The sequence below is a fragment of the Athene noctua genome, chromosome 24 (genome assembly GCF_965140245.1).
Source record: "Athene noctua chromosome 24, bAthNoc1.hap1.1, whole genome shotgun sequence".
In the NCBI taxonomy this organism is placed as follows: domain Eukaryota; kingdom Metazoa; phylum Chordata; class Aves; order Strigiformes; family Strigidae; genus Athene; species Athene noctua.
The window spans coordinates 8,008,120-8,069,067 of record NC_134060.1 but is presented as its reverse complement, the minus strand read 5'-3'; the positions used below and the strand labels follow the sequence as shown (position 1 = coordinate 8,069,067).

At 43.9% G+C, this 60,948-nt stretch overlaps 2 protein-coding genes and 1 non-coding gene across 3 annotated transcripts; all 3 read right to left on the bottom strand.

Annotated features, from left to right (window-relative positions):
• Positions 1–6,655: 6,655 nt before the first annotated feature.
• PPP1R8 (protein phosphatase 1 regulatory subunit 8) lies at positions 6,656–34,811 on the bottom strand. The gene is made up of 7 exons (XM_074926039.1): positions 34,688–34,811; positions 19,579–19,639; positions 12,466–12,619; positions 11,625–11,845; positions 9,850–9,994; positions 8,667–8,731; positions 6,656–7,668 (listed from the first exon to the last, which is right to left on the bottom strand). The coding sequence occupies exons 1-7, from the start codon at positions 34,747–34,749 to the stop codon at positions 7,315–7,317; spliced, it is 1,062 nt and encodes a 353-aa protein (XP_074782140.1). The 5' UTR covers positions 34,750–34,811; the 3' UTR covers positions 6,656–7,314.
• LOC141970068 (small Cajal body-specific RNA 1) lies at positions 16,569–16,734 on the bottom strand. The gene has a single exon (XR_012635148.1).
• Positions 34,812–36,165: 1,354 nt separating the features above from the next.
• Positions 36,166–50,275, bottom strand: STX12 (syntaxin 12). Its single transcript, XM_074926267.1, has 9 exons — positions 50,085–50,275; positions 46,801–46,870; positions 44,751–44,850; positions 42,786–42,923; positions 41,877–41,920; positions 39,874–39,979; positions 39,350–39,422; positions 39,103–39,185; positions 36,166–37,621 (listed from the first exon to the last, which is right to left on the bottom strand). The coding sequence occupies exons 1-9, from the start codon at positions 50,194–50,196 to the stop codon at positions 37,529–37,531; spliced, it is 819 nt and encodes a 272-aa protein (XP_074782368.1). The 5' UTR covers positions 50,197–50,275; the 3' UTR covers positions 36,166–37,528.
• Between the last annotated feature and the right edge of the window lie 10,673 nt (positions 50,276–60,948).

Sequence of the window (60,948 nt, the reverse complement as noted above, 5' to 3'; positions counted from 1 at the left end):
ATAGGTGAAAAATATGCTGGAAATGGTTTGCAAAACTTCAAATGCTGCACTAGTGTACTGGGTCTGGCTGAACTGGAATCGGTTTTCCCCTATAGCAGCCCTCACGGTGCTGTGGTTTATGCTGGGAGCTGCAGGGTGTTGGCAGCACCCTGGTGTGGTGGCTGCTGCTGAGCAGTGCTCACACAGCACCAAGGCTCCTTCCGACATTTCCCCCCAGTGGGACGGGGTGGGCAAGATCTCGGGAGGGGACACAGCCAGGACAGCTGACCCAAACCGACCCAAGGGATATTCCAGACCCTGTGACGTCTGCTCAGTATAAAGCTGGGAGAAAGGAGGAAGGGGGTGGGGTCACCCTTGGTCCTCCGAGGCAACCACCCCGCATATTGGAGCCCCGATCCTGAGAAGGCCCCACAGCGCCTCTCCATGGGAAGTAGAGAATAAATCTGTTTGCTTTTGCTTCCGCGCACGGACTTTTGCTTTGCTTTGCTTATATTAAAACTGCTTTTGTTTCATCCACAAGGGTTAGTTTATCTTCTTTCCCCTCTTTACCCTGTTGAGAAAACAAAGGGGGGGGGGGGGGGGGGGAGTGATAGAGCGACTTGGTGGATACCTGGCATTTAGCCAGAGTCAAACCATCACAACTAGGTATCAGTGAAGGTCTTGACTAGGATTCTGTTCAGCAGTGAGCAACTGTAAACCTGCATCTTAGTACAACTGGTTGTGTTCTGCACACTGAGTAACTGAGATAAAGTTATTAAGAGGTAACAAGGAAAACATAAACCCTAACAGAGGGGCCCAGTGATATCAAATAAGGAAAAACTGCTGGCCACGAACTGCTACTAGTCAGGGGTCTATTATCAGTTCCACACAGTTGCCTTTTGTAAAAGACAGGCTGGGCACAAATATCCCTTTTACCAGAGACTGGTTATTACTGAAATTGGTTATTTCTGCACACCATTGCCCCACATAACCCAAGAGGAAGCCAGGAGCACACAGCACACAGCAAGCAGTTCATGTAAGTCACATGAAATTTTTGTGTTTCTAGGCTGATGACTAAGCATAACAAAGGAAGACAAACAAGTACTGCATGTAAAGCAGAGCTCTCTACAGTGTAAGAGCTCTTCAGCGCTGTCTCCTGGCACAGAGGAGGCCGCTGGAGAGACGTTCTGCATCGTTTCAGTTGTCACTGAGCTCGCTGGCAGATCCTGTGTGCAGCATCTCCCAGGGGCATTTACAGTGGGTCAGTGCAAAGGGCTTTCTGGCTGCTGGTGCTGGCAGGGGACAGATGCGCTTTACACCACAATAACGGTCACTGAAGCAGTGGTTCTGTCTTCTCCAGGTAGGACTGGTCAATTGTCTCCAGAGTCCTGCATTTCTCTTGCAAAGATTCAAAGCACCCTACAAGCCACCTCCCTGCTGCTCACCATGGGCTGCACCGTGTATCAGGTGGAGATGACAGCTCTGGGTGCTACTGAAACCCTGCCTGAGCCCTGGGAAAATCCCTCTGCTGTGCTGGGCCCTCACCAGCGCTTCAGAATCTGCACTGAAGCAGCCAGCCAAGCTCTCTGCCCTCAGACACAGCCCCTGTGAGCACAGGGCCCCCCCCACCCCTGGGCATAGGGCTGTCAGCTGCCCTGCTGCCCCACCAGTCCCCACTGCAGATGCTCAGGGAGACACAAAGGGATGTTCTGTCACAGCCCCTGCTGCTCAGATAAAGCTACTGGGAAAACACACCACTGGTTTCCTATCTCACCCATGGGGTACCATTCCATCCCATACAACATCACAGATTTTATTACCATTTCTAGTTTTCAGACTTCTCATGTGACATTCATTTTCTTACTCTGCCCATTTTAGCCACTACCTTGGCCGCTGGACAGCATTCCCAGGCTCAGAGAGGCAAGATGTTTAGCTTTCAGAACCCTTTATTGTACCAGTCCTGCTATCCACAGGATTTAATCCCCATTTTCTTCATGTGGCATGGCTGGAAGAAAGGTTAAGTGAAGCAGAGACACAGAAACAGAAACACTCAGGGACAGGCAGATGATCTCTGTGCTGCAGGACAGAGAAAAGCTCCCACAGAGAAGTCAGGAATAAGCCTTGAACAGGTCAGCTTCAGGTCATGGGGATGAAAATCACACCAATAATGAGCATCTCTCTACCTGCTCTTCTGGTGTCCAAACTCAACTGGGGAAAACAGAAAGATTGCCTGAAGAAACTGCCTTGCAGGGCATCAGACAGACACCTGGAGTTTCCACAGGTTTTAGGCATCCCCAAGTCACAGTGCACTGCTTGTCAAAGTCCTAAACTTTGCTGCTGTTTGGCTGCAGCTGGGGGCCTGAGGTTACAACATGCAGGAGGTCAGAGCTCCTTAAACAGATGCAGGGACCGTGATCCTACAAGCAGGGCCTCAGACAGACGAGCACAGAAGATACATGAAGTCAAGGGAGCACACCAGCTGCTAGGATCCAAGGAAAACCAGCCTGACACATCCACACCTTAAAGGTCTGTATCACCCCCTGCAGGGGAGCACAAACCTCTGACCTGTCAACAAGCAAGAATTTTCAGAGCTACCTGAGGCATCCAAGTTGAAGCAGGCAGTAGAACCGCTGCTTAAACAGTCCACTTCCTGGCTTTTCCTCATCTTCACCAAACCCTGAAATTGTTATCAAAGTAACAGCACTCTGGTAAGCCTAGATGGGAGAGGTTAATAGAGAACAAGCTCCTGGTAGCTCTTCAAGTTATAAAAAATACTTTTACAAAGGCATGGGAGAAAATTGGTTGCACCTCCTTTCAGAAAGGTCTTGCCCTGGGGTGATATGGGCATAAGCACACCACTGCTCACCCACCAGAAGAAATGCTGCTTCCATTTGCTCTAGGCTCAAGCAAGACAAGGCCTCTTTGACATATCTAGAAATAGTTGGGGAACCCCAGACCAGAAACGACCCATTGCAGCCAAGAATTGAGTCAGAAGAGCCATGAATGGAGTTGCTAGGTTAGCCCAGTATTACTGGCCAGCTGCTGAAAGGCCAGCACACGCAGGCAGCTGCCCATCTGGGGGCCTTTGCAAGGTGACAGTAAAACTTGGGCCATGGCAACATGTGTCAGAATGACTAGGGCAGTACTTATGCTCTAGTATTTAAGACTGCCTCCTCCTCCAACATTCTGCAAACGTGACTGCAACCTTTGCACAGATGCATGCCAGAATACGAGAAGGCAGCTCTGGACAAGAGGGTGGACAGCAAAGGTTCAGGCTCTACAGCTGCTTCTCCCTTAAAGCTTCTCTGAAGACGACATCTGCTCTGAGAAATTTGTAAGAAGTAAAAGACAAGACTGAATCAACCACCAATGCTGCTGGCAAGCCAGGCAGGGCCTCTGAGGGAGGCAGGGAAAGCACCATGGGTAGTCTCGGGCACTAATGTGATGCTGGTATGTGAGGTACCTCTTCCTGCTTCAGTGGTTATGGGACCTTCAGGGAAAGCTGATTTAGAAAACTGATCCAAACCACACGATTGTCTGTCCTGAACTCCTTACAATCTTACTTCACACCCCCTGTCCTGCACTAGCATTCCTGTCCCCTCACCAAGCTGGCAGGTCCCAGTGACACCACACGGCTCATCTGAGGAGCTGTTCCTGGTGGTGAGCAGAAGTTAAAGCAGAAACAATTTTCACCCTTTACCTACCACTGCCAGATTAAGACGGAGGTTTGAGATCAAAGCACCTACAAGTTACCTGACTCTATTAGCCTGCTTTTGGAAGAAATGACTGAACAGCATCTGACCTCTGAGCCAGTAACAGCCATTACACACCAGTTCTCTGGCTTGCCCTAAGCCATGTCTTCCAGTCCAACCCTCCACTGTGGTCTTTCCCCATGCCATGGAGTGTTGCAAAGCACTTGGTATAATTGCATGAGGGCACACTCCAGCTGGCACACTCACCTGTTCTGTGCTGGAGGCTATCCCTGCTCTCCTAAAAGGCCCCAGGGAAAAGACACCTCCTTGCCAAGAAGACATTCTTTCAGGCATGTTGTCACAGGGTCTATCTTAGTCCACAAAACACTGGGAATAGAACAACTTTGCTCAGCTCATGACTAGCTCCAGGGATGCCTGCTGGGTGCTGCATTCTTGTATTTCAAAATCAAAAGAGAGGAGAGGGGTTATAATGACACTCCAGTGAATGCTGCAAGGACAGATGTTCCTGGAAAACACTGCCTTTATTCTTTGGCTCAATCATTTATTCAGCTGCAAACTCTTCACCACTTCTTCATTCAGATCTCTGCATTCCACATTGCAGTGTGTTTTAGATTATCATGCAGGTTGATTCCTTTTTAATACTTCCTTTAATATAGGAAATGAACTGCTAACCACACCAACACTTAAAACATCCTAACACGAAGTTAACTACTTAACCTGTACCAACTATTTCTACCTACAGCAGCTTGCACATGAATTGTGAAGATTCGGCCTTCTGCTGGCACACAGAAAAATGTAACTACTCCAGCTGCTTAATTGCTGGATTGAGAAGAAATATTAAACCATAGCCTAAATATCAATAAATTGATCAAAGCTTGGGAATCCCTTTCAACGCTACACTGCAGGCACCAGAGTCATCTTTAACCAGTCCCCAGTTCACTGTTTTTCACTACAGCTCCCCCAGTGAGCCCAGGACAAGCTCCAGACACAGCGTGTCTCTGTCAGAGGCAGCAAGCCGGGCAATGAGAGGAGCAAAGTTGGGCTCTAAAGTGCAACTTTTGCAGAGAGAGGATTATGCCAGAACCAGATAAAATTTCACTCAGAAAACAGAGGGCAACTGCTGTTTAAAATCCACTGTTAAGTGTCACTCTTGCGTGCAAAAGTGCAACACGCTGCAGCACAGGCAGCAGACAGGTCACGAGCAAAGAAGCTGGAGCAGCTTTAGGAGCCGCGGCCTGAGCCAGCCACTCAGAACAAGACCTGCAGGGTCAGCTGCACTTCGCCATGGCAGAAATCCCTCAGTAAGCCACAAACGATGCACAGTCTCAACTGCAGAAGTGTAGGCCGGGAACGAACACACTACACTCTCCAAACTGGCAAAATCTGCATTTAATTTACAACATTGTAAAGGTTACAGGTAAAAAGCTCAACAGAAAGTGTGAAAAGGCCTATTACATATTACACAAGTGTACAAACGTCTGTACAAAGCCCCTAGATGTTACACTGTCCCCTCCTGTACTGGCCAGCTATGGCCCCTAAGCTCTAAAATAATGAGAGCTTGTTCAAACCCAGGGAGAAGAGCTTTAAAAAACAATAAGCAGGAAAGCTTCCCTTTTCAAGAAAAATCTTGCAAAGAGCCACTTGCAAAAAACCAAAACAAAAACCCCACCATCCCATCCCACCCCCCCAAAAACCCAACCCAAAACAGAAAAAAGGAGGAAGAAAACCTGTTCAACTTTTACCTGCCCTAACTAGTCTTACCCTAAAGAGTTGCCTTCATAAAGCAGACTGGCTGCAAAAATAAAATTCTACATACCAGAAAGAAGCAAAACTAAAAATAAAGGGAGAAAGATTTTAAGAGCCAGCATGGAGTGTTTGGAAGCAGAATGTTGGAGGACTGAATCATATTCAATAGCCACTAAACAGAGCAGCACAACTATACCATGGAGAAGGTGCTGTACTCACCCATATAACAGTCTGAGCTAGATAGAGTGGCGTGGGGAGGGGAACAAACCAGTCTCTAAAGCCATCGCTCCTGTGAATGGGGTAGCCACTAGCTCGTTTCCACCTCAGTAACATGACGGAAGCAATCACTCTGCAGGTGCAGAGGTCACGCTGATTTTGGAGCATCTGTCCAACCCACACTGCACAGGCACCGCACCACAGCCCCGCTCCAGCAGCCCCCAGAGCTGTGCACTGTGAGCACAGATCCAGCAGCACTCAGCCGGGCAGCTACAGTACTGTACACAACGAACAGCTGGGTACACTACATCATTTTAGTGCACGTTTCCTGGAGAAATCCCCCCAGCAACAAAGGAATGTGACTAGGTAACTAAACTGCATTATAGAATGAAAAAAAAATCCAGAGTAAAGCTAAGAAAAACAGCTCTGGCCTTACCTTGTATAAAGTAAGACAAAGTGTCTGAATACTTGTGAATCACATTCTGAAATCTAAAACAGATGATCTGAAGGGTAGAGCAACAATCCAAATCAAGCTTGTTTTATTCAATGGAAAAAGTGATGAAGTAGTAAAAAAATGTAATATTATGAAACCAACTTGTACACTGCTTTATTCTAGTGAGAATTCATAATTTTAGCTTTAAGTAGCACTCAATGCTCTCCTACTGTTACTAGCAGCCAAAATAGTGTGCAGATTGTGGGTTTTTTATGTGTCTTGTTGCACCTCACATATACTCTAAGCTCACGTTACATTTGCAAATAAAACCAAAACTATTTAAGTTAGAAGGGCCACCAAGTTCAAAAGAAACTGTTCTCTTAAGTTATCGCAGGGGAAAGAGTCAACAGGACTTTGTTTATCGTTTGCAGAGTGCAGATAGTGCCTATCCACAGCCAGGCGCTCCTGGGCTTGCCACGCCTGCACGTGGCCACTAGCACCAGCACAAGCTCGGCTCCATCCCCCTGTGCACCCCTTACCCACCCCCCCAGCACCCCCCCATACGGTACTGGAACACAGCTAAGGAAGGCCAGCTACTCCTTGTCCATCTCAACTCCATGCTCTCATGAGCTAACGGGAAGCTGTAGTGTTTTAGGTGGAAATGAAAACAAGTTGTAGCCAAACTAAAAATAAAATTTAAAAAAAGCGCCCCATGTTGGTGGGGTTTTGAAAATGTAAAAAAATAAAAGCTGATCTATATTTTATAACTCATACCAATGGGATTTCTGAAAGGCTTGGCCCCACAAACATTTACTTCTGATACAGCTGACCTGCTGTGAGCAAGTCCAGCAGAACAACATTAGTCATAGTAAGCACGACACCCAAATATACGAATTCGCAGGGTCATGCCATAAATGATGATTAAATTGTATGACTCTGCCCCTTCAACTTATGGATCAAAATCCAGAGTAAAAACCTCTGAGGACACTAATGGCTAAGAAAAGGCTGCCAGATATTTTGGTTCAAAAGGAGATGGGAGCTGTATTTTTTTCTTTTTTTTTTTAAACAGACATATAAAAACGTTTGAAGACAGATCTTTAAAGGATATTTCACTTCTCCAATCTTGGTATTACATCTGGTTAGGCCATTGAAATTTTAAAAAGACGATACTGCACATAAACAGTTTCTGGAGTTCGTAACTCCCACCCTCCCTCAACAAAACCCAACTCAGATCAGTAGGGAAGGGGTTGGCTTCTTTCCCGGCCATGCCTCCTTTGCATATTTCTTCTTCTTGGGTTCATTCACAGCTTCAGGATTAAAGACAGCAGGGTTTGGAGCTGGGTTCATGTTAACTGTTGAGGGCACAACAGGAGTCAAGTCCACATCTGGGGCAAGATTGGGGTAGGGCATTGGCAGACCACCAATGAGTGCTGTCCCATGGACGCCGTGTGACTGGGAACCTGCCTCATTGTGAGTGGGAGGTAAACCACCATATAATCCTCCACTGTAGGGGAAGTTTTGCATACGTCGTGATGCAGAATCATCTGTGGTCAATGAGCCTGGATTCTCCAACCGTTTTTTCTGTAGATGGAAGTATTTAAAGAATTATTCAAAATACACAAACCAAGCAAACTATTTAAACTGGATGCCAATGCCATTTTCCCCAAAAAGACACCGACACCAGCCACATCTAAAGTGGTTAGAGACCACGTCCCAATCTTTGTCACAGAAGATTTCTTCTGAGTTTCCTTGAAAACTGGTTAATAATGAACTCTTAAAGGTGCACAATGCAGGAAGGAGTGACAGAAGTTGAAGCTCAGGTTTACCTTAGGTCAGGTCTGAGCACCTCTTTACTCCTATACAGGGCTGCCAGTCTTGAGCTTGTCCTGAACGCAAGACTGAGTAGGTCTTTAGTCAGCAACACAGACCCTCCTTCCCCTACACTAAGAAACTGCAACTTCTAGATCATTTGTGTGATTTTGTTTAGCTCCTGCTCAACCTTCTTCTGCAGTCTGGGGTTTATGTAGAATTATCCTTTTCCACATCCACTATTTCTTGTATACCAGCAACAAGTGAAATTGCTATTACACTGTTGCTTAGCTACCCTGAAGTTTTGCAAGTGTTTCCTACTCCTAGCATATTCAAATTAAATATAGCACTGGCAACACATGCATTTCGGAGCCTAACCCTGCTAGTTCTAGTAGACAACCTTATGAAATCTTTAGCACTTACAGTATTTAAATAAACAACATCTCATTTTTACTTTCTATTTCCACACTTCCCATAATTTTAACTGATGCCTGGAACTACCATACTGAATCACTGGAAAGTGTTTATTTTTGGGAGGAAAAAAATTGCCACTGATCTCATGTGTTATTAAAGTAAAGAGTTAAAGCTGGACTTGAAGGGAAATGGTCAAATCTGCTAAAAAAAAAGACAGACAGTTGTGAAATATGAACATGACTTTTGCTTAACAATAAACACTTTCCACCACAGAACATTACGTTTCTAAGGTGTAATTCATAAAGTCAGTTCATTGATGTAATGTATTAATTAGAAAGTTGGGAGTTACTCTGTACCTTGACAGGGACTACTGCTGTCTGTACCATGTTCCTGAAACGGCCAACAGAAGGGTCCACATCCTCTGTAAAGGCAAGAACAGTGAAGCCTTCAGTAAACACACAGGAAAAGAGAAACATCTGTCAGGTGAAGGGACCTATATGAATAACTGGTACACGGACCTTCTTTCTCAAAGCCAGCGCTCTAACAGCTCTCAGTAAGCACAAACCTGAACAGAGAGGAGCTCAGGGGACACCCAGTGGCTTCGTTTCGGGGTGGGCTTATCAGATACTCTGGTAAAGGCTCCCACCCTGCCAGAGAACGGGGAGGGGGAACAGATGGAGCTCTGGGCTGAGAGCTGCTGCTGACAAGGCACACTGGTAGCCCCAGAAGTCCCTGGAGGACCTTGAAGGCAGAGTCAGAAGAATTCAATATAGAGACTCTGAAAGTCTGAAAAAAGTATCATTTTTGTAATGTGAATGACTGCTGTTTACATTAGAATGTTCTGAGCACCTTATGAATCAAAATGGTTATTCTGGGTGGTAAACACTGCCAAATGAAACTAGCTCCAGACTATATTTTAAAATGCATGCTCATTAATAAGCTACTCTTCTTAACAGGAATATCATCCATAGAAAATATCATTAATAAGAATGCCATTAATGTAAAACAGCTAAGGGAGAAAAAATACTAATTAAGAATTGGATACACCTTCAGAAGCATCATTTTGAATGAGGATGACTTGTTTCAGATATGCAGACAAATAGCAAAAAACCTCTGAGCTTGAGATAGATATCCATTAGGCAACAGGTAAGGAAAGCATTAGGGGACAGATGAAAAACAAACAAGTTTAATTCCTGTTTAGATTCTAAAGAAGGCAAAAAATTTAAAACACTTTCCTTGTTTTGGACCCATGAGATTTTTCCAACATCTCACAGAATTCTGAACAATGAAGCTGAGTGTGATATCCCTGTCCTGGACAAATCATGCAGTTATTTTACAGGTAGAAAAGAAACAGAGAGAGCTCAAAGACTTAAGTGAGCCAGATGACAGCATCTCTGAAATAGCAGATCCCAAATATTGACTGCCTGATTTCTGTTCTCCTGATCCGCATGCAGCCATGAGGAATCCCCAGGGGAATACTGGAAAGAGGGCCTTGGAATACCTACGGAAATAACGGAAAGATAAAAGCAAACTACTTACCAGGATTGATGATTTCATCATCATCACTGAATGTCACTCTGGAGTTCTTCCGTTTTCTCTTTGGTCTCTGAATATCCAAGTTCCCTTCCTCAATGGTTAGTGTGGAAATTCTCTTGTTGTGGGCTGTATTAAACTCTGTCAGGTTCTAATAACAAATTTGGAGACAAAATAGTTTAAGCAACTAGTATGTGAAGTCTGATTTAATCATGTGATTGTGCCTATCAAAAGACCACAGCAGACTGTTCAGCTTTGTCTTTAGACCCCTGGGAAGACAGTGCTTCGGCGCTGCGACAGGTTGCCCAGAGAGGTTGTGCAATCTGTCTGCAGAGATATCCAGAACTTGACTGAGCACCATCCTGGGCAACCTGCTCCAGCTGAGCCTGCTTGAGCAGGAGGGCTGGACTAGATGATCCCAGAGGTCCCTTCCAACCTCAGCAATCCCCTGAATGCCACATGCCACACACCCCCTCTTCATTAGCTAACTTTAGGAAATAGGGCAGCATTCACTGTTACCTGGCAATGGGGAACAGTGTGGGAAATCACCCCTGACCTGGGGTAATGTTTGTTGGAGAACATGTACTCCCTGGCAAGCCTTTGTGAGAAGGCCACTGGACTAGCAGGATTACCAGGTGTTGGGGTTTAAACCCAGCCAGCAACCAAATGCCACACAGCCACTCACTCACCCTCCCCTGTGAAATTGATGGGGTAAATGGAGACTTGCAGGTTGAGATAAAAGCAAGTTAATCATGGAAAGAAAATAAAGCAATACCAATAATAGAAAGTACAAAGGTGTAATGCCCAATGTGATCGCTCACCACCCTCTGACTGATACCCAGCCTGTTCCTGGCTAGTGATCCCAAAAAAACCAAGATCCTGAAACCACAATCCCAGAAGCAAGGGAGAACCTCCTCCTTCCCAGCTGACCCACCTCTATACACTGAGCATGATGCCACATGATATGGTGTCCTGGTTCAGCTAGGATAGGGTTAAGTTTCTCCCAAGCAGGGGGAAGGGATCTCCAGCCGGATTATTGATACCATGCTGACGTGGGGCAGTGCGGGAAGCTTTCCTTTGTGGCTTTTGTCGCGGGAAGCACACGTGCCAGGCTAGCGTGTTCACTGCAGTATTTCTCTGTATATCTTTTGTCTTGTTTACTGTTACTACTGTTTATTGTTGTTATTATTGCAATTGTTGTTGTTCAGATTGTTTATTACACTGTTGTATTAAATTTCTCCTTATTTTAACCCTGGGGTTTGTGCCCTACTCGGTCCGAGGGTGGGGGAGAGACAACGGCAATGTGGTCTCTGGTCCTGGCAGGGCCTAAACTATCACATATGGAATATCTCATTGGCCAATTTGGGTCCAGTGCTCTGGCTATGCTCAATTCCAGCTTCTTGTGCATCTGCACACAGGCAGGACATGAGGAGTTGGAAAGTCCTTGATCTCTTAGCAACAACTGAGAACATCAGTGTATTATCAACACTCTTCTCATACCAAACCCCATGCTGAATCTGAAGCACAGCACTATTCTAGCTACTAAGAAGAAAAATTAACTCTATCCCAGCTGAAACCAGGACAGTACGTCATTCATTCTGAGAAGTGGCATGATCATAGGCTTATCATGGTGGGATGGTTTGAGGTTATCTGCCCGCAGAAGACACCTCAGACTATCTTCAAGGCCAAGAAATTAAGAACCTGAACGTAAGCAAACCAGTGGGGAATATGATCTGTTTAGCTGGAAATGCCATTTAGGTACAACATGCCATCATACTCACATCAAGTTCTGTCTCCTCCTCTGGCAGGCCCAGCAAGCCCTTGAGCTCTTCATCTTCACTGCCCATTTTCTCATCTCCTTTAACAGCTGATGGCAGTGTCTGAGGCTTCTCTCGCAGAGTATATGCCCGTGTAGAAGCACCAAATGAAACCGTGGAATCAATGGGTATCTGTTGGGGTTTGTGAGGTTCCAAACGGATATGACCCAAGAATGTGCCATGTGCTGAGAATATCAAAATGCACATTAGTCTGTTAGTCATCAGCTTGGACTCACAGTATTCAAGTTCAAGTCTTGAGAAGTTCAGAAACTGTACATGGTTGCTCTGAGATACAAATCACTGAGGTACCACTTGAAACATTAGCAATGTACATTTTACCTACCATTTCATGAACTAAGATAACACACACCAGGAGTCCTCAAAAAGTCATGGAAATAAATGACAAACACCGTTTACTTTCTGAATTCTTGTAGGTCCCAATGCACCATGTCTGGAATCATTCCCTCAGTGGAAAAAAGAGTATATCAGGTTTTGGGAAGCCACCCTCAGAAGAGAAAGCTTCATTAGAACTGTGAAGGGAAGGCCAAGTCACTCTCCTCCACTCCCTTAGCCTCTTAAAAGCCTAGAAATGTTGTTTTAAACACCAAGGGAAGCAGATGTAAGCTGACTGGAGCAAATACTCCTTTGCTCCTAACCCTTGCCAATCTTTCACTAGGATGCTAATTCAGATTATAGTCATCTATCCACACAGTGAAAACAACAGAATGGAAAAAGTGTCTCAGATTCAGAAATGTTTAAGCACTGAAATATCGACTTCTAGCTCGTTAAATGTCACACTACTTACTGCTGTTTAGATCTATGAGGAAAACCCTCTTGAGATGTTTGTGATAGACCAAGGCAGCATGGACCCGGGAGCAAGACTGGTGGTCAATGGTAAAATCGCACAGATCAGGATTTCTCCCAAAGAGATAGTATTTCTTCTCATCAATGATGAGCTTCTGAGGTAGAATATCAAACAGAGAAGCATATTAGACTCCTATAATCTTTTGGATCTTCCTGACAAAAATCAAGAACATGAATAAACAGAGCAAGTTCAAAACAAAGCATCAACAGCTTATCAATATTTCAGTTGTCTGACACAAATACAGAAACTCAAATCTTTTCTTTGTAAAATCAGAACAGCTGAATATGGGAGAATCCCAGTTATATCATTCTTTATCAGCCAATACTAGACTAATCCTTCAAAGGATGAGACTGTCTCATACAAGAGAGACACCTCTCGCATCTGCTCCCAATGATTTTTACACATTCCTCAATGCAGATGACCTTGAGCCTTGTCTAAGCCAGAAACCTATGTTAAATGATCTCCAGTCCCATGCATAACAGCAAAACTGTATTTCTTTATAGAAATTGACATACAGGAGATTTAAGACCTTTATAACAATGATGTCAAACTTCATTGAATATGTACTGTGATATGAATCTGTATTAGTCTATTCAAGTAAACCATTAATTTTAGGCATTTCTTCTTAATTCATCATAGTTCTAACCTCTTCTTAAAACAAGATCTTACATATTGTAATATCAGTTACATAAACTACCTCTGAAAAGCAAAGGAACATGTTCACACAGTCCCACAATGTACACAGCATATTTCTATCAACAATGTTGCTGAAAGGAACTCCTTGTGCCTAACTGTACCCAGGCAGTGCAGCCTTCTTTCTCACCGTACTCCAAGATCTTAATCTAACCTGCGTTTTCTTGCTTCCAGCTGCACAAGTCAAAGGCTGTCAATGCATTACAGATCTGTTAACAGATGGCTTCTCCTGCTTTCTGAAACATTTACCAAAGCCCACACATAACGTTTCAATAGCATGATCAAGGGAATGCTGATGACACATTTTCCATCAGAAAAAAACAGATCTTGGTTCAGGAAAGCATTGCTTTCCTAAGATGGTCTGAGCTGAATTAACGTTTTGCCTGCTAGAGCACAAGGATTTCTCCCCTCTCCGCCCTTCCACTCCCAGCTATACAATCCTCCCTCTCCTCAATCGCACTGCCACACGTCTGAGCAAAGTTTTCAGCTTGCAAAGCACTTTTTTGTTGTGTTAGACTTCTACTCTCTTAGTGGACTGAATCACTTTGCCTTCAGTCAGATGCACATCCCAGCTGGCTCTAGTGAAGCAATGGATTATTGGGCTGTGTGATGAGGCAGGACCTCGCTTTCTGGCAGCAGCATTCGTGTCAATCAGTTGTTTGCTCCTCAGTTTTGCCAGCTGTATAAACCACATGCTCAGCTCGAAAGAGCCAATGGTATCAGACTAGTTACAGGGCCATGGTTTGGGGTTTTTCTGAGCTACCAGAAAACTGATGCAATGAGCACCTAGACAGTTACTTTGTGGCACTACAAAGTCGTCCAAAAAATGAGACAGCCTGGAATAAGACATGGTATTTATATTCCTCTGCTTTATCCGCAAGCATAAAAATCACATGGACCTTATTTTCTACTACAAATCACCTTGCCAAGTTACCTCTATTTACCTGTCCACCAATTATGAATTTCAAGGCTTTTAGCACTGCTGCATTCAGATTTTCCCCCCTCAGATGTGTTTGACGTCTTCTAGGTTTGATTTCTCATTGTTCAGCAAGTTCTCATAATCTGTTATTCAGTAATTTATTTACTTATGTTTATGCTCTCTTTTAGGTCACTAGAAGAATTAATTGAACAACTCAACTCTATACTCATATATATCATGACGACTTTACAATTAACTGGTCCCTTAGGTAATAATCTGCCAATGTCTTATTCCCAACTAACTCAAGGTATACATTTTAAGCATGATTTCATGAGAGTAAATGCTTTGTGAAATCTACTGACTTCCACATTTTGGCTTGCTTTCTTAAAATAAGATTTCGGTGATCAGTTTGTGCGTATATATTAGCTCCCAATGCCCACTACTAAACCAAATAACTTCTCAACCAGCACTACAAGAAAATAAATTTCAAGAAGCTGTGTGAAAACAAATGGCTAGATAGAATGAGAACTTCATCAGTACCCTCAGTGACACATAGGCTGGCAGAAAATCCATAAGAGCACCAATACTTAGACTTTAAGTACCAAAAAAAAAAAAATATTCTCCATGAGTCCACGTCTCATTTGATAAGATGAAAATCACAGCTTAATTAGCAATTCACCTTCAAGTACATTATCTGGTGATAAACAGGGTGTAAATGCAAAATGCAAGTGATTTTCTCCAATTGGGACATCTCAAAGATGCAGGTGTCTCCTCTGAATCTATCTCTGTCTGGTGGGGAATAACTTACCTCAAAGCCTCAGTGTAACTTAGATAAAAAACTCAAGAAAGAAATATGCTGAAACAGTCCACTAGATTCTGCTCTTGCCTGGCTAGTTAACTAATATTTTCTGTCTTCTTTACAAATGCTGCTTTTCACAAGACCCTTCCCTCAGAATTAACCAGAAAGTATAAGTCACTGATAAAGAGCTTGAACTAAAACATGGTTTCCTCAGTCCTTTCTGATTGAATATTATTTCAATTTTTTTTTTTTTACTTTACCTGTAAACAGATCAATCTCTTCTGTACATTCTTCATGCTAGCACACTTTTGTTATGCTTTTCCCTGCAAGCCTGAAATGCTGGGGTTTCAACCCCAAGCCCCAAATTAAGGTTGACATATGGGTGATTCCCACAGCCCTTCACAAAGGGGGGGTGAGTTTGCCTTCAGGCTTCCCTCTGGGGTGCAGCCGGCAATGCAGGGAGAGCCATTGGGTAAATGAGCCCCAGGGGTCCCACCTTAAGTAACCCAAGGTCAGGTGTCCCACTGAGGGATAAAAGCTGGGACCACTTGCAGGCAGGGGCAGTGTCTGTCTGTGAGGTGGATGCCCTGTGCAGAGTTTTCTGTTGGGGAAGGACCTCCCGCCTCCCTGGGACTGGGCTCCAGTCAGGTCTGGCTTGTGTAAACACGGGCTGTGTAGAGATTCAGTAGGTGGCTTCCTTGGTCTGATGTGTTTGGCTTGTTGACTCGGTTGTCTCCCATCCCTTCTATGGCAGACTGCATGTCACCGTTTATTCCACCCACTGTTGGTCGTGCGGTGTCGTTGTTGGGGTCAGCGGGACTGATGTTAGTTATGTATAATCTGACTGACTTGTTTGTACCCCCAGTGCTCACTCAGATACCGACCCTTTTGTACCAAATACAATTTGGTTCTTGGTTCATCTTTATGCTGGCTGTGTCCTTTATGCTAGGCCTGATAACTGGCAAAACAAAGCCTTAATCAACAGCTATCATTCTATTAGTCTCACTGATATCTTCCCTTAAGATTACAGTTGTTTCATCCAGCTCTTCATCTGTGAATACCATAGCATTTGTTACAATACATCTTTTGAGAAATGCTGGTTAGACTTTCTGAGGGTTCAATTTCATAGCAATGGATATATGTCCAATATTACACAGGACCTTACTCATTAAATTCAGCACTCTGAGTCTTCCTAAATTCAGTACCTTTGTACTCATGAATTCTATGATTTCATTCTGTAAGAGAGACAAGCACTAATTTTCTCTTTTATTCTTGCATATTTGAAAAAAATCCCATGTAAACACAACTCTGATACAAACAAGTGGATCTTCAGAAGCTGATTCATTACTCCACATTGCAGTGCTCAGCTCCACAAGCAGTTATCTCACAATTTCAAGTACCATAAAAAATGGTCAAGCAATTTCTCATTCTTGTCCACAACTGAAACCAGAAGTGTCCTGTAAGTTTTCATCTGCACTCGTTACACAGAGAACAATACCATTCTTACTTGTCAGCATTTCAAGAGATTTTGCAAAGACACAAATGAATTAATAAATAGGAAATACTGCAACAAACCATCAGCAGAGAAAATAATTTTATTGCATTTGCTTTCAAGATAATGTTTCCAAAATTTTCTGTGCCTCTGAGTTATAACCCAGTGTCATCCTTTATACACTGAGCTTAAACACTTCATGGCCTGTTTTAATGTGGCACTTTTCAGACCCAGCAATCACAAGGTGTACCTCAGACCTCTGCAAAAGACCTGGGATACAGATGGCTCGGTTAGTATCAAGTGCCCAGTAATCCACAAGATTTAAGAACATTCTTTCCTGGTGACTGCTGTCTACCATAAAAGACAAAACTGAACAACTATTTGCCACATATACCGAAGAGAGAAACAGATGGCTCACGCTAAAATGCTGTTTATTTGCTGCACAGATGCCATACATACCCACACAGTACCTTGTTTCATGTAACCACCACAGTCTAGAGGACTGAATTCATCACCTATATACAGTGTGCAAAGCCACAACACAACCATAAAAGCAGGAATGCACCCTACGTGACACAGTCTGCTAGAACTTCCCACCAAGCCAGCTCTTTGATTCTTACTTCACCAGACCGAAGTACGACAGCAAGTCAGGCCTCTGCTACACACGTGGGTGCCTGCGCCTGGTCACCAGTGGTCAGCACATATATTACACACTGAATGGCAGGCGAGCTGGATCTCTCTCATCTCAGATAACAGTGATAGTCAACATCAGATATTCAGGAGGTAAAATACACACTCTGCAGTCATTCTGTAACCTCTGTGTGACCACAACCTCCGCTGAACCTCGGAGTCCTTGGATAGCAGACTAGCAAAGGCTCTTAGCAGTGCTCTGCAAGGCAGCAAAAAGAACCTCTTTTAGGTTATCTAGATTTGATGTCAGGAAGAGGGAACAGGACGTTTGTACCACCCGCTTCCCCAATGCAGACAGAGACCCCAGGCTTACAAAGCCAACTTGGGCCTCCTGAAGGTCCAAAAGCTTCGGGCAGCACAGCCTCAAAGCCTGACGCCACCAGGATGATACTGCTGCCTGTCAACCTGCCAACACTAGGTTTGCTCACCCACTGCCAAAACCAGTGGTGCATCCTCAGCTTTCATGTGGCATTTTGCTGCTTTTTTTCCAGTCCTGGCCAGGACTTCCATGACAGATATTTGCCTAACACCTGAGGATTAATGCAGCAGAAAGCTGCATATAAACTCTCATTCCAAAGCTGAAGCTCTCTCTCCATGCTCAAAAATCCAAAAGAAACATGACAAAAGAAATCTCATCTCATAGAGTAGGTCTCTCAGGTGGGAAGGCTGCATTATGTTTGGCCACCTGCCACATACCACAAAACCCAGTCACTGCCATTTGGCTTTGCTCACTGAATCTCATCACATGGCCTGAAAGAAATACTGGAAAACCCAGTGCCCAGTACAATCCTTACCCCAGATGCTACTGCTAGGAGGGCAGTGAGAGGCTGAGCTGAGCAGCAGTCCTACTACAGCTCTCTGACCTCTCAGAATTATTCTGAAGATACAACAGTACCATGAGAATCTGAATACATGGTCCACGGTTTGAACACAAACAATGCAAAGGGTTGGAAAGCTGCAGCGCCCAGAAAGAGCCAGTGAAGGACAGCCCCAGCATAGCCTGAGCAGCTGGTACGAACCAACTTGGCCACGTCTTATGTCAACTAATGAGCTCCTGTGAAGATGCAACAAATGTGTGTTAGCATCTAATTCCTTTCAAATTAAGGCTGAGCAAAGACTTCAAGTCGAGACTGGCTTTGCCAATTTTCTGTGTCTTTAAATCCAGAGTAAGAGCACTCCTTCAAACAGCCTGTAAAACCAACAGTAATGGACTATAAAGAAAAGCCTCATTTTACTGGTTTCTGGCATGGGAAAACACAAGTTTATTTGTGAGATACCTATTTGTGACATCTCTATCTGCTTTCCTATGCAAAGCATATTCTGGCAGCTTAACCAAATTCTAAACAGTGCATCTCTCCTGCTAGACACCAGAAGGAACACTTAATAGTGTCTGATGCTCCTGTGGTAGCATACATTAAAAAACAGCCAAGATTTTAAGCTACCTAAATCTTTCTTGATCTAACACCGAGTTCTTAATTTTCCATGTTTCTGTTCACAAAAGTTGGCTCAACTTTGCAAACTTTTGCTGCCCAGAAACATTTCTCTGTTTCAGTCAATTGCAGGTTAGGAGTCTCCACAGCTAAAATACATTCACTGGCTTTGGTCCTCTCTGACAACCATGTTAAAGAACCTTTCTTTTTCTTTAATTTACTACCTTTAGTGTGATATAAGACAAAATATGAAATAGGGAATGAGGTGGTGTACATCAGACAAATTCCTTTGCTGTAACAAAAATAGCTCATTGCATCTGAGCTAATCACAACACTGTTCATGGATCCAAAATATGGGATGAAAAATCATACTGTATTTCATACTGTGGGACAGGGCAACAATCCTGCAAAATACAGGATGCCTAATTAACCTTACTGTAACACAAAATAAAAAGTTTCTCAAACAAGCAGTACAAAGTTAAGAGTTTTTACTCTTACTCTTTCGTATTTGAGATTTCTTTTCCCATGTTATTCGAGTTTCTGCTCCCAAAGTTCCTAAGACAAAGTGCCATCGGGCTGCAGTCTGATACTTCCTATGTAAGTATTTTGTAGGAAACAAAATGTCAACTTTGGTCCAAAATTAAGTTGGGAAGATAGGAGGCACTGCAAAGTATCGAGTTTCCATTACAAACATTTTATTTATGCTCTCTCTTACAAGGACAGGTTTAATGTTGAGGAATCTCAGTGTCATTGTTTGCTAGCTGAGCACTGCAGTTTTGTATCCTTTCAAACAGTGCATCCAATTGGAGATAACTGATGGAAGCACTGCACAGTATGAGACAGCCTTAGAGCACAGGCAAGGGAAAACTCACTTCATTCTGAAGTTTCAGAGTCAAACTGATTTGAAGATAATTAACATGAGAGAGAAAGGAAATATTTGTAAGTAAGTGTGGAAGATTCTGGAAAAATGTTCTACTGCTGGTGCCTATGTGTATGATACACCAAATACAGACAAAACCTATTTTCATACCTCAATGAGTTTGTCTCCTTTGACTACATCCAGATGTAAGCCCGGTGGCGGTTTCCCTGCCCTGGAAAATAAAGAAAGGAAAATGTAGTATCAAAATAAGTTAATAAAAAGTTTATTAGTGTTAGAGCTAATACTCTATTAGAGCTACAGACCTAACCTACACAAATGTAAGCAGAATTATTTCGGGAAAAATATGAAAATACCATAATTTTCTTATCCTCTCTGCAGATTCCTTCTGACAACACATAAAACATGATTTTTTACAGAAGAGTTAAGCTAATGGGACTTGAGGCACTTCAAGCTTTATGCCTCCAAATGTAAAAAAGCTAATTTACAAGATGAACAGAGCAGCTCCTAGGAGAACATGATACAAGGCCAGGAAGAAGTTAACAACTAGAGAAGGGCATAGGCTGAAACTGTTAGCTTAAGGGCCTGCTCAAGGGCTCTGTTTTCTCAAGTTACCTTCAAAACAGTAGCCCTCTACCCTTAGCTGCTGTGAGGAACAGAAATTTCTACCATCCTTCCCCTCTAGGACTGGCAATGGCAAAAAACCTGAAAGGGGTTTCACACACACCTGTAATATTATAAAAATGTTGGCCAACAGCCAGCGTTCCTCCACACTCACCCTATAACCAAACTTTTCTACCAACACAGGCAACATGGAAGAGACTACAGTATTGTATGGCAGAGGGACCCCTACCCTATGACAGTACAACCCTCTATCAAATTCTCAAACAAACAGCAGCTCAGCTCTTCCATCCCTGCTCACCTCCTGTGAGGCAGATTCACCCGTCAGCATCATTCCCACTTGGGCAAAGGGAGCACAGAGGCACGTGGGACTCAGCAACGCATAGCAAAATGATGCTAATATACAGGAGAACCCATGAGGATTCACAGCATCAAAAACATATTTGGTACTTAAAATCAGGTCCAAACCTAAGTTACATACTTTAAGTAAACTTTTAACTTTTAAAACTTAAAACCCTCCCCAAAACCAGGACACTACTGTGGTATCAATATGCTGCCCTTCACTACATAGAATCTTCGGCTGTTGACAGCAAATGATCTTTCTCTGCTCAGATGTTCTAAAAATCTGCACCTCTAGTACTTCTCCACCGGTAATAACACTGCTGCTTGTCTCTATGGCTGGACCAACTTTCCAGGCAATAGCAGTGACCCAGTTCTCAGCGGCACTGCTGCCCTTCTGAAGAACAACCGCAGAGGAGATCACATTGCCGATTCCTGCTTGCTCACTGCACGGAGCAAGCCAAGAGAACAGCCACAATGGGTAGTGACATTCTCAGCATGGCTGGAGAAGAAAGGTCACTTGTAATTGAAGTTGTTTGAGGGGGCTAAATACAGATGTTCACATTGCTGGGACGTGCCTTACAATCTGAAGGTTTCTTCTGCGTCCCCAGGTCACCTGGTTACTATACATATGCCCTCCTAGGTAACTCCATACAGTCCTCTATTATTTCTACTGCGCTCCTTTCTCAAGTATTGCACAAGCATTTTCCATTCTTGTTCCAAATCCATTATACCAGCCTGCTCAGAGCTCTCTCTGGCCCTTCCTGAATATACCAGTTGGGACTTTCACAACTTTTTTTACCAAACCCTTCTCTGAGACTGCGGATAAGAACAGACATGGCCGATATTGATTCTTATAGATAAACAAACAGCAGCAGCAAAAGCAGAGGATGCAAAGCTCCAGGGCAATCTGCTAAAACGGTGGCTGCTTCCTCAAAATAGATGAAATTTAGACTAGATATTAGGAAGCATTTCTTTGCAGAACAGGTTGTTAGGTGTTGGAATGGGCTGCCCAGGGAGGTGGTGGAGTCCCCACCCCTGGAGGTGTTTAAGATTAGGGTCGGCTTAGCGCTGAGGGATCTGGTGTAGTTGGGAACTGCTAATGTTGGGTTGATGGTTGGACTGGATGATCTTCAAGGTCTTTTCCAACCTAGACAATTCTGTAATTCTGTGAAATGGGATTACAGTGGAGTGAGGGAGAGACCAGGAAGTAAAAATGCTCCCAGTGAAGATACAGAATGTCTGATGAGTTCTACAAGGATCGACTTTTCCAGTAGCTCCAGTAGAGCTCGGGGACCGCCTTCTCTTACCTACAGCTCTAGGATCACACAGCCAGGCTACACCTGAGTATTGCTGTCTCGTCGTGTGCTCTCCTCAGGTCTCGGTGCTCATTTTTCACTGAAAACCAGGTTTCATGCAAGGATTCATGTCCACTTCTCAGCGTTTCCTCCTTTTGCCCCTGAGCACTGGCACACTTGTTTTTCTCCACTGCGTTGAAATTGTCATGTTCCAGTTACTCTGTGACACAACTTTTGATAATTTTCACAAAGCTTGCCTTCCTTACTTTGATCTAACAAAAGATGCTTCCTCCACCTTTTTTTTTTTTTCTTGTTTTCTTCCTTCCAAATAGTGAACCTTTCAACAAATCAACTCTACAAGCAAGTCTATTTACTTACTCAGTCTGGCCTCTGCTTTTCTTCTGAGTGATCTCTTCCTGGATACTCAATAGTCAGCCTGTCCTAAAAACATTTTAGCAACATCCTCAACATACCTGTTAGGTCACGGGAAAGCTCCCAAGTACTCTAAGCACAACCACTTTCCTATTCTGTAAACTGAATCCTGTCTGATGGTCATCTTTTGACATATACAACCTCTGAGTTTTCATTACCCCCTCTACTTTCAGTTTCACCCTTGCTGTTACTTTTTACTCTGCTTTTACATTCAACTTTATTTTAAACACAGAAAAAAAGCTCATCAGTAGCACAAGACAGTGCCTTCAGCTCTGAATTAAAGTGCTTACAAGATTTATCTATTCTCTGGCTTCTTTTGGACCAAGAATCCTTTGTAGACATTATTTCCCCTATCTACCTACGCCTGCAAAACACTGAACAAAGTAAGGCTGTAAATACTGATTATGACATCATCAAAACAAACTCACAGAAATAATTTCTGGTAGAAAACCACTTTGGAACAGGTTAAATCAGTGTCACAGTTTAGGCTACTAAAGTTAGATTCTTGAAAAACCTTTTAATGAAAAAAGTAGAAAGATTTTCCAGTTTTAATTCAAAAAGAATTTGCTTGAGAGTCACCAAAGTTCAGAAGTAATGGCTGTATTTGGAAATATCAACCACCTTTCACATGCTCTGCCCCATCACATCCCTCCACTCATGCATCAAGGAAATTAAATATTGAAAGGAAATCTCTTGCAAAAAAGTGCTAGAAGAAAGTCTGTTAGAAAACTGGTACTGTGCTGTTAGAAAGCAGTTTTTTCCCCTCTCATCTCCAATATTTTAAAAAAATGTCCTCTCCCACTAACTAATGTGCTAAATACCCACTAAATTAATTTTCCTACACTGTTCTAAAGGATGAAGAATTACTTGATATCAACAGATTCTCCTCTCCATAGAGCACATACGGAGAGCCAGCTTAGCACTGCTCCAAGACAAATGATCTCACACCAGAACTTGGCTCCAACACCAGTGCTTGTGTTTGAAAAAGAGAAACAAGAAGCTGTTCTGTGCCTTCCAGATTGTGTATCACAGCACCTACTGCCTGAACATCTTCTGCTCTCTACAGGTCAGCATTCTGCAAGTAACCTTAAAATAAGACCTGCAAGTGGACTAATTGTTAATGATAACTAGTTTGGTAAGTTTAAGTGAGCCAAAGTATGCTTAGACTGCCTGAATCACCAAAGGCTTACTTGGGAGAAAAGACGTCTTCCAGTGAATTAACAAAGCTGACTGGCAAGGAGAACATAACGGTATCATTAGATTAATTCTTAGGATCAGAGAAGAGGTGAGAAGACATCCCACAGTAGAGCTGTTCTTCACTAAGAAGGAGTCCAAGGAACTCAAAGAAATGTCAGAAGGAAAAAGTTTATGAGAATTGATAAAAAGAAGTAACAAACTGAAAAACCCAGATGGTATTTAGCCAAGCATTAAGAGGTATTAAATACCAGTTTTCTACACTTAACCGTTTTATCAATCTATTGCTTAAACTACCCTCACCATCAGAGAAAGGAAGGTATCCACGATGCTAATTTTAAAGCATATTTCAGGAGTAATGTGGAAACTGCATACAGTAAAGTCAAGTTCTGACTGGGAAACTGGTAGAATAGAACAGACTATTTCAGTTGGAAGAGATCTACAGTGATCATCTAGTCTGACCAAAAGCTAAAGCATGTTATTAAGGGCACTGTCCAAATGCCCCAAACACTGACAGGCTTGGGGCAACCACCATCTCTCTGGGAAGCCTGTTCCAGTGTCTGACCATCCTCTCAATAAAGAAATACTCCCTAATGTTGAAATGCTGGGGTTTCAACCCAAGCCCCAAATTAAGGTTGACATATGGGTGATTCCCACAGCCCTTCACAAAGGGGGGTGAGTTTGCCTTTAGGCTTCCCTCCGGGGTGCAGCCGGCAATGCAGGGAGAGCCATTGGGTAAATGAGCCCCAGGGGTCCCACCTTAAGTAACCCAAGGTCCGGTGTCCCACTGAGGGATAAAAGCTGGGACCACTTGCAGGCAGGGGCAGTGTCTGTCTGTGAGGTGGATGCCCTGTGCAGAGTTTTCTGTTGGGGAAGGACCTCCCGCCTCCCTGGGACTGGGCTCCAGTCAGGTCTGGCTTGTGTAAACACGGGCTGTGTAGAGATTCAGAAGGTGGCTTCCTTGGTCTGATGTGCTTGGCTTGTTGACTCGGTTGTCTCCCATCCCTTCTATGGGAGACTGCATGTCACCATTTATTCCAACCATTGTTGGTTGTGCGGTGTCGTTGTTGGGGTCAGTGGGATTGATGTCAGTTATGTATAATCTGACTTTTGTACCCCCAGCGCTCACCCATGTACTGACCCTTTTGTACCAAATACAATTTGGTTCTTGGTTCATCTTTATGCTGGCTGTGTCCTTTATGCTAGGCCTGATAACTGGCAAAACAAATGTCCAGGATAAACCTCCCCTGATGCAGCCTTGAACCATTCCCAGCCATCCTGTCACTGGATACTAGGGAGAAGAGATCAGCACCTCCCTCTCCATGTCCCTTCCTCGGGAAGCTGCAGAGTTGTAGAAACTGTATTACTGAGCAGAACTAGCAGATAAACAGCAATTGAGTAACAGCCAAACCAGACTAGAATCATCTAATCCATGCTTCAATACCCAACAATATTCATCCTCTGGAAACATCACAATATGTGGGGATGACAGTTCTTCCAATGGCAGGGAAAGATTTTTCTTGAATTAAAGAAGGGTAAACCTTCCTTTGAATTACACATAATCTGCTCCTTTCAGCCTTTCTAAGAATCCCAAAATGACAATGAACATCCTGAAAGAATGTCTTGTTTGACAGAATACAATCAAGCACTGAAATAGTTTCTATTCTACTTAAGATGAGCTGAATGTCCTGGGAAAGGAGTTAATGTGGTTTCTGGATAAAACTGATGTTTATCAGCCATATTAGTCAACCTCTTGCAAAAGAAAGTGGGCATATTCACAGATGATGAGACATGAGCAGGGAACTGAGACTGGCACTCCAGTCCAGAACTTGTTCACTACCTGTACAATGGAAGGGGAGTTACAAGATAGACTGTTTTCATACTCAAAATACTCCTAATGGGATGCTGAGGTTTTGGGTTCAGGGGTTTTTTGGTTTTGTTTTTATTGCAAGGTGATCTTTCCTTAAAACAGTACTCTTAAAGACTTGCATATAAGATGTGTCCTGTTCACACAATGGTCCAAAAATACTGTATTCGTGTTTCTTCAGACCATTTATCTTGTAAAATCAGAGCACTATGTAATCAAGAGCGCAGTGCTGCACCTGTATGACTTCAGGAACTTTACTTAACTTTTACATTCCTGTGGAATGATATCAGGCAGATCAAACAGACAAACCCAGAATAGGGAACCTTTTGCAAATCAAAACCTACCTCCAGTAACCAATATAGAATGCCTCACAGGAATACTCTCCCCATTTCCAACAGTTACCAACTCAAGGATTTCCTGAGCCACAGCTGCTATCGGTTTAAACAGCTCTCTACATAAATTGCTCTAAGAGCCCATGTAAACAATGCATTCACATAATTTTATACAATTTCACAGATCACCTACATATAACTGAAGCACTCTCTCCACTATTTGGCCACAAATCTGCTCGCTATCATTTTGCAAGCTCTAGGTCTTCTCCTCAAAAGAGCAAACATTTATCTCCTACAGACTTTGTTCACTGTGCAAGACACCCAACAGTCACTCTCAGTCACTCCTTTTCCAGACTGTCCTGGATTCGACTGGGATAGAGCTAACTGTTTTTTTTTTCCCTTCCTTCTTAGTAGCTAAAATAGTGCTGTGTTTTGGATTCAGTATGGGATTTGATGTATGTATCTGATAATTTACTGATGTTTTTAGTTGCTGCTGAGAAATCAAGGACTTTTCAACTTCTCATGTCCTGCCAGTGCGCAGGTACACAAGAGGCTGGAGAGCACAGCCAAAACAATGGGCTGGAAATGGCCAAGGGAATACTCCATATCATCTAATGTCATGCTCAGTGGATAGGTAAGGGTTGATCAGGAAGCTCCACTCGGGTTTTTGGGATGGTGGTTTCAGGACTCTCTCATCTCGGATCACTAGCCAGGAACAGGCTGGGCATCTGTTAGTAGCTGGTGAGCAATCACACTGTGCATTACTTGTTTATATTTTCTATTTTTATTATTACCATTATTTTAATTTTATTTAAATTATTAAATTGTTTTTATCTCAGACTACTAGTCTCCTTAACCTTACCCCTCCAACACTCTCCCCCATTCATCCCCTGGGGGTGGGGGAGCGAGTGGCTGAGTGGTGTTTGGCTGCTGACCGGGCTTAAATCACACCACAGACTGAAGAGGAGCCTAGGCTAACCACTCTAGTGCAGCTTGCTATGTGTTTGACTGAGATAATGGTTAAAAATAGTACTTGAAAGAATTCCCACGGTTTTTAAGGCAGCAAGTAGTATCGCACACTCTACCAGAATTACTGGGACAACCAAGAAGATGTAAACAAGGCTATCAATACAGCGGACTGGAATTTTTTTAAAAAGCTTTTGACAAGATTATCAAATGGTCTTGTTGAATTAAAGTGCGACAGGGAAAAGAACCATACATGAGGGAATGTAAATGATTAAGAGTCAGGAAAGAGCAGGGTTCTGCAAGGGCTCTGTGATGTTTCCTCAGTCTGGAAAAAAGGAGCCAACAAAGAAATGAGAAAAATCACTTATGACAACAGTTATAGAGGAAACTTGAATCAGACTCAAATGCTGCAAATGAATCTCATGATACTGAACTACTGCTTGAGAAAACAGCCAGGGGATGTGGGGGGAATAAAAAACACTCCTGAGTGCTAGTACATGCTAGAGACAGACCACCTCAACCATGCAAACACAACAAGGAGCTCTGAAAGACCTAGAGCCATCATGACTGTCTTCAGAAAGAATCAGAGGAACAGTCATCGACAGTTAACAAAGCAAAGACATCGTAAGGAAGAAACTGTAAAAATACAGTATTTGCACATCTTCAATGTTGTATTAGTCCTGGTGCTCTTGCTGAGAGGGGCACAAGACAATAACCAGTATGGATGGCTCCGTGCAAGGAGGGAAAAAAAAAAAAAAAAAGTACATTGCTTCAGAAGCTTGGAAAAAACACAGGCAAGTATCCATTCCCTTTGTCCTCTTAATGAATGCCACAAAACTAGTGTATTCATTATTTCTTGAAACATAAGAAGCAAGAAACCCTGGATCTGAAAACAAGGAGAATGCCTTTTCCAACATTTGCATAATTTGTGGAAAGAACTGTTACTCAGTGTTGTGGAATTAAACTGTAAGGTAACAAAGAAAAATCAGAAAATTTGTGGCGATTAGGTCTTGTCTTAGTTGTTAAATATGACCACCCAGACAGAGCCTTCAGCTCATAAAATCCCTTTTCTTCTGATGGCCAAAAGCCTAGAGTGTGTACAAGAAGACAGAATACTTAAAGCTTACGTGTAAATTGTTGGTCACTACACAGTATAACAGGAAACCATCTGGGCTGGGTTTTTCCATTAGTATGGCTTTTTTTGCTTTTTTGTATAGAAAGAAATCAGAATAAAGAAAAAACCTCCTCTTACCAAGATGCTGGTTGAACATAACGTTATTGCTGCTCTTGTGCATCAGTGATAGAAATGAGTCATAAGCCTTTCTCAAAGCACAGCATCTACACCACAGAAACTGAGACCAAGATAGCACTGAAATTTGTTTAGGTGACTTAATTTCGATGATACAAGGGGTATTATGACAAAGTTATGGCCAAAATCTTTTGGGTAATTATTTTAGCTCATGAAGAATGGTTTCTTCCCATGAGGAAGAAGAGGGCTGAATAAAGAGCTGACCAATAACTGTGATCCAACTTTGTCACGTCTGGAGGAAATATGATGGTTAGGGAATTTGAACTTTAAAAAAAAAAATGCAGATTCATGGGAGGCAATTTATGATTTCCTCTACTCTTAGAAGCATTACAGTAATTCTTGCCAAACTTCCAGTTGTAAGAAATAGTTAAAAAAAAATTGATGATTCCAGACCTTTCCTGAACACAAACAAAATTGCAGTGTTTTAGGAGTACTTTATGGAAGATTTCTGATGAGAAATGTGGCTGCTTCAACTGAACAAAGCATTCAATTTGTAATAAAGCATCTGCCCAACTTCACCTTGGCACTATGTATGTTTTCTTGTTACAGTGCAGTTCCACACAGAACTAGATTTTACTGGTTCCCTCTGGTTCCCTTGGTTACTTACTCAGGAACAAAGTCTCCATGGAATATAACGAAATCTGGAAATTGTATACAAAATTTAATTCCTGAGAGCAGGGCCATAAATGTTCGATTAGAAAGAACTACAGGTTTTATGACATCAAAAAATGAATTCAAATAGCACTGAAATAAATAGGAAAATGAAGTAGTGAGCAACAATGCAATGATTATTTGATAAGATTATTCCTACATTTTCTGAGAGAGAACAGGCATGCTGGAAGTGTAATTCACCTATAGAAATCCGAGGAAGACAAGACAGGACTGTAACCTTTATATGTACCAGGAGGCCTTGTTACTCTGGCAGTTTGACTTCCATCCTAAATTATTTGATCAAATCCTTTTATTTCCATCCTAATTTTTTTTGTTCTTTCCTTTCAGCTATAAAAAAAAAAATCCCAATACCATTCAGCTTTAAAAATACTTTAGCTAGTGAAAACCAATGTTGTTTTTCTTTTAACAGACAACTAAAGCTCTGTTGTGTCTCTAAGTTAAGATTGCTGTTTCCTCATCAATGAATTTTCCCACTGCAAGTTTCAGTTTGCTTTGAGCTTTTATTAACTAGAGGTAGCAGACTATGTATTTACATCAGGCCATCTACAACAGCACTGACACTTCCCTACCTTACAAACAGATATATAATATTACACATCAGGCAGAGTATTAGTCTATTCATATTTTTGAACAGTTATGTGTTACTAATGATTGCTGGTCATTCTGTGATTAGCCTATGTACTTGTGTATATGCCCATTTATTTGTGAATATGAACTTGCATCCTTTTACTTCTAAATAGTAAGTTTCTGGCTTTTAGAAGTTCTTGTTCTTAGTCCCTATTTTCCATCTTATACTGCATTTTATCTTGGTTTTACTGCTCTGGACTTCAAATTATACCAAAAGGACTGGATAATACTCTGGCCTCTATGCTAATCATGCTTGAGTCACTAATCAGCATTGTGGTCACTTTTTCAAGGTAATTAATGAAAAAAAAAAAAAACCAACAGTAAAAGGGTCAGGCTACAGACTCTATTCAACTCCTCAAAGTCAATTCCTTACACACTCACAGCTCTTGTATGAACCCCTCTGTCACTTCCCAAAATTATTGTTTCCTGTGTGTTTTGAAAGAAACAATCTTGAAAGCTGGTTCACCTGACAAAGTCAGCCTTTGGCAGACATGGTACATGTACTTCACTGCCTTGAATAATTATCTCCTTCAAAATATAATCTAGCAGCTGGACACAGTAAAGTTCAGGTTTTCTCATAGCAGCTACACGCATGGATTTGTTTGCCTTATAGAAGTCACCAGCTGCTTAAAATTATTAACAATTAAATATTTAAGAGGGCCATCACTGAACAAAACTAAGTTCTGCAGTAGGCTTTTAAAATATTAAACCACCTACAAGAAAAAATGATTTCTTCTGTATTAGAAAAATGTGTTTCTTCATTTTCTTCACCTTGTGCTCTGCAGGGCAGTCCACTGCTCTGTGCATTGCGTCAGGATGACACTGAGGAATCTGTATAGATTATTTCTGTCACTGATGGCAAACCCTCTAGTGCAGAATGACAGTCTAATGGAAAAAATCTGGGACAAACAGTCAAGGAAAGGAAGAAAAGCCCAAGCTCGTGGAAGGAGCATAGTGAACAAAAAAAATAAAGCATTTCAGAAAAAGCTATCAATGCTTTGGGACGTTATGCCCGCCAGAAGCACCAAGTAACAGAACTGAAGTTTTAGAAATGAGCTGACAGTATCTCTTTGACATAGCTACGATCCAGTGTTGACATGCCAACTGTGGTACCACACTGAAATGCTGGGGTTTCAACCCAAGCCCCAAATTAAGGTTGACATATGGGTGATTCCCACAGCCCTTCACAAAGGGGGGGTGAGTTTGCCTTCAGGCTTCCCTCCAGGGTGCGGCCGGCCTGGCAGGGAGAGCCATTGGGTAAAGGAGCCCCAGGGGTCCCACCTTAAGTAACCCAAGGTCAGGTGTCCCACTGCGGGATAAAAGCTGGGACCACTTGCAGGCAGGGGCAGTGTCTGTCTGTGAGGTGGATGCCCTGTGCACAGTTCCCTGTTGGGGAAGGACCTCCCGCCTCCCTGGGACTGGGCTCCAGTCAGGTCTGTCTTGTGTAAACACGGGCTGTGTAGAGATTCAGTAGGTGGCTTCCTTGGTCTGATGTGTTTGGCTTGTTGGCTCGGTTGTCTCCCATCCCTTCTATGGGAGACTGCGTGTCACCATTTATTCCACCCACTGTTGGTCGTGCGGTGTCGTTGTTGGGGTCAGTGGGACTGATGTCAGTTATATATAACCTGATTGATTTGTTTTTACCCCCAGCGCTCACCCATGTACTGACCCTTTTATATCAAATACAATTTGGTTCTTGGTTCACCTTTATGCTGGCTGTGTCCTTTATGCTAGGCCTGATAATTGGCAAAACACACACCTATATCCAGCTGAAGCTCAGTAGCCTCACTGAAGTATGTCCTGACCAGTCCAAAGAGAAATTTTGAGTTATTGCTATTAAAGTCATAGACAGGACAACTTTAACTCCATTGTGTTAGTTTAAAATTAGGTCAATTATTTAGGTTTCTAAGTATGGACTCAGAAGCCTAAATTTAGCTGCTTCATAAAAATCTTGGCTTACGTGACTACTATACACACCTTCATGTCCAACTTCAAGGACAAGGTGGAACTTCCAGAACCCAAGAGCTCATCTTCTCCAGAAATTTGTCTACAATCCTTGCCAGGAATAGCTTGTTCTTGGCTCAGAGAAACTGAAGAGGAATGATTGTTGCCTTTAAAACCTACTATTTCAAATTTATGTACAGTCCAGAACAAGCCTGACAGCCCAACTAACGGTGTGTCAAGATAGAGAGTAAAAAAATATTCATGATCCAAAATGCAGGTTAAACCAGGACAAAAAGGAGAGACAGGCAATATCCATTAAACATCTGATGGTCACCTCAGAACTACACCCCAGAACATTTGTACCTCACAGAAATTACTTTTACTCACTATACCCACCTCATAAGATATGGAGAAGTCTTAATAAAACTAGGAAATGTAACTTATCTAAAGATATTTTCTAATCTTATGACATGAGTAAATTCTAATCCATAGGAAGTACTGGCAACATTCTTATTCCAACTTTATTCCAATCTTAAATGCGTAGACCGTGCCTTTGCTAACATGTATGGAAGAATTACAGTACTGCATAAACAAGTATTGGCATAAGCAAGTGCATTTATTCAACGACAGCATTCATTATTTTTTGTGTCTTAAGCTAGTTTAACTGTTAGAAACACATGAAAGAATAAGTATTTTGTATTTTATAAGTATTCTGTAATTTATGGACTATGAAGAAGTAACAGCATAAAAACTACATCAAAGCCAGAACTTAAAACTGATGAAAACCTTGAATTTCAATAAAGAAGTCTTTTCTGGAAACTGGATACTAAAACACTATCCACATTAGGAAAGAACAGATACAATGATGGAGGCAAACCTCAAAAGCATAAGCAACAATTTAAAGACAAGAAAAAAAAAATTCTGTTGATTATATCTGTGTTTGCAGCCCCCAAGGCAGTTCTACTTAGAGACAGAAAAATAAATAGGTAGATAAAGACTGATTTTGATTTTAATACAGGTGGATGAGATTGAAGCTAATTCACTACAGAAGCAGCTGCTAATGACCACGAAGACTCTGCAACTCCATGTTTTTTGGTCACCCAACTCTTGCCTACAAAGACCTACACTGCTACCAGAAGAATTTTCAGTGCTTCTGTAAGATATCAAGGATCCTGCAGGATACATTTATACTGAGACTTTCAGGTAGACAGAACTTCAAATAACAATACTGTTGGCCCAAGCTTGCTGCTTTTCACTCTGGAGATTCCTACCTGTGAAAGACCCATCACTTACTCAATATCGTAACTGTGTGCTCTTTGGTTTGCTCTGAAAGAAATAAATACTTTAAAACTGTGAGCTAGAGTCTGTAATTCAGTAGATGCCAGTGGAAGTCATGTAAAGCTTTAACATAAAATATAGTCTACTTTTTTACAAACTAGAAAATAAACCATAAATAAATCTACCTGGTAGAAGAGTTCCTCCCTTCTACTGGATGTGGCAGTGGAATACCACCAGTCATACCTACCTAACACATCCCCATTTTCAGTTTTACTATTCAGCAGAATATAAACACTGTAACTGGAAGCTATCCATACTGGCTTCCTGATACAGTTGGTTTTGGGTTGGTTTTTGTGTTGCAGGTTTTTTTTACACTTATGAAATAACAGCTTGCCTGTTTCAAAAGAAGCGTTGAGGAAAAATGTTAAGATTTTCCACACAAAACCAAATCTTTCACCGATATTAATTTCCACACATACACATGACAATTTGACTAGGATCAAACTGTATCGAGTATGCCTGCCACTACACTGGAATAAACATACAGCTTGCCCAAACTCACTCCAAATTATTATAATGTGCATAGGTACAATACAGCTACAAGGGAAATGAAAGAACCTCCTTAGAATGCATAAGGAGAGAGTCTGTGTACAAGCCTTGTTTTACCTGAGAAGGATTTTAGAACAAGGGCATTCAGGTTGCAAAAAGCAAATTATCAAAAATCTCAGAGATGTCACAACGAAGCAGGCCCTGGCACCCGAACATGATGCCCTTACTCGCGGGTGTGAAACCCTGGCTTGGATCATCTCCCTGGCGCCCCTTACACCTCCTTTCTCTATCATTCAGCGCAGTGGATTGTGCTTTCAAACCAAATCAGGTCAGCACCAGCCCAGCGAAGAAAGCTGTCTGCAAGATCCGGCCCTGTTTGCAGTGAGAGACAGAAAGTATGTACCTAAAGGCCCTCACAACTGTAGTTGTTACAGCCCTCCCCTTCCCACGGTATTTAGGAATTCTTCTGCAATAGCATTCAAGTTACTGAAACTAAACATTTCACAAGGTACACTTCTCCAGCTGTTCAATCTACAGCTTTCAAAGGCAGAAGTCATTCAAATTCACCACTGAATATAATGCTAGTTGTGAACACCTTTGTATAAAAATGATAAGAAAAATAATTAAACGTATGTCAAATTTCAAGTTGAACACCAAGAAAGCACTAACACTGAGTAATTTTTGGCTTTATCTGCTCTATTGTGCCATCATTTTACAGAGCACCATCTTGTCTCATATGTTTGTTACTGTATATGTTGAGCACAAATAAAATATGAACACACATGAGCAATTATTTTCCATGAGAGGGTTAAATGTTTTTACTAACTAAAGCAGTCGCTTATATACCAGGTCAAAATTAAAAAGCATATTCACTGAGCACTATCATCAAAGCACTGAAAGGTAGGGGACCTGTAGTAAAAACCAGATGACTATGCAATTACGGACTGCAACCATGCATGCACATACATAGCTACCTCATACAAATATACAAGTGCTGGACTTTTCAACTGTAACGTTGTGTCATTTTCTGTGTGATTTAAAATATAACTGCAGAGAACCCCCTCAGTAATCAATGCTCTGGCACCCGAAGAAGAGGGCACAGCAAGGATCTATGTTAGCAATGTATCAGAAAATTCAAAACAAATGAAACAGGGCCCCAGGTACCTAATCTACGGCCCTGCTTTCAACAGAAGGTCGGACCAGACGATTTCCAGAGATCCCTTCCGACGCAGACTTTTATACGATTCTAAACCCAGCCAGATTCACGGTCTTGATACTGCTCCTCCAACACATCGCTGTGCCCTGACTTATTAAATCAAACTAATGAAAAAACCCAGGCTAGTTTCAAGCTGATGGATTTCTCATGCTGAACACTTAACTCCAGCAGAAAATTTAATTTGTACCACATCACACATTCTGTTTAAGCCCTTGGGAAGTGACACACATCTCCGGGGAGCATTCTAAGCTCCGGCCAGCGCTGCACTGTGGCGTTAAGCCGAGGCAGCCCGCAGGCGGTCGCTGCCGATGGATGCACCCGCGGGGCTGCACCCCCGAGCCCGGACCCCTGCTAGGCCCCGCGCCGCCGCCGCAGCAGCCGGTCACCCCCTCGGCGGGAGCAGGGAGCGCAGGCCCGGGCAGGCGGCCTCAGCCCCCGCGCCCCTTCCCGCCCCGCGCACGCCCGGCCAGCCCCGGCCCCCGCCGGGCCCAGCCCCGCCGCCCGGCCGCGCCGCCGCTCCCCCGGCCCGGCGGGCACCCGCGGCTCGGCCGCAGCCCGCAGAAGGCCCGCGGCACGCCCGGAGAGGAGCGGCCGCAGCCCGCCCGCCCGCCCGCTCACCAGCTGGGGCACTCGAAGAGCGAGAGGCCGCCGCCGGCGGCGGAGTTCGCGTTCGCCGCCATCTTGCATCTGCCCCATTCAGGCGGGCCGAGGGCAGGCTGGGAAGCTGGAGGACCGGCGCGGGAGGCGGCGATCCCGGCGTGCCCCGCGCGGCGCCGGCGGGGCGGGGCGGGCCCAGCGGCGGGGCCGCGCCGGCCGGGACACGGGGCCCCGCCCCCGCAGAGCCGCCAGCCGCTGCCTCCGTGTGCCCGCCCGCCCCGGGCACCGCCGCGCCGGCTCGGGCCCAGCTGGCGGCCGCCGCCCTCGCTGCCGCGGGACGCGGTCGGTGCTGACAGGGAGGGTCGGTGAAAAGCTCAAGTGTAACAGCAGGGGAATAACACGGATCAACCCCCTCCGTAACAGGCGTTCAGAGCCCTACCTAGCCGCTGTTCTAGCGCTTCCACTTTTGACTGGACAGCAGACGGAAACCCCGGTAATGCGGGGACAAGTACAGAAAATCGAGTTCATACGAGGGGAAAAAAATCACATTTCTCCAGTGTCATCCCAGTGAGCTGCAGCTCCTCCAAGAGCTGTTCCTCAAAGGACCGTGCAGGGACAGCTACCGCGACAAGCAGCATGAGCAAGCTTAGCCCTTCGCGGCTGTCACGGCGAGCGCCAGACTTCCCAGAATAAGTTTCCAGCAACTCTGAGTGGTAGAAAACACATCGGAGTGCCAGGAACACTTAGTGCCAGAATGCTGCAGCAACAGCGATGAGTTTCTGATGGTGATTTTTCACACTCAGGTACATTAGTCAAGACTGCTGTCAAAAACATGTTCTGCAGCAGTTCCACTGGGAAGTTCAACAATGTAAAGGAAAGGGAGAAAGGAGTCAAGCGATTACAGCAATCCCGAGCCCAGCAAGCTGGACTGGTGTTCTCAACTCCAGTTGCCAGAAGACTTAGAGGCTAGAGTGAACGTGGATCCTACAGAAAATGCACCCAGATTCCCTTTTAAGCATGGCGAGGAGGCAAGTGTGTTCATTTTCATACAGAGATGGGACATCCCAAGGACTCTGCCCCTGAAGCAGGCAGCATACAAAGCACCAGGCTCTACCATTTAGGAGGAAAATTTTAAATAAGGAGCAAGAACAATACACAGTTCCCTTACTTTCAACTCAGATTTTACCATACAGGCTCAGCAAAGGCTTCAAGTTCTAGTCAAACTTCAAGTCAAAGTTGACCCTACACTGTTCTGGGGCATCAGATTGATTTTTCTGTGATCAGTTATAGTACAGGCCTCTGCACCGGTGTGTTCTATATATCCTCATGGAAGTAATTTAGTGTTTCTACCTAGTTTCATTCTTAAGAATCAGGGACCACAGAACTAAAGCTGGAGGAAGTAGCTGCTGCTACTGATACAGTCTTCTACCCTGCTTACAGAGGGAACTGCAAACATACCCATGCCAACATCTAAACTGCAAAATAAAGAAGCTCTGACGTAGGGTTTTAAGTGTTTATTGATGGTTATTAGATGGAATGATGGCGCAATAGTGCAAACCACTGTGCAATTGGGATAACACACTCCCTTCCCAGCTTTCACATTTACTTTATTATACAGGAGACATGGAATAAGGATTAAATACAAAATGGGTCAGTATGCTGCATTCACCACACCCCGTTGGGCTTTGGACAGATTACTGTTCCTCAGTACATGTCAGTTCAGAGCTACATCGAAGCGGAGAGTGGCTGCTATGTTCTGCCCAGCTCTACTAGCAAGACAGTTGGAACCACTGATCATTTTCATTTGCACACACATTCTCAGTCTGAAAAACCTAGCATTTCACTTGGCCAGTTTCTGCACTTTCTGTTTCATAAAGAATGGAAAATACCAGATGTTCACAAGCCACACATAGTATTTACTAGTACACTACAAGCGAGCTTCAAAAGTACTTCTTCAGAAGCAAGATTTCAGCTAATACTCATCTATCTTGCTGGCTTGTAAATTTAAGTGCCCACTTCATCTTTGTGTGATTTTCTCCCTGGAAGCTTCTAAAACCAATTAGGAGCGAGCAGCCAAACTTTGTGTTTCTAGTGCTTGAGAGTCAGCATGAGAAGAGATTTGTCCAATAACAAACCACCAGCTAGTTTCTCTAAGGAAGCTGCAGTGTTAGATTACTCTAAGTCAAAGAACATTCTGTCCTCAAATGATGCATTTTGGAAAAAGACAACCACAACCACGCTCAAAAAAATTAAACACCACAGTTACAAGTCTGAAGGCTAAACTGACCAGCACGCAGTGGTTCCAACTATCATACATGCATATTTCTCCTTGCCTTTCAAATCTGTAAGAACATCTTTCTCTTCAAGAGAATCAAGAACCACAGCCACTTGGAGACTAATAAAACCATGGGGCAGATACTGGAGACTTTAGAAACTGCTAGATTAAGTTAATGAAAATTGGTGTTGTGCCCTCTTTGAATGTCATTCTTATTCCAGTCCAACAAAGTTACCTATACATACAAAATGTTAAAGTTGTGCCACTTCTCAAAAACAAGACATCTCCAATTATTGATCACACTTCAGCATACAGTTGGGACAGGGAATAATACATTACAGAAAGCAAAAACACGAGATTTTAGTTACATAAAACAACATAATTTGTATATAAACTGATAAATACTGTCTCCATGGTTCACTAATTCCAAATACTAGTTATCTGCACATTAGTTGCTAATATCTATTACTAGAAGTAGTTCCAGCTTGTGCTCTCTCAGGGTGGTCAATTCATTTCTGAGACTAGTCAGCCTGTTCGCTCTGAGGGAAAAACATCTCTGCAATGAGACTGGGTTCCACGTGAAGATTTCATTTTCTTGTCTGCCAGATAAGGAATCCTATGATTATAGAAGCCACAGCAAGACCAAGAATCAGGATACAGATCTTCTTACGAGATTTCTTCTAATAAAAGAAGAAAAAAAAAAAGCCACTGACACCAGGAACAGATGACAAGAAGACAAAGCAAGTCTACAAGTTAATGTTACTAACTTCAACAAACTAGAGCACATACTTAACTCTAGAGAAGTAACCAGTATAGTCTGAACACCTGCAGTTTAAACTGCATGATCCTATAGATAAATGGTTTTAGTTTTAGGAGCACAGTGGTCTAAGAGATGGAGTTAAGTCAAAATGTGGCAAGTTTTGCTTCTCTTAGGGAAAAGGCAAGCTTCACTTCAAGTTGGCTACAAAAAGACAACTTGACAACACCTACCACATGCTTTTCATTCTATCAGACACCACCATGGCCTCAGAGGAAAGGTAAACATCTCTAGCTATTTAGATTTTCCAGGTAAGACTAATAAAACTGCTAAGCAGTTCTCCGATACTATCTCCCCTTGACCACTTTGGGTTGGTTTGGAAATACTGTTGCATTTCTACAGTTTAAATGATTTAATATACAGTTACTGTACTTAGATTTTACACCTTTGATCACCTTATTCATCATAGGAAACTACAGCCTGTCCATATACAATGAGTGTTTTAAATTTAGTATCTAAGGATAATTTGATATAACCACTTTCTTCTCCATCCAGAAAAACACATCCATGTCCAATACCTCCCAAAGTTATATTTATAACATAGCTCTAAACTTTGTAAAGGAAGCCACAGAGAGAGAGAATACTATTAAATGCTGTCAGATGGTAAAAGCTACTTTCCCTCTCTTGTGCTAAACAGCACTGGTTTTGTTGCCTTCTAGCACCTCCCCAATTAACAGCCTGAAAGAGTCCAATTTTTTATCTTGTGTGGAAGCCTGAAGTCCCAGCAGTGAAGCTCTGTATGGGACTGACTGAAGCAGAACCCTTATTCCTTCACAGAACCCGGACCTACAGGGACAATAATGATGAAGGACACCTACAGAAAATATTAAATATCATACACAAAGGATATTTAAGCAGCAGTGAGAAGCACTGCAAGAGATTTGATGGGACAGGGAGGACAGACTTCAGGACAGAAACTCAGCAGTCAGGAAGAAGGGTGCTGCAAATCCCAGTCACCACAAGTTCCCCGACTCTGGGCAAGGATTTTCGCACATCAGTGTCTTGGCTGCTATGCTTACAAGATGGATACAACATGAGAATTTGTTCTTGTTTAACCGTTCTGCTAACTCCTGAGAACAGCAAAGACAGCTAAACAAACTTGCTGAGCAGACCTACATGAAAGAACGAATTGACTATATATCCTGTGAAGTAAAAAGCTAATTTCAATACCGTGTTTTTGACTCAAGTGCTTTATCTATTCCTTGCAGCACAATTTTGAGTGAGTGCCAGCTTGCACAAGCTCTTTTTAATAACTTGTTTGGTGTGCTGCAGTCCTCGATATGCGTCGTTATGCCTGTTCCATTATTGCTCAACTGAACAATAATGCAAGCATACAAAATTTACCTGATAATAGGCAGCTCTCTGTAACTGCTCACTGGCTCTTTCCACATGGACTTCTGCACTTTCCACATTTGCCTCTATGCTATCTATGGAAAAATAAGAGAACTCATTGTAAAATATTTCAGAGCTTCAGTGTTTAAAAAAAATATTCAGAAATATACTACTTTTTATTTACTGGAAAATTTAATCTACGTAGGCAAAACATGTAATTGAACTAAGCAGAAACTTCCTATTATCCAAACACACTTACCAATCATATCTCCTTGGTCATGAATCATCATGGCTAAATCCTTAAATATCTGATTGACATCCAAAATGTCTGCCTGAAGACAACAGTTTAACAAGTTATAACAAACACTGGTTACACTTTTTCTAATCCTTATTCTTAGTACCTCTTCTGACCATTGCTCACAGTGTCAGAATAGATCATTCACTGACTTGATGCTACTCTCTATGGACTTCGGGATTAACAGAGGAGCCCACAATATTCCAGCTACTGAATATTTGTTCCATCACACTAGCAATTAGCAAGATGAGATGAACATTATAACATGAGTGGCTCCTACCACCTCTGAAGGACCAGTCAACACTGAAGGAAAATATACCTAGTCTCCTTCAACAGGAGCAGGGTGATTGATCTTGGCATCAATCCTCTCTACAAGGAACTCTGTTCCTCCACCTTCAGATCTCCTCAGCCCATCCCATTAGTTAGCACTGCATGACTTCTTTGGTTTATCTCCCAATACTGTTAACTGTGCAGGATCTACTGGTCACCTCTAATTGCCTGATTGCTGTTTCTCTTTCTTTAATGAGTTCAAGGTCCTGTTCAGTTATTGCCACATCTTCTTCCTGAGACTGCATTTGATTCCAATCTTCACCACTGGAAAGAGATGGAAAGAAAGTACGACTCTTTCTCTGAGTACAGGTACTTCCACACTCTTTATATCAAAGTGCCAGTGAGTTAAAGCTGAAAAATTTCCTACAGAACAACCCCCAGGTTCCTGGCCCTGCAACTGTATAAGGACAGGACTGATTTGTGACAACAGTTACAAACTGGAACAATTGGAAAAAAGGGACAGATCAAGAAAAGTGAAGAAATTGGAAAACAGTTACATGCATAGAATACTCTGTTCTAGAACATTCTAGTTATCTATAGCATTATAGAAGAAACCTCCTTATTTCAGGTTGGGTTTTTTTTTAAATACCTGTACTTTCCTTCCCTCTCACAATCCTACAAAAATGTAGAAATCAGGGTGAAAGTTTTGATAGAGAGCAGCCCGCAAGCATGTTATCAGAACAAAAGAACACCTGACAAGCATCTGGATTCAAAGATTCTCTCTCTCTGGCATTTGGAGATAAGAATAAAGTGTTTTAGTCTTTTAATTCACTAGTCTAGTAAGAACTACAAATTAAAACACATGCCAAAAGAGATGTTAAAAGCCAAATAATTCTGCATTCCAGTCTACTTCTCTCCTGATAAACTGGTACTTCATAACTGCTGCACAAATTACACCAATTATAGTGAAGGCAGTACCTATAATACAAGGCCATCTATATGTTCAGCAAAGAAGTTCTTCATGGGGAACATCTCCCTCTTCTCAACAAACAGAAGTGTGCTGGAAAGCACCATAATGTTCAGTGTTAGGTGTACAAGACTAAATAGTAAGTTTTAAAGTCTCAAAGTGCCAAAAGAAATGAAGATAAACTACATGACTAGGTCAGAGAGACAGCTGACTATTCCAGCTCTCAGATGACAGTAGGGTTTTCAGATATTTAAGGCAGAAGTTTCTGACATGTAGCACACAAGAACAACTTTGATTGTGGAATAGCTGCTGTGTGCCATTATCTCTCACCAAGCTGAGAGCCTCTGCATGAGCAGGTACCTGTCTGGTTCCCCTTGCTTTAGGGTGCAAGGTCTTCAGACTCATCACAGCACGTGTATAACTGAACGACCTGGGGTTTTCCCTCCTGACTTGGAATGTGAAAGCACAGGGCTGATGCAGGGAATGCACACCAGGCAGCTGATCAGGTGAAGGGCAGTTTGCAGAGGGAGGATGTCTAGATGAGACATGTAAGCTAGCTCTCTTGATTTAGAAAGTTAAAGGACTTGTACAGATACAGCCAACAGATTTCATCCCAGTTTTCTCAAACATACAGTAGAAACAGACACAGTAATCACAGATACTTCTGAAGTGCCTTGAGTTCTCTTTACCACATTGTAGTGTTGATATAACACTTTATAAACATATTGACTATGCAGGCACATACAACTATCAGATAGGTGACAGTAATGCTCTTTTGTGCACGTTGCAGCTTTAGTTTGCCAGTGCACAATGTCCAGGACTTCCGAATTTAAGGCAGCCTCATCCACTACTCTGTAATAGCCCCAACTGGGCTGCTAGAGAGCTCCCAAACCCATGAAATAAATACAGAGCTCTTTGTGGAAAGAGTCACAGTGAGGGATAATCCCATGGTCACAGTCCAGAAAACCAGGAGCTCCAACTACCACATACTGTGGACTCTACTACTCCCCTCAGGGCAGTAATCACACAGTCTGCATTTAAGGAGGATAAAATACTGTTGTATACAGTTCAATTTTTACATTGTGTATTACAAGTAATAGTTGTATTTGAAATCTTTTCGCTTTGCATTCAGCCAGCAGCAGAGCCTGGCCCAAGTCACAATAACGTATTTGACCACAAGAACTAATCCTATTTAGTTAAAAGTGTAACATCATTAGTTAAAAGTATAACATCAAGAGAACAAGAAGCTGTTACCTATCAAATGAAACAAGCTGTTCTTCTCTGAACCGCTCATCAGCCTGGAAGAGATAAATGAGTTAACCTTGCAGGCTACCACTCACAAAATCAACAGGAGTATCTTGAAGACACAGGCATACACTGTCCGGAGAGTTCTTTCAGAATGGCACTGTTGCTTCAACTTTCAGATTTAACTTAGGTTAATTAAGATTAGATTTAGACTCATCTTTAGATTTTTTAGATTCAGATTGTCTCTGCAAATCAGAGGCAACTAAGCATCAAAAGCAGCTAGTCCATTTACTCAGATCAGCTGCTGTTGTCACTTTCTTTCTCAACACGTAGTAAAAAATGTAGAGCATAATACAACAGACACGTTCCCTTGTAGAAATTAAGAATGCATGCTTAACACAAAGCCCAAAGGCAAGGGGAGGAAAATGCTTTCACTGCCCTTTTTATAATGTAGCCAACGGGGGTTTGTCAAAACATAATAGGGAGAAGGCTTGAACGTACATTTGAGATATTGGCAGGACAGAAGCTATAAGAAAATAAACATAGTGTGAGATTTTAAGATGTAATTTAAGGTGTGGTAAACTTCCAACTAACGTCTTAAATGTTATAGTCTAGGGCTGATGTCAAGCAAAGAGCAGCCTGCAATACTTTGCTATTAACTATACTTTGACTCCCCATCTCATCCTCCACAACATTTGCAACTATCAGGATTTCTTCCCTTCTCTGCTCACCCTGACAATGAGCGCACTGAAATCAGTGTCTGCTTACAGCATTTGGAATGACAAAACTAATGCACCAAGGTCTCAGCTGCACTCACTAATGTGTCAGTAGACACCTATGAAGTTGGTAGGCAAGTATAAGATCTCTCAAAAGACTTGTAGTTCGCTGTATCAGCACAAAATTCCTATAAATACTTACAGAGATACGGGAGCCAGCTCTCGCTCTTGCTACAGTCTCTTTTTCCTTCTCTGACACTCGCCTCTGTATTGCCTGGAAGTTATTTAAGGCCGTGGAGAAGTCATTCATTAAACGTTCCTTCTGAAGCCTCTGCTGGCGCTAAAGAATTGAAACAAAAACAAATGTTCAGATATTCCCATTCATGATAATGTAACTGCCAGACTCTCAAAAAAACCATCATCATAATAACAACAAAAGTGAATGCTGGCATTCAAGTGGTCTTTTGGTTCCAGCATTCTGGCGCACTGGGGAGAACAAAGAGTCTACCATATTTTAATTCATTACACCAAGTGCTCTATGCCTTGCCTGTTGCAGAACAGTTTTGTGCAATAAGGTTCTGTAATTTCAATCTAGTTTTAAGTCTGAAGTAGAGAGGTCTTCTACACCATTACTTCTATTCAAATCACATTCCAGCAATCTACCACCTTTAATTATGTACCTTGTGTATACCTATAATGCCTTTACCCTCTGCTTAGCCAACTCATTAGTACTTAACTTCCTCTTGTCCTGATAAGACAACCCTGTTAACGTTCTTACAAATATAGGATGCCCCACACTTTCAGAACTAATGACTACACCCCTTACCCCAGTTTCATAAGCTGTATCTCCCTGCCATGCCACACTACAAGCCTGCTGTTAATTGATCAGAGAATATCCTTAGTCCTGATAACCACTTTAATTTATTTTTTCTCCAGAAACATTAGTTGCAATATTCCTCTTCATCCTCCTTTTACAGTATCAACTTATTCAGCCTCCACAGAATGTCTCCTTTGAGTGTTGGCAACATCCCTGTTATGGGAAACAAGAAGCTGTGAAAAAGTTTGTCCTAAGGACACTCGATACTTTGGTCAGTTTTTATGTCTTCCATTAGAGAGATTCCCACAGCTGTCTCAAATTGCAGGCTTTCCAGTATCGTAATCCTTCAACGAGTTTCTATCAATTCAACAGCCATTTCAAGGAAACAAATGTTCTCAATTAATTTTTTTATGTAATAAGCTACTACAGCAGCCTCATAATACATTGCAGATTCCATCTGAGCTGTCTGGAAGCAGCAACCCTTCTGCCAGAGGAGATCCTCAGCATGTTGATGCCAGTTCCTGCAGATTTTGACTGGACTGCTCCAACAGGCTTCACTAGGCTTCAAAAGTCACTGCTGCATTCAGTGAGATGCACATGACAGGATTTTGCTCACCAGAGGGAGATTAACTGAAAAATATTTGCTGAAGAGGCAAAACGTGGCCATGCTTACAACTGGCATAGAAACCTTTAAATACAGAATTAGACTAAGACAACATCTGCTGACCCATACCCACAGATCATCCCACAACAGTATCACAAAAGCAGATATATCAATACTGTGGTAGTGATTTAAAGCAGAGCAAGAAAACAAACAGCTGAGGACGGTCCCTTCCCTTTCCCATAGGGAGGGGGTACTCGAGGGAGCAAGAGGTAAAGTCATAACCATTGCCTCACTATATCCTGCTTTATTCACATACGAGCAAGGTGACTCAGCTTTCTCCCTCACTGCTAATAAATCACATGCAAGGGAAAGCTTTTTGGCATGATCCCATTTCATACTGACATGCAGTTTGCTATGAGTTTCTGTCTTAAAACACTGCCTCACATCACCAGGCACTTTGTAAACAGATTATTTTTCAGAAATTTACTCAGAAAACCAGAATTGCATACTCAGCTCTCCCCAAACATTTAGGGCTTCTTATTCTCACGTGACAAAGTTTTCCCAGTGTCATATAAGCAGCCAGGGTGTAGCCAGTTTAATGAATCCCTACTTTCACAACATTCTTCACTGCAATAGGCTGCTGCCTCTTCAGCTGTGCCAATTCAAGATTTGTGAGGTTGTGGTCTAAGCTAGTTTCACAAAATGAGCAATTTAAAAATACGTCCAGACAAATTCTGTGTGTCTACCTGTTCAGAAGCAGAGAGAGGAAGTGGTAGAGACCCCAGCTCCTTTAGATATTCATTGGTCTCTTTGGCAAGGCGGTTTGCAGAATGCTGTAGCTGTTGTCTGAAATAAAAGTTCAAAAGCAGTTATACAAGCTTCTGCCCAGAAAGCAGTCTCTGAGCATTTCAGTTTCCAAAATAATAACCAAGTAGGGGTTCTGAGATCACACATCTTTATGGTGGTGGGTTTTTTTTTTTTTCCTCTTCACCTAATGGAACAGAGATGTACTTTTAGCTTTTACCATCAACTTAACTCTGGACTACATTTTTAAAAAAAAGACTCAAAGAAGTTCTGTGCTCCCTGCTAACTAGTATAATCCAGTAGTTTTAAAAGGATATTTTTCTCCAATGGCAGAAGAGAGAGAAATTCAAGGGAAAGACAGCTTTATTCAGTGAACATAACCACTTTTTAGGATGAATTCCTTATTGTACCAATTGGTAACTAACTGTTTGCTTGACAACCACCAACTCCATTGGTTAAATGTACATCTGATACAAGTACAGAGACTCAGAGATATTAAATTCCAACATTTTTGTGAAAATTAATGGTCAAATAGAGGAACGATCCAGCTTCTGCTTTGGGAAATGCAAGGCTTTCCCTTGAGTCTTTTTTTTCCAACAGTGCTGCAATACAAAGCTATTGTTGCAAAGGATCCAGTGCAGCAACACCTTCATTAGTACCACAATACAGAAAAACATGTTACATTGAACCTGATGTAAAGACATCATCTTGTACACGAAAGACGCAGTTTAATAGAAAGAATACTAGTGCTTCACAGAGAACAGAACCACAAGTTTTATTCTGCAGCCATATGCACAAAAACTAATACTATAAACCAGAAAGACACAAAACACTAAAATGAGAAACAATTTTTTTGGTATTCAATGATTACAAGACAATTAAGTGAAAATCACCTATTTAGCCCAACAGATACACAAATCAAAATAGTCAGGCTCTGTTATTGTGTAAGTTGACCTGCAAGATGTGAGCTGGATAAATCACCCATGCATTTTGGTATTAAATTTGTATGGCAGCTGACAATTTGTGGAGTGCAACCACTCTCACCTTAAAGAGGCAGGCTATTTCTACAGTGAAATTAAATGGAAAGGCATTTATTTGGTCGCCAGCGATTAGTTCTTTAATCTACTGATTAAATACAGATCGAGCCAACTGAGCAGCTCAGGCAAATTCCCTTCTCTCCCAACAGGGCTCTGATCTCATCCTTCAAACGCAGTGTATGTAGCTATCACCACAACTTATGAACCTATCAAAAAAATCAGCTATTATAAAAGTTGCATATTCAGAGATTCAAGGCACAGTCACATGAAGAGATAATAGAAGAACTTACTTTCAAGTTCTCTTTTATGACTCCAGAAATTATTCTCTACATGAGTTCTTATTTATGCTTTACAAGTTTGTAAACGATGCAGAGACATAGCGACTCCCTGTTCAATCTCTCTAGGGGTCAGTTTGGACAATGCCTGTTTAAATGTCTTCTATATTGTCCCCCACTGGCATTCTATTCTTCCAAAATTATATGCGATGTTTTGGCTGTCATACAAGATTGCTAATCTTTCTAGTGCCTAAATCCACTGTACTAGCAGTTACTTTTTCATTAGTTATGGGTCTTCCTTGCTGTTCTTCCTTATTGCTCTTACGTGAGCAGCAAGTACCTAGTACGGCATTCATCTCTTCTAAACCACAAGTGAAGCTACTATGGCTAGTCCTCAGAGTAAGCTAATGCATGGCTGATGTACTACTACCCCTTTAAAATAAACTATACTGTTTCTAACTATTCCTATCCAGCAGTTTTGAATGGCTTCTCCAGAGTGCCACAGAAACACTTTAATTCACCCAGTAAACTACTTAATGTAGCTAGTCATTTTTGGGTTGTAGGACTTAATCAAATTTATCTCATAAAGCATCTTTTCAAAGCAAGTAGCGCTGTTCCTCTAAGAACACAGGCAGAAATGAAAGAGAACCTATACAAATGTTTGCTCATTTAATACTTACAAGTTCTCCTGAAGCTTGCTGGAATCCTGCTTGGTTCCCAGCTGGCTCATCAAATTCTTTATTTGAGCAGCTGAAGATAGAGAGATCACAAGATGAGTTAGTAAGAGAATTTCTAGTGTGTTTTATTCCTTCTTGAGTGTATTCTTCTAGCTTTCCCCAAAGGATTCCTCTCAATGTTTGACTCAAGCTGGTAAAACAACACTTACATTTTTTTTCTTTAAATGCAAAGTGTATTTTAAACATTCCCAGACATAATCCAGCCTAACAGACTAACTTTCAGGTAAGAAAGTGAGAACATATATACCCTGAAGACAAGTCTGTGGAGCTAAAAGTTTGTGCACTCCTCTTCCTCAACCTTTTTAGACCAACTAACGCAGCTGTTTGGTTCTACCAGCCTTGTTATTTCTGTATTTTAGGCTATAACTACTGCAGAACAGCTTGCTATGCTTTACTACACTTGAACATATTCTAAAGTTACTTACATTATTAGTGCTCTGTTAAAAAAAAAAAAGCCAAGGGTTGGTATCAGTTAAAAGAAATAAAATCTGAAGTTTTCTACTCATGATAGCCCAAAACTTCTGCAATGCAAAGAATCAAGAACAGCTTCATGGTTAGTGTGCATCAATTTAAAATCATGTTGTAGTGAGAAGACAAACTCTAGCCCTCTTTCTCCCCTATCTCCTATGTTTTTCCACTATTTTTCTTATGTAGGCACTAGTGATCATGCAACCACACAATGAATCACATCAAACCATTAACCTACCTGAAAAGCAAGTACCATCTCTCCCCACTCCCTCTACCTTAGAATATATTCTTTTTGACAGATCAACAAGCTGATCCACTTTATTCTGCAGCCACACAATTTTTAGCATTGCTAAAGATGCTGGGTGCATCACTTATGACAGTGGTACAAAGTCTGATTGGCTCAAATTGATCACAAAATCATGTGCTATCCCATCAGGCATCGAGAGAGGCAACAAGGAGGATCAACTCAATAGTTCTATAGGCAGCTGAATTGAGTTGAAATACCCCATGAATTTAACAAGAGCTACTCCCAATTCAGTGACATCCTGCTGGTGTAATTTCTGCTTGCAGCCTGGAGCAAGCCACTTCAGTGGATTAAATGTGTTCCTGAAGAAACATCAGATTCCTACAATAACCACTTCTTTTAAAGTGATGTCCAATGGCTTATAACAATGGCAGCTCAGCTAAGGCTGCAATGTGATTTAATCAGTAGTTAGGCAAAGTATTTTACCTTTTGCATCCAGCGGGAGTATTCCCACTGAGAATTCTAGACTTCTATTAGCTCCTACAGTTTTTTAGCAACTTCTTACACACACAGCTGAACATGGCTACTAGCAAGCCAGACCACACGTATTTCACAGCTCTGTCAGCCACAGGAGGGTCAGAAAAGTTCATAGTCAAGTTAAACTGACAAACGAGACAAGGGCTATACTCTGTGGGCAGATAGCAGGGACTTTGCAAATGGCATTTGCGCTGTGTTGTCCATATAATTCTGTACCACCACACTGAGTCTACACAAAATGAGAGTAAAGTGTCTGGGCGGCCAAAGGAAGGGGCTGGAGCCCTTCACCTTTATTCTCTGGAGAGGGGGTATACATATCAACATAGTGAGCCCCCTCAGCCAACAGCTTTCTGTATCCAAACCCTTTCAATTTTAGGCTGTAAAGCCTTCCACATGCTGACTATTTTACACTTAAGATTACTTAAAACATTTAAATCCCTGATCTACATGCTTTGGTAATGTAACAGTCTTGCAAGCAACAGATTTGTCAGCTTAGGTCATCAGTTTTCTGTACATATTGTGTGAAATGTTAACTCTACAGTTTCCCAGAAGGAGTGAATAATAGTCATCTGTGTCCTCTGTTTGCTTCCTGATTTCCCTACAGGGAATGGAGAAATGAGAACAGGCTTCAGTATCTCTTCTCCTCATAGGTTTGAATGGAAAGCTTTTATAAAATGTGTAATAAAGCCAATTACCATAACATTAAGTCAGATGTTCTGTGTGTTCCCACCCACCTTGATAAAAACTGTAAGGTTATTTGTTTCCTTTGAGATAGGCAGCACACTGAGATAGGATGGCTGCTGGTCATGAGACAGTGGAAGCTTGTCCTATGAGAAAGAGAAGCTGAACTGCTTAGAAGGGGAGGCTCACAGATGTCCCACGCAAGCGAGGCAGGGTGTAAAGAAAAAAAAAGGGCAAAATCCCAGACAACCCGTGGTATTTGCTGAACTTAGAAGCAATTCAACTAGCAGCCATGCCTATATGAAGAGGAAATGAACATGACTGAGCAAAAGCAAAGAAGTTTCAGCAATATTAATAGCTTTGTAAAATCATATTGGAGAAGTCACCAACTTTCAGAGGAACCAACATGTTCAACTGACCTCACCCCTAAAAAACTGCATGGATACTTGGACGATTGATGTTTTTTTTCGCAGGGGCAATATCCTTAGGGAAGGGGTTATATCAAAGACTGTTTTGGAAGTGACTCATTCAGCAAGGACTATTTCAGAGATCAATACTAGGATTAGCTTACAATACCAATAACTTTCTCTAACAACAACCGTATGACCAAGAACCTGCAACACCGTTTCCTTCGTATCAACCTGCTCAGCAGCTGAAGGCCTCCCTGCAGAACCCTACCCGCATCATCAAGAGGAAACGGGCAAGTTCAGAGCAGCCTTCAGATGCCCCTGCAAGAGCAGCACCTCCCGGGCGCCCTGTGCGAGGCGGGGTGACAGCCCTCGGCTCCCTGCTTCACAGGAGCTCCTCACTGAAGGCACCCAAAGGCAAACCAGGGGCCGGGCTCACGCCAGGGGTGACAGAGGGTTCCAGTCCTGCTGGGGGAGGGCGCAGCGTGGAGAGGCTGACACAAACGCCGCACCAAAACGCGACAGGAGCACGTATTTAGCCCAGGCCGGCGGCAGCACGCCAGCTGTTAATGACCGCGTACGAGGAGGAAGCTCAGCTACCGGCTGACGTGTGTCCGCGGCCACGGGGAAGCGAGGCCCCCACCCTCCGGGCGGCCCTCGGGGCCGGGCCAGTTCCCGAACCGCCCGCGCCGGCACCCCCGCCCGACACCGCCCTGGCGGAGGCTCCGCCAGCCCCGGAGCGGGAAGGGGGTCGCGGCGGCTCCCGCGGGACCCCGAGAAGAGCTGCCCGTCACACACCGGCACGGCGGCCGCCGCGCTCGGCGCTCCTCACGGGGCGCGGCCGGGCCGGGCCGGGCCGCCCCCTTCCCCCCGAGCCCGGGCGCACTCACTGTACTGCGCGATGCGCTGCACGTTGGCGCTGCATGTCTGGATGATGCCGCCGAAGTCCCGCGGCGGGGGCGTCGCCCCGGGGCGGCCGGGCTCCAGCGGGCCGTACGACATGGCCGGGCCGGGAGGGAGCGCGGCTCCGCCGGGCCCAGCTGACAGAGCCCCCGCGCCGCCCTCTGCGCATGCGCGGCCGGGCGCGGCTGCCGGGGCTTCCGCATGCGCTCGGGGCGGGGGGGGCGGGGGCCCGCGGGCTGCCATGGCGACGGGGCGCGCGCCGCTGGGGGCGGGGCCTCGGCTGCCTGAGGGCCGCGGGGGCGGGGCGGCGCTACCGGGCGTGCCCGCGCGGCGGGGGCGGGGCGGGGCGGGGCGGGGCGGGGCGGGGCGCTCGGTTCTGTCCGCAGGCGCCGGGTCCTGACCCGCCTCAGGCGCGGCCCGGGGCCGGGGCCGGGGCCCACCGAGGGCGGCGGGGGGCGCGTCGCTGCGAGCCGGGGAACGCCTCGTAACCTGTGTGGCGGGAGCGGCGGCAGGGAACGCCTTGGGCCTGCTTGGATAAACCCTGCTGGGAGGAAATGAAAGGGCTCAGGGAAGTGAATTTCTGAGGATTATTAAGACTCAGCTGTGGTGCGGTGTCTGGAAGCTTTACTTGTGTTTTGCTCCGCTTGTTTCTCGAGGACTCCTGAGCCTCGGCTGTTCCCTGGGATCCCCGGGAGCAGCCTCGAGGCCTTCAGTGGGCACCGGGCATCCCCAGAGTGGGGAAACTGAGCCAAGGGGCTGGAGCAAAGAGGCACCGAGACCCCGTGACGGGAGGATGGCTCTGCTGGCTTGGAGGGGGGCACCGGCACTCCACTGCACAGCGCACGCTCTGGAAAGGTCAACCAGCGGCCGCTGTGAAGCAGGCCGCTTACTTTTCCCCTCGACCACCGAAGACCCCCACCCTATTTTCACTACACGTGCCCGGACTATGTAAATGAATCGCGGGAACTCGTTATCATGACACCCCTTTCCAGGAAATCTAATGTGTGTGTGTAAACTGTTGTCCCTTACTAATTCTTGGGAGCCCTATGGTGGAGAATCCTCAGGGCGACCCCAGCGCTGCTAATCAAGAATTCCTGCTGAACAGTAAAAAACCCTTTACTGTTGAGTCAATTGCTTTGTTTCACGCCTCCGAAAGGCAGTGAATGCTCTAAGCTTTCTGAAAGGCCTGGAATTTATCATTAGTCAATAAACCAGTGGGAGAATATTGAATAGGTGTTTAGAAGAAGAGCGTGCATAACAATTTGCGATTAAACTTTATCCTTTGTCTTTCCATTATTACAGAGCTGTCAAAGGCAATGATGAGATTCTTTCCATATAACACTAAATTGCGTCTCAAAACATGACACACATACATCGGCTCCTGGGGAAACACTGTTTTCAAGGCAGCAGAGCAATTTAATTTAAATAATCAGTTGTATAATTTATTTGGTCATATAATTAATTTTAAACAAACCAAGGCTGTCAAATTAGTTTCTTTTTTTTCCCCTGTTTTAATTTCAGCTTAAAATGTATAATGAACTAAATTATAAGTGCTTTTTTAATGCCACTACTGGAAGGAATCATATCTGAACTTAAAAAAAGACTAGTCTTTTTTAAAAAACATTTAAAAAACATTTGTGCCAGTCCTGAAGATACTGAAGTGGTACTCACTCTGCTGGTATACAGAGCCCCGTTATGTGAAAATGCAGCCTCTAAAGAGGAAAATTGCTTCAGTGCTGACAATGCCTTCCAATAAATTAACGAAGTTACTAAGAACATCTATTACACAGGCAAGTCCATATTTAAGGCTTCAGTTAAAGGTGAAATCCGCTCAGTGACTGAAGAGCGGGTGTTCTCGCTGGTGCTGGTGGTGCTGATGGGGAAGTGGACGTGTCACCTCGCTGAAGCAATTCGGTTTTGATTTGGTTCAGTTCAGTATTTGATTCTGCATTTCAGTGTTTAGTTGTTAGTGAAGCTGTTGGTGTGTCCATTTCTGTATGATGAGCACAATAAAAATGAGATATTTTGATATAAAAAGCGTGAATATTTCAATGTGTATTTACAGAGATAATAATAAATTCACAAAGATAGTAACTTTAGCAATATCAGAATATGAACTAGGAGGCAAACAATTATAAATGTAAAAAATAGAAAACCTTTTTAAATGTTGAAAACCATTTACATTTTTAAATGATTTAAAAATTCATAATATTTTTACAATTTCTCAACTTACCTCTTTTTGTTCAGCTAGTAACACAATGCTAGCGTTCAAATACAAAGACATTTAAATTAACATCCATTGCTGCTACCTACTGCAGAAGCTATAGTATTTTCAGGAAAGTACATCCAATCTTTGAATAAAAAATCTGAGGTTATGCCCTGTAAGAAGTAAAGAAGTCAGTGTATGTATGATTAAGAGTGTAAATATTTCTTTGAGAAATACCTGATACAGTAACAAATTTCTAATTGCAGGCGTGTCCACAATATGGTGAATACAGAGCAGGGCTATGGATGAAACCTGTATGTGCAATAGGTATTTATTCAATTTTAAGCACGAGCTGTTTGTTGAAGTCAGTTTGACGGCTGATTTGCTTGAAACAGCATGTAGGAAATACTCTCAGGTCCTGAACTGTTAAAACACTTATTTATGATCCATAAATCTTTGATGACTACAGATAGGGCTTATGACAAAGAAGGCAGGAATTGGAGAGGGCACCGAGGGTGGCACAGACAGTTCCCAGATTGACCCCATTTGTGATAGAAAATAATTTGAAATAGAATGTAGTAAATTCCAATAAACAGTACTACAAATTATAGTGAAGCACCACTTTTATTCTAAGAGTATTAACAAACTGGAACTGGCTTCTCAGTATTCTGTGGGAAATAACCCTCATTCCTCCAAAATTATATTCCTAAGAAAGGCTTTGTGAAATAAATGGAAGTAAAACAAACATGGTGGAGTTGGACTGCGGTAGCAAATCATTTGTACTGCATGCAGTCTCTTCTACATATGCTAAACAAGCAAAGCATCGTCAGGAGGTGAAAATACACTTTAAAGAAGCACTTTAAAAGCGTTTTCTTTGTCTCTTGACAGAAGGTTACTGTGAAAATCCAGATCGCTGTCTTGGCTGCGGTGGATTCACGGTTCCTGAAGATCTGTAATGACGGTGGAATTGTTTGGCTGCAGCTGAGATGTACAGCATGTTCTGCTGGCTGAGCTGCTCTTCTGAAAGAGTGTCCATTTTAGCGTGGTGCATTTGCTGTGATAAAATCCCACACTCCGTCCCTTCCTTTGAAGAATAATGACAATCTCATCTGAGAGAATAAGAGATCTTTCTCTTTCTCTTTGTTCTGTTTTGTCAGTGCCAGCTCTGAAGAGGTGACAGACGAACAGCCAGTCTCTTGAAGATGGACGTGCTTTATTGTGTAAATTTCTGGCCTGATAATTTGCACGAGATGTTGTCTGGCTGAAAAGCACCAGCTTCTTCTCTAGGTGCTTTTGTGCCCCGGGGAGTTGGGGTTTTTATTTTTTTATTTATTAAATTTTTTTTAAACCAATAAAAATGTTCATTCCAAAAGAAGGGAATCTCTGGGTCATTCTCACATGCACACATTGACTAACCCATGGGGAGGGAAGGGAGCACAGCTCAGTCTTCACGATGCAGCTCTTTCCCACTCTGTATACATTCATCATCATCAGGATAACTGTCTGATTGCAAAACCAGTCCGTGTTGAGTACCTGGATCTCCCAGTTCCAATACTGTCCATTCCTGTGGTAGAAGTAGAGCTTGGTTATAAGATAAAAGTTTATAGCAGGTTTAAGTTGGGGAATTTATTCCGTGTTTGAAGAACCAGTTCTTCAAATGCAGAAGAATTGCCAGTATCTTCTTTTGCAAAGTTCTTCAGTGAAATGGGACCATCTATAGAGAAATGAATCCTGCAGACCAAAGGAGCAGTAGAAAGAGGAATGACTCACAGACCACAGAGGTAATCTCTCCGTTTAAGGAAGCTCGTGGCATACACAGTGGAAAGCGATGCACATGTCCTCCACCAGTGCTCGCTGCTGCCCTTCGGGGATGGCACCTGCACTGTGGATCTGCCTACAGACTCAGCGGGGTGAATCCATCCTAGTTTCTAGATGTATCTTAAAAAATCTCCAGCCCTCCAGGAAGATTAGTTCTTTCTCAGTGGTACCTTTCTCCTGGGACTGAAGGAACGATCCTCCCCAAAAAAATTGCTGTGGGGAGCAATAGCAAGTGGCAGAGAGAGCATCCATATGCAAGGAGGGATAGGCTGGGTTCACACACGGCTATCTACGCTGCATCACCCTAACAAAAGTCACCAGCTTGCACACTGCTAGCATGAATTTAGGATTTTTCTTCTTCATAGTCTAAATCCAATCATGGAAGAAAACAACTAGCATGTCCAGAGTGCTTGTAATGCCTGTTCTTGACAGTCTTCAAAGATATTTCAAAGAACTTCACAAAGAAAAATCTAATTTGGAGTGATCCCTGGAGAGGGAAACAGGATGTGGAAAACATTATGTCCGTTTGGTTGGATGCACTACAGACCTGTCAGTCGAAAGGAAGATTTGGAAGCACAGAATGGATACAGAAAAGGAAAACTACAAGGAGAGCAGCACCATGGGTCATCACAGTCGAGGTGATGCCTGGAAGCCCAGCAAACTGTGGTACTGCCTGCTGGTTTTGGTTCTGAGACCACAGATGTGCAGAGGTGCAAAGTGGCATTCTTAGTGAAGCCGGCAGTGTTCGGCAGGCAGGGAGGTGATGGCTGAGTAGCCTGTCAGGATCAGTTATGCTCGGGAGGTACATTTCACATCATTGCTACTGTCTGCCCTCAGTCAGCAGTGGGAAGCAGCTCAGCGCCAGGTGGAAGTGCCCTCTGGCTGGCAATGAGCAGGTCAGGGAAGCTCGATGTTTGGAGAGCCTGGAATCTGAGCAGTAAGGAAAAGTGGGGTTGGGAGGCCCTGGAAACCGCTTTAGGCATCATGCACTCATTCCTGCTTGGGTGTGTTACCCAAGCATGACCTGTGTTTCTGCTTTGTTTTCAAATGACATGCTGTATCTGTACCACTCTGAGTTGGGGAAACCTCCTGACTGTGCTGGAGGAAGAGTGGTGCTGGAGCTCTGCAGGAGAGTCCCTCTCCAGGATCCTGCACTTTGATGACTGTCACTGATGGGATGCAGAGGACAGGACACTGGTGGTAACATGTCTGACCTTTGGCACAGAGGAATGTCTGTGTCAAGCCATGGCAGAGACCTGACACACTGCCTTCAGTTGCTATAGTGCCTCAAAATCCTTGGAAACTCTCTAGAAATAGAGCCTGGGAAGGAACAGACCTCTAGGCTGGACAACACAGGGGATTGGAGTCATCTGCAGAGCTGTCTTGCTGCCTGTGTACCAGAGAGTGTCCCATGCGCTCAGCCAGGCCTTGCTTCTCCACAAGAGGCAGAAATGAAGATTGTTGGCTCTGATTTACCTCAGGAGTGGTGACACCAGTGTTGATCAGGAAGGCAAAGGCTCCAAGGACCTGAGTATCCAAGAGGGTGAGAATGTTTTGGCATGCACCCACTCCTCAGGAGAAACTCCTTGCTCACTGGTTATGCATTTGCTATTTTATTTTCCAGTGGCCAGGCAATATAATCAGAAACAGCCTCTGTGCTGGTGGGCTGGAGGATGCTAAATGTCCTAAATGGTTTTAAAATAAGGCTATAGATGGCATCTGGCAATGGTAAACCAGGGACCTGGATATCCACAGCCAGCAAACCAAGAGCATCTATATGACAATTATGTGATATAGCTGAGCCAGCACAAGGCAAAACCTTTTCTTACAAATCACAGTTCACTGTTAAAGTCAGTAAAGTTCCCGTTACTGGAAAACCTTGCACAAACTGGGCAGCAGCACTCACTTCAGACGGGAAGGTGGGGGTTGCCTGAAGACCCAGGGAGCGTGTGGTCCTGCAGCAGTACTGCTGTATCTGCGTACCACCAGTCCTGGGGCTGGGAAGCAGGTGGGACAGTGAGCTGGAAAAACTTGGTCAACCACAGGTTTTCAACATCATTTATATTTTGTTTCGTACCAAGAACAAGGTGATATTTGATGGAAATTTAAAACAATTCACATAATTGGCCATGGTACTCACTGCTGTAGGAAGTCACTGGGGGATGCTTAGCAATAGAATAAGATGACAATGAGAGCGAAAGATAATCCAGAGAGGCCTTCAGCAGTTTTCGAAGGGCCACTGTGCTGCACACATCAAAGCAAAGGCTCTCTAAAGTTGTCTCATGGCAAACTGCTTCTGCTTCTGGCTGGAGCAGCTGGTGGCGGCTGCTCATGCAGGCAGCACAGCAGGTTTGGCAGACCTCAGACTTGCTGCAGTCGGACAGTTTCTGTGTATGTGCTCTGGTGTGGTCAGTAGGTATCAGTATTGCTAGGTGATGCAGGATTTTGGGAATCTGTAGAGTTCAGTGCTACAGCCCACTTCTAGTGCATGGCCACAGAAGAGATTTATGGAGAAGGATGCTCCTGGGAACAGCAGCGTAGGTTATCGTGCACTTCATACCTGTGTTACCTGAGCACAGGGACAATGATCACAAGGCTGTTATGAAACATGGACTCAGCATCGTTGAGCAGACAGGAAACTTATATGGGGGTAGATTGAAAGATTTCACAGAATCGTCTAGGTTGAAAAAGACCTTGAGGATCATCTCGTCCAACCATTAACCTATCACTGACAGTTCCCAACTCCACCAGATCCCTCAGCTCTATGTCAACTCTACTCTTTAAACACCTCCGGGGATGGGGACTCCCCCCCTGCCCTGGGCAGCCCATTCCAACGCCCAACAACCCCTTCTGCAGAGAAATACTTCCTAATATCTAGTCTAAACCTTCCCTGGCGAGTCTGCACAGGAAGAGCCAGAAAGGACACCTGTGCCACTTAGTTTCTGATTTAGCCTTAATAAGAGACCATCATTCTCTGACCATACGTGCATGGCTCGAGTCCTGTGCTGCTGTAGCAGCTGGGCCATGCTGCCACTGCCCGGCACGGCCAGCTTCCCTGGATCCAGGGCACAGGGAGCATGTGAAGCAGCTGTACCTTCCTGGCCTGCTGAGCAGTTCGGTGGGGGTGTCCCCGACACGTGAAGTGCTGGAGCAGGGTCAACGTGTGGACCAGGATCAGCTCAGCCCCGGTGAAGGGTGGGAGATGGGACGTGGGGAGCTTGTGGGGCAGAAAATAAGTTTTGCAGAAGGATTTAAAGCAACCGAAATAGCCTGGGGGGAGATCCCCGCAGGTGATGTGCTTACAGTATGTCCTGATTCCACCAGGAGGAGGATTTCCAGGGCCCTGGCTCCTTGCTCTCCTTTCTGAGGGTGCAGAAGGTGAAGATGTCGCCGCCGTTACACACGGCTCACGCATCCCTCCGTCTCTGGAGCACACAGCAGGGCTGCGGGGAGGAAAGGGCCGGCACCAGCTTCTGAAAAATGACCCCATGGCGTGAACCCCGCGATCCCCCCAGCTCGCCGTTCCCGGGGCGCTGGGGGGGACAGGGCTGTGGCTGCCGCCCGGTGCCGCCGGGGGGCAGCAGCGCCCCGTGGGAGTTCCTGGGCGGCCCTGGGTGCCAGGGGCTGGGCACCCTTCCTGCCTTGGCTGGCTCTGTCAGAGCACCACGGCTGCTCAGGGCGATGCTGCCATCGCTGATGGCCCCCAGCAGCCAGCCCCCAGCCCCCCAGTGTCCCTCTTCACCCGGGGACAGCCCTGGGGCGGGCAGGAAAAGCTTCTTGCACCGTGTCCCTGCTCTCCTCTGCCTTGCCCTGGCTGCTGCAAAGAGTGAGTTCAAGGCCCTGGTGGGGAAGTGGCCCCAGCTAGATCTAGGGCTTTGCCTCCCCTCCACCCAAAGATGGAAAAACCCTCCTGTCTCACTTCCAGCCCCTTTCCACTGGGCATCAGAACAGTCCTGGGCTCCCAAAGATGAAGACAAAAGGGAAAGTCAGGGTGTGCTTTTCAGGAATTGCCAGGATTCCAGAAAATGTGTCTTTGCTAGAAAGGTCTGAGAGCTACTTTGACTTAAGCTGAGTCCTTAAAGAATTTCTTACATGGTGCTACTGGGATGAGCTGCCCTGTGCTCAGAGCAGAAGCTTCAGGCTCCCACCCTTTGCCCCTATCTCTGTTGTTGCCAATCTCACATTGACAAAGAATTCCCCTCTCTCTTTTTCGCCTGGTATACTGCCTATTTCAGCCTATGGTCCAGCCTGAAAGTGTGGTAAAGTCATTTAATGAGGGGCCGTGCCCTCACACTATGGGCAGTATTCCAGCAATCTCAAATCCTCATTGTTCTTCTGAGATCCCACGTAACCCAGGTCAGCAGCGCAGAAATGAGGGAACTGCATTAATGAGTCTGCCTTCCGCCTGGTGCCCATGTAAAATCTGCAGCAAACATTTCTGTGCAGGAGGTGGAGCAGGGTCCCTGCCTGCCTCCCTGCCTCCCTGCCGGCTGAGGGGACTCCTGCCAGCTGCCGTGCCCTGAATGCCTGAGCTTGCCGAGCACACGGAGGCAGATGCAGGGTTTTGCATACTGAGAAGATAAGGAGGGCTTTTTTCGGCTCTGAAAGCTGTTTATTCTTTACAGAGCGCTGACACCAGAACGGAAAATGCCTTTTCCTGAAACCAGCTATTTATAAACAGCCTGCTGTGCCGAGCCTTCTCTTGCAAGGGGGCAGGGACTCTTGCAGCTTTTCTTTTGCTGCCTTGAATTCGCTCAGAGATCCTTCAGACAGGAGCGAATAGAGCGGATCTTGCTGACCATCTGCTGGGGGAACGATCCAGCACTGACAGCTCTTAGTAACCCTTCAGAGTTACCAAACTCCAGGGAGTGTTTCTGCCCTGAACACGTTGGCAGTGCCCTCGGTGCTGTTCTCAGCCCTGGATTCTGGCAAAGGCTTTGCAAGAGAAATTAGTAATTTGTGGCAGTCATGCCTTTAACGCATGAAACGCTGTGCTTGTCCAAAGGGGATGATCCTCGTGGTGAACGGGCAGAGACCCGCAGCAGTTTTGGCTCTACCTTTCCAAGCTGCTACGCAGTGCGGTGCTCACTGCATGCACACACGTGAGGTGGGATTTGTCTGCTCCAAGATGTCTAAAACATAGCCAAGCCTTAGCTAGCTTTCCTTCCCTATCAAAGCAGAGAGAAAGACACCCTCAAATCTCATCTCCATGAGATATCTTTCTTAGGATTTTACCTAGTTTAACTGTGTAGGCATGGTGGGCAACACCCTGCCTACTTCCCTTTGTCTTGCTTCAGTAGACTGGCAGCTCTGTGGGCAGTGCTGAGCTCCTCTTCCTTCAGGGACACTAGGATCCTATTCTGAATCCCATCAGAAACTCCAAAGAAGCTAGAACTAGGTTTAATTATTAAAATTACTGCTTCCTCCCTGACCTATCTGTCCCCCTTTGCAAACAAGGCTTCCTCTTGGCACTGCTCACAGTACCACACCACAGGATTACCCAGACTTTCCCACCTGTAGTGATGTGGTGGCTTTTGGTTGTGGCTCTTAGTAACCTGGCACAGAAGACCAGTGTGCCTAGCAAAACAACATACAGGGGTTTGGCTGAGAATGAAAGAATGAAAGAAATCCCACTGGCACCTTCTGATGTTTGTCTTGGTGCTGTCAGAGAAAGGAAGAGGTGTGCACAGGGATTGGGCGAGGATGGGCAGACTGCACAGCTCTCAGCCGTGCTGGCAGAGCCAGATGTCAGTGTGGCACTGCACAACGAGCACAGCTGAAGTAGTGAGGATGGACACGTGGCTCAGAGCCAACAGAGTGGAAGAAGATCAAAAAATTGTTGAATTGAGGTCTTTTTACCCCTTCGGTATTTCAGTGGTCATGAGCAGGTCATGGACTTTTGTAGCAGGCTGAACTTGCAGAATTCCCTGGAAATGTGAACTCAGGGTTATTTCTGGCAAATCTGGAAAGGAAATCTTCCATCTGGAGGCTGCAGGATGCAGCACAACCCTCTGCACACTGAGAGGTCCAAGTGCTTCTGAGCTGCACATACACAATCGACAACAGGACTTGGCTGACTTGTCAAAACTTTTCTCAACTCACTACCATGCCCTGCAATCAACTGACTTTTGTATTTACAGTTAAAACAGGAAAAGCAGGACTTGGTCCATACCTTAGTGTAGCAATTATGAAGCAACCTAACGGCAGACTGTAACCAGTGTCTGAAAATCCTGTGTTGTAATGTGCCATAAACAACGACATGCCCCAGAATAGACCCTCAGCATTCAAATACTGATGAGAGACAGGCCATAGAGTAACCTACTGCGCTGCCTAATCGACAGTGTTTTACTGAAGACCTGAGGTGCAGATCCCCCTTTCTTTCCCCTTTCTTCAGGGCAAAGGCTGAACTGGGATTCAGGCTGGGATCAGATGCTTGCAAAAGCAGTCACTTGCAAGGCTTTTACTGTGGGCTTAGTCCTTTGTCTTTGGAATATCACTGGGCTTTGGCAAAGAGCTGCTTTCCCTAATCCCCATTCATGCAGGCACACGTGGAAGCTCCTGGGAATCCCTGCTGCACTAAAGGCTCCAGTTCAGCAAAGTGGGGCTGCTCGCTGTGAGTATTCCGCAGTGGCAGCCTCACCAGACCGCAGCCTGCCCGCCTGGCACAGCCCCTCTCCATTGCTCTGCCTGACTGTGGTGTCCTTCCCCATGATCCAGAGACCTGAGAATACACAGAGCTGCTGAACCAAAAGAGAGATGAAACATCGAGCCAGCAAGCCAGCAGCCGGTGCTTTCAGAGTATCCCTACGCTGAGCCCTGGGCTGGCT

What these genes read in the sequence shown, in the direction of transcription:
- PPP1R8 (XM_074926039.1), bottom strand. Translation starts at nt 34,749, where the DNA reads ATGGCGGCGAACGCGAACTCCGCCGCCGGCGGCGGCCTCTCGCTCTTC. An exon ending in TGATGAAATCATCAATCCTG is followed by an intron (nt 8,732 to 9,849) that starts GTAAGTAGTTTG and finishes TTGCCTTTACAG; the next exon opens with AGGATGTGGACCCTTCTGTT. An exon ending in CAGCAGTAGTCCCTGTCAAG is followed by an intron (nt 7,669 to 8,666) that starts GTACAGAGTAAC and finishes TTCCATCTACAG; the next exon opens with AAAAAACGGTTGGAGAATCC.
- STX12 (XM_074926267.1), bottom strand. Translation starts at nt 50,196, where the DNA reads ATGTCGTACGGCCCGCTGGAGCCCGGCCGCCCCGGGGCGACGCCCCCG. An exon ending in AGCAAGCTTCAGGAGAACTT is followed by an intron (nt 44,851 to 46,800) that starts GTAAGTATTAAA and finishes CTTTTATTTCAG; the next exon opens with ACAACAGCTACAGCATTCTG. An exon ending in CAGCTTGTTTCATTTGATAG is followed by an intron (nt 39,980 to 41,876) that starts GTAACAGCTTCT and finishes ATCTCTTTCCAG; the next exon opens with TGGTGAAGATTGGAATCAAA.